Raw genomic sequence first — 64,612 nt, forward strand, 5'->3', positions numbered from 1 at the left:
TTGCCAGTTGATTCGAATCGCAATCATCCTTCCTTCATCATCCTTAAAGATTTGTTTGGCTTCAATCTTATTTTTAACATACAATACCACCCCTCTTTTCTTTTCTTTATCTGAAGATTCAAATTCATTCCCTAATCTTTTATTAATTAGAATTTTTTTGTGTCTTCTAGCCACATGCGTTTCTTGCATACAAATAATATCCAGGTTTTTCTTTTTCAAAAATTGTTCAATTTTATTCCTCTTTTTTTTATTATTCATCCCATTAATATTCCAGTTCCAAATTTTTAACCCCATGGTGCCCACCATTTGCGTGAGTTTCCTTTTCTTTATAAATTCGCCGAGTCTCCTTCTTCCTCCTCCTCTTCCTCCTCCTCCGACTGTCTTCCACTCCTTTCTTCTTCTTCCTCCATCTTTGGTTCTCCTGGTGATCCCCCCTCCGCTCCCTTAACTCCATTCACCTCTGATCTTAATTCCTTATATTTCCTCAGAAATTTCCCTGTTTCTTCTAGATTTGACAGCCTATGTCTCTTGCTTCTGTACACAAAAGATATTCCTTCCGGGAACTCCCATCTAAATTCAATTTTGTTTTTCTTCAGTGTCTGTACCAGTGATTTATAAGAATCTCTTCGTTTAAGTAATCTAATTGGGATATCTTTAAAGATAATTATGTAGTTCCCATCTATATTCAGCCTCTTTTCCCTGTTTTTTCCCAATATTCTATTTCTCATTTCTTTATCCTTAAATGTAATCAGACAGTCTCCTGCAAATTTCTTTGCTTTTGCTGTATTCACACGCATTCTAAATGCATTCTGCACATTCTTGGCCATTTCTTCTATTGGTATATCCATCCAATCCGCCAATTCTGCTATCAGCCTCTCCTTAATATTTTCACCTTGTATCTCTGGCACAGCTCTGAACCTCAAGTTCACTTCCCTCTGTCGGAGTTCATTCATCGCAATAACATCTTTCATCTCTTCCTGTGCATTATTTAAGACCATCGTTTCTGCTTTAATCTTTTCTTCCTCCCGTTTAATATCTTTTAACTCCATTCTTGTCTTTTTTAACCCTTCCTCTGCATGTTGGGTTCTCCTAAATACTTCTTTTATTTGACCTTTCAGCTCACTAACTGTTTCATCCATTTTTTTATCCATTTTTTCAATTTTATTATCTACCTGCTCTAGTTTAGACTCTAAGTTTTTCTCACTCTGTTTAATTTCTGCAAACATCCTTAAGATATCTGCCTTAAAATCCGTCTCTTGTTTAGATCCTTTCCTCTCGCCAGGAGTCCCTCCATTCGGTCCTTTCTTCACTGAATGAGACATCTTATGCTCTTATAGTTCCCCTTTCCCCGTGCAGTGCCCTCCTCCTGTTCCCCCCTACCAGAATTTTTCGCTTAACCCTCTTAGCTTATACAGTTTCCGTTTTACAAATTCTCTAGATCAAGTTCTTTTACATTACCCTTCCTATCTATATGTAATCATCAATAATAGTATAATAGTATTTCTCCCCTTATATATATTTCACACAGTCAGTACACAGTTCTTATTGTAGAGTCTTCTTGCCTCCACTCTAATCACGCCACTGCAGGGGGTTCTTCTTGCCTCCAATCAGGCTAATCCACACAAATGAGGGGGAGGGACACAACAATAACGAAGGTACAAGGTAACCAAAAAAAGAAAAGGCGATGAGAAGGAAAAAAGGCTAAACGCCAAGTTGTACAATCTCAATCCCACCACTAGGTGTCACCAAGTCCCTTTAATGTAACATCGTTTCCAATAATGTAGCAGTGTCCTGTTTCTCTGAAAACTTAGTCTCTCATATAAATCAAAAATTTCAAAAAGAAGAAGCAAGGAGGTAATATCTGCAAGAAATCCAACGTACAGCTAATTTCCACGGCCAGTATTAAGGTGGTTAACCTCTTTTTTAGTTTTCCTCAACGCGTCTCTGTCCTCAGTTCTTAATGGCGTCGGAGCCTTCTCTTCCGGTTTCACTGTCCTTTACACTTTAAAGACAAAATGGAGAAGTACTCCTTTCTCGCCTTGAAACCCTCCGTTTCCTCAAGGACTCACAGTTCCAACCATCCGCCCCTGGTCCCCCTTCTCTTCCACATTCCTACTGATATAAAGTATCTACATAAAAGGTTACTTTTAAGGAAAGTTCAGCAAGGGGAAACAGAGTGTCCGCTATGGCAACTCACTTTCACTTTGTGGCAGGCTTTGGTCGGGACTTCCGGTGTAGCGCGATCTCATCGCAAGTGGGGATCTTACCGAGAGGGAGATCCCGGGCTATTTCGAAGGATTAGGGGGGCCTCAGGGCGCGGAGGCCCCCAAAAAACTCTTCTGGAGGGTGTCCAGAAGGTCCGGTTCCCGGCACGACCAGAAGCGATCAACCCGGCCGTCAGGTAGCTTCAGAAGAAGTGAAGAGAACGGCGGAGCAGATTAGCAGGTCGAGGGAAGCCATTATCCACCTTCAAGTAGCGAAGCCCCGAGCTTGCCGAGAAAGCGCTGCGCTCCCAAATTAAAGGACTCCGACCTCAAAGAATGTGGAATTTTATGGTTATAACAACAAGGAAGTCACGGAGCAATAAGAGAAGTAACCGGGGTTCAGCCGAATCCGAAATCAACTTCGACGCAGCGCGACTCCAATGCTGGCGAAAGTGTTTTTCAAAAATTTCAGTTCTCGAAATTTTGGAATGCTGTTCTCCAGCCAAGTAGTGGGTGAATATGTGCATATACTGGGATAAAAAGTCCATAAAAATGCACACATTGGTGACAATAACATGTCAAAGTTCATTATATTATGATAAATTGCTTTAAAAAAACATGTAGATTAGGAAGAAATGTGCACATTAGGAGAATTTTTTTCATGAAGACTTGCTGATTTGCCAAAATTTTGTACCAGTTAACTATTTAATCATATAGCTTGGCACTGGTAATACCCTAGATATCTCTCTCTCTCAAAAACGGAATAATTGACATGTTTGCCCATAATGAAAATAAGAAAACTCTGAATACATTTATAAAGCAAAGCAGCATAATATGCTATAATATGCCTCACCTTGGTATGATGCAGCTATCAGCACCAGATCTATAATATAGAGTTCCTGTGTCACTTAAATCTTATCATGGCTGGCTGTCTTCCATCATCCTCTCCATAGAATACTAGTGAGACAAGCTTTATTTAAAGGTCCCTTGGGAGGAGGATGTTCATCTTAAGTGGAACAAAGTTGCCTTAATTTGTATAGATTAGCCTTCTCCAACCCATGCTCTCCACATGTTTGGACCACAGTGCGCAGCAGCCATTGCCAGATTCAGAGGGTCCCAAATTCAATCTCCAGGTTAGGAGCTGATGATTATTCCAGTCTTTCCCAGGCCTATCTGAAGTTGGTAGCAATTGAACCCAGGACTTTCTGTGTGCAAATCAGATGCTCTACCACTCAGCCCTCCCCGCCCCCCACAGTGGAATATGTTGCATCCATAACTAAGGACAGGAGACAATTGGTCATGTGCAGGAAGTCCCCAATTGTTATTTATATATATAAAAACATACACACTGGACATGTCAGCATGTTGGGCAAAGCAAGAAAACGACTAGAAAGGATGGTTATAAATGTTGCCCAAGGACCCTTTTAGAAGATGACAAAAATGTATCTTTGGATCTCTGTACATCAGTGGTTGTTAACTTTGGTAGGACCACAGGTTAGCTACCCTTGCTCTGTCTATAGGCACCACCCCTGTCCTTTGCCTGTTTCAGTGATGGTCTGCAGTGATTAAAAAGGGGTCCATTTTCACAATAGGGTGTTCCAACCAGAAGGCCCAGTTTTCACAAGAACGGAGGTCGCATGAGGGTTGCTAGTCAAACCTTTGCTGAGCTGCAATTCCCAGCACCCTTAGTAAACTGCAGGTCCCAGAAATCTTTGGGGAAAGCCATGGTTTTTAAAGTGGTATAAGAGTGCATTAAATGTATGGTATAGGTGTGACCAGTGACTTGTAACCACTCTGGCAGAATACATGAACAGGGGCACAGGCTTCCTGGCTCAGAGGGTTGTTGTGCTGACAAAACTGCATAGCATTTCATTATATTTGCTGCCCCCTAGTGGCACTTAAAGGGTTATTTAATCTTCTACAGTAAAGAGTTCTTCCTAGAAAAAGATACAGTGATTGGTATGTGTGAAAGAAATAAAAACACAATTTCCTCAAAAAAGCTTAAGTTTTCTTAAAACAACCATACTGGGAGTAAAAGTGATTACCAGTATCCAGTTATGTAGAACAGAGTTTTCTGTTGCTTGAAATTCAAGAGGGACACATGATATGCCAAGTTCAATGACATTTGGAAACCAATGATTATTTTAAAAGAAATTGGTTTATTTGGGCTTCGGATACAACACAAAATGTTTCATGAGCCTATTTTAGTCAATTCCCTTTTCCCCTTCCTCTCGTTGTTTCAAACTCCAAGAACTTAAAAACACGTTTTCAGTCAAAAGCATATTTCAAAGCATCTTTCACCTGCTCATCGGCTGGGTGAGGACTGCAGGGCCTGCTCCATTCCAGGGCCTTTTCCAACTGGCCCAGGGGGCGTGGCCCAGGCCCTTATTTGGAACAAACTTTTGGGGAAGGGTGGGAAGTGTTCTGCCATTGCTTCCCTGTTCCAAGTGGTTAATGTGTTTTAAAATGCCCTCAAGCAGTCGGTGGCAATTTAAATTTTTATTTCTTTTTTCCTTTTTTCCTTTGTTGGGGGTGGGTAGGTGGGATGGGTATTTGGTTGGGGATTAATGTTAGTATAATTGTTTTGTTTTTGTTGTTTGTTGTTTTATTGGTTCTGTATAGTTTGTGTTTTGTTTTTAAGGGGCGGGATCAGGGCTGCCTGGGAGTGGGGCCCCAGCCAATACGACGGCTGGGACAAGTTCCACAGGGGGGGAAGCACTGGGACATCCGATCTCGGTGATCATGGGCAGGAGGAGGAGTTACGCTAAGACCAGACCATGTCATTACCGAGGAGGCAGGTTTAGTCGTTGTTTGAAGACTATCCCTGCCTCCGGGTCTGGCCTTGACCGGATGGATACTGGAATCAACAGGGGAAACCCACATGACCTGAAGGTGTTGCTGTGTAATGCCAGGTCAATGATGAATAAAACCACTGCCATCCACGACCTGGGTGTGGATGGAGGATTTGACCTGGCATGTGTGACAGAGACCTGGTTGGAGGAAGCAGATGGGCCTGTCCTTGCCGCTGCTTGCCCACCAGGTTTCTCTTACGCACAGCAACCCAGGTCATGTGGGCGGGGAGGGGGGGTTGCAGTGATTTTTAGGAAGTCACTAGCTTGCACCAGGTGTCCTACTGGGAAGATCCAGTTTTCTGAGTGCATCTTCTGGAAGTTGGGCAATAGGGGCAGTACAGGATTCCTTTTGGTGTACCGACCTCCCCGCTGCACCAAGGATTCCCTGTCTGAGCTGCTTCAGGTCGTGGTGGATTTTCTCCTGGAGACACCTAGTTTGGTTGTCCTAGGGGATTTTAACATCCATGCCGACACGACCTTACAAGGGGCTGCTCGGGACTTCGTGGAAAGCATGGCCTCCATGGGGCTGTCCCTGAATAAGTTTGGCCCAACTCATAGTCATGGACATGCCTTAGACCTGGTGTTCACCTCTAGTGACGTGGGTGATCTGACACTAAGTAAAAGTGAAACAAAAGAAGTGCCATGGTCAGATCACTTCCTGGTGCAACTGGACTTCTCCGCGACCCTTCCCCTCTGCAGGGAGGTGGGACCAATTCGGATGGTCCGCCCCACCACTTAATGGATCCAAATGGTTTCCAGAGAGTGGTAGGGGATGCTTTATCCCATGTTGATGGCCTTTCAGCTGATTCCCTGGTGGCCCGCTGGAATGCGGAGTTAACCAGGGCTATCGACTGTCTGGCTCCGAAGTGCCCTCTCCAATTGCATGGAGCCCGGACAGCCCCGTGGTTTTCTTTGGAGCTGAGGGCGATGAAACAATCGCTGAGACGGCTAGAGCGTCGGTGGCAAAAAACTCACTCCCAATCTGACCGGACACAGGATAGAGCTCAACGTCAAGCCTACCAAGTGGCGATAGCGACGGCGAAGAAGACTTTCTTCACCGCCTCTATTGCATCTGCAGAAAATAGTAGCAGGAGACTCTTTCAGGTGGTTCACAATTTAACGGAACCACCTTTACCACCGGGGCCTTGTAAAGACCCCAAGATCTCCTGCAACGATTTTGCAAAGTTTTTTGCAGATAAAATCACTCATATTCGGTAGGAGCTAGACACCACCATGGGAGCAGGGCCAGGGCGGGAGAGTGCTAGCGCTCTGTCTGGTCAAGTTGCATGGAATCAATTTCAATCCGTTACCCCCGAGGATGTGGACAGGCTGCTTGGACGCGTGAAACCAACCACCTGTCTCCTTGATCCTTGCCCATCCTGGCTAATAAAAGCAAGCCGGGAAGGGCTGGGCGATGGGCTCTGCGGGGTGGTGAATGCTTCCATCTGTGAGGGAACATTCCCAGATCCGCTGAAAGAGGCGGTCATTAAACCGCTTCTTAAAAAACCATCTTTAGACCCGGCCAGTATGGCCAACTATCGCCCAGTCTCAAATCTTCCATTCTGGGCAAGGTGATTGAGCGTGTGGTTGCTGAACAACTCCAGGCACGCCTGGAGGATGTGGACCATTTGGATCCCTTCCAATCGGGATTCAGGCCTCATCATGGGACTGAAACTGCCTTGGTCGCGCTGGTTGATGATCTCCGGCGAGCTAGGGACAAAGGTGAGAGTTGTTTCCTAGTTCTGCTGGATCTCTCAGCGGCCTTTGATACCATCGACCATAATATCCTTCTGGACCGTCTAGAGGGGCTGGGTGCTGGGGGCACTGTTATACAGTGGTTTTGCTCCTTCCTCCTGGGCCGTGTTCAGAAAGTGGTGGTGGGGGATGAGTGTTCAGACCCCTGGGCCCTCATTTGTGGGGTGCCTCAGGGTTCCGTCCTCTCCCCCATGCTTTTTAACATCTATATGAAGCCGCTGGGAGAGATCATCAGGGGGGTTGGACTGGGTGTCCATCAATATGCAGATGATACCCAGCTCTACCTCTCTTTCAAATCAGAACCAGTGAAGGCGGTGAAGGTCCTGTGTGAGTGCCTGGAGGCGGTTGGAGGATGGATGGCGGCTAATGGATTGAGGTTGAATCCTGACAAGACAGAAGTACTGTTTTTGGGGGACAGGGGGCGGGCTGGTGTGGAGGACTCCCTGGTCCTGAATAGGGTAACTGTGCCCCTGAAGGACGAGGTGCGCAGCCTGGGAGTCATTTTGGACTCACAGCTGTCCATGGAGGCGCAGGTCAATTCTGTATCCAGGGCAGCTGTCTACCAACTCCACCTGGTACGCAGGCTGAGACCCTACCTGCCCACGGACTGTCTCGCCAGAGTGGTGCATGCTCTGGTTATCTCCCGCTTGGACTACTGCAATGCGCTCTACGTGGGGCTACCTTTGAAGGTGACTCGGAAACTACAACTAATCCAGAATGTGGCAGCTAGACTGGTGACTGGGGGCAGCCGCCGAGACCACATAACACCGGTCTTGAAAGACCTACATTGGCTCCCAGTACATTTCTGAGCACAATTCAAAGTGCTGGTGTTGACCTTTAAAGCCCTAAACAGCCTCAGCCCAGTATACCTGAAGGAGCGTCTCCACCCCCATCGTTCTGAGGTCCAGCGCTGAGGGCCTTCTGGCGGTTCCCTCATTGCGAGAAGCAAAGCTACAGGGAACCAGGCAGAGGGCCTTCTCGGTAGTGGCGCCTGCCCTGTGGAACGCCCTCCCATCAGATGTCAAAGCGATAAATAACTACCTGACATTCAGAAGACATCTTAAGGCAGCCCTGTTCAGGGAAGTTTTTAATCTGTGATATTTTAGTGTATTTTTGGTTTCTATAGAAGCCGCCCAGAGTGGATGGGGAAACCCAGCCAGATGGGCGGGGTAAAAATAATAAATTATTATTATTATTATTACTTGTTCCACAAAGCTGTACACAGAAGTGGTCATAAGAGGAAAAACCACATTGTTGAGAATGGCCACAGCCTTATTGAATGGCTGTACTGCTCTGGTTTCATGTACATAGAGATGAAGCTTCCATCGGAGCAAAGTGTTGTGGTGAATGCTTCCTACCATGAATGGCCACATATGTTCCAGGTTGGCTTGCTCTAGATTTCCAGCCCTGGATGCAGATTTGGCCTAAAAGGCCTCAAACCAGGTTTTACTATATATAAATAATATGAATAAATTTTTATTTGTATCCCACCCCCACCCCACCCCCCGGCCAAAGCTGGGCTCAGAGCAGCTAACAACAAGTAAAAATAGTACAGTGTACATAAAATCACAGTCAATTAATTAAAATACATTCTTAAATGAGTTCAGAATCAAATTAATGGCAACCATTGGGTTAGAGTTCTATGCAGATTACAGAAGGAGAGAGGGAGTTATACTGTGCCTTGGCCAAAGGCCTGGCGGTACAGCTCCGTCTTGCAGGCCCTGCAGAAAGATGTCAAGTCTCTTGTGACAGAGCATTCCACCAGATATGGGCCACGGCCGAAAAAGCCCTGGCTCTGGTCGAGGCCAGCCTAACCTCCCTGTGGTCAGGGATCTCCAAGATGTTTTTATTTGATGACTGAAAGGTCCTCTGTGGGACATACCAGGAGAGGTGGTCCCGTAGGTATGAGGGTCCTTGTCAGCCAAAGTTCATCAAAACTCTGGCACCTCTCAGGTGGGCACCATTGCCAATATAAGAGAGCAAGGGAGAGGTTCATGGTGAGTTCTGGCATCTCTTTTTATAGAAAAATAACACTGCCTAAAACTATGATTCTATAATTTTCTGACTATGAAATAAGAATCTGGTTATAATTCAGAGGTTTTCCACACCAATGAAGGCTTTTGTTTTAATGAGAAAACTATTTATTAGGGCTTCTGAAACTCCATAAGAAGTATCATGGGTCTATTTTAACCAGTTCATAACTCCCCCTTCCTTCCATCATTTCAAACTGCATGAGTTTCTCTGCATTTTATTAAATACATGCTTGCAGGCAAAAGCATTTTTCAAAGCATCTTGGACCTGCCTGTTCCTCAGGCTGTATACAAAGGGGGTCATTAGAGGACAAACCACATTGTTAAGAATGGCCACAACTTTGTTGAAGTTTTGCCCACCATCCCGCTCAGGTATGATGTACATAGAGATGCAGCTTCCATAGGCAACAGTGACAATGGTGACGTGGGAAGCACAGGTGGAAAAGGCCTTCTGCCTCCCTGCAGCACTTGGGATGTGGAGAACAGTTGAGATTATATTCACATAGGACACAACGGTGATAGTGAAAGTCCCCAGTACTGTAAACACCGAAATAATAAAGTCGGAGAGCTCCAAGAAATGTGTGTCACCACAGAGAAGATGGAGTAATGCTTTGCTGTCGCAGAAGAAATGGTCAATGATGTTGGAGCCACAAACAGGAAATTGAACATATAGCAGAGTTTGAGCCAAAATCACAGCAAGTGACCCAATCCAAGAGAACAGCACCAAAAGTGTGCAGAACTTCTCATTCATGATGGTGGTGTATCTTAGGGGGTTGCAGATGGCCATATATCGGTCAAAGGACATCACAGTCAGCAGGAAGAAATCTGTGGTGCCCAGGAAGAAATAGAAAAAGTATTGACTTATACATCCAGCATACGAGATTGTTTTCCTGCCAGATGCAAGGTTGAACAACGCCTTTGGGATGGCAGCAGTGGTGTATCCAATCTCCAAGATGGCATAATTCCGGAGGAAGAAATACATGGGTGTCCTGAGGCGGAAATCCATGAGAGTGATGGTGATAATGATCATGTTTCCCGTTACAGCCATCAGGTACATGATTAAGAAAAGGACAAAGAGAAATATCTCTAGTTTGCCATTCTCAGTGAATCCCAGCAGTAGAAATTCATTGATCTTTGTTTGGTTCTCCATAAAGTCTTGACTTGCCTTGAGTTATCTGCTGGCAAAAGATGAGTATAGATAAGTAGCATTATTATCATTATCATTATGAAGTTAAGCCAAGCCTGCCTGGATCAGACCACAGAATCATATAGTTCAGCCTCCTGTTTCCTACATTGACTCAGAATCGGATTCATAGAATCACAGAGTTGAAAGGGACCACAAGGGTCATCTAGTCAAAACACCTGCAATGCAAAAATCTTTTTGCCCAGTGTGGGACTTGAACCCAAGACCCTAAGATTAAGAGTCTCATGCTCTAAATAATCTAAATAAATAATCTGGAGCTAAATAATCTGTGGAAATTCACACAACTGGATTCAACCAGCCATACCTGCAAAGGTAGAGGGAAAATGTCCATTTACAAGTGTCATTTTTATCCAAAGCACACATGCAAAGAGTCAAGCACACATGCAAACACTGAACTGATCACTTGCAAAGTCCTTGTCTGACAACATATCTGAAAAGAAATTAATTGGGACCACCAATATTTATTGGTAATTAACATTCACACAAATGGTTAGTACTTCCACTTAATGAAGACTTAATAACTGTGCTTGTAAGATAGTGTGTGAGGAAGACAGTGAATTTGCACATCACCATGATCGGTCCTAACTTAGGCTGAGTGAGGCAGTTACCTTATGGAACAGAAGCTGAATGGTATCAGTGCAATGTTGAGGATAGAGTTGTGGATACCACAAGCCCTGCCATATTTTCCTTCAGCTAAAGTTTGGCAGAGGACTTCACTGTTTCACCAGTGTTGATGTAAGAGTCAGCTGCCACAGTATAGGCAGTTTCTGTACCTGGAGGGAAGATGACATCATGCCCTTTGCCACATGCTCCGTAATACCTCATCTCACCATGTCCATTGTATTGTGACTGCCTCTGCCCGGAAAGAGAGTCTGACTTCACTGTGACAATGGTTGGATTACCAAAATCACAATATGAGCCAATGGGATTGTGGCAGGAAATTGCTACAACAGCTTTGCTAACCATCACGGAGCTCAGATCAGAAAATTACCATGTACGGCGTTTGTGGCTTGAAGTCAGAGTACATAGAAGCCTTCCTGCCCAAAATGGTTGTGAGAGAGCTCAAAGATTTCAAAAAGTGTGTAATTGGAGTCCAGCCACAGTGCCTAAAGGAACACAGGTAGAAGGGAGGAAATACTATGACTATAATGGCAAAAGTGGTCAAATTCTGCTATAAATAGTAATAGTAACAATAATAATAACAAAAAAAATATTTATACCCTACCCATCTGGCTGGGTTTCCCCAGCCACTCTGGGCCACTTACAGCATATATAAAAATTGTAAAACATCAGACATTAAACATTTCCTGATACAGGGCTGCCTTCAGCTGTCTTCCTTTAAAAGAGCATAGCTGGCATTCACCCCTCAAGTCTTTCCCCTTCAATCTGAGGGTGTTTTTTTGGGAGAGGGAGGGGGGAGTATTATAGATGTACTATATGTAATCGAAATAGGATTTTGGCTCACATCTCCTTCACATGCCTTAATTCTGTTTCTACATCTATTTGATCCTTTAAAAATAATAGTCCTGCCAAACAGATAAACACAGATATATAGATATGCTCTCACACACTGATGAAGCCCTTATTATGCAGTTAAATGTGTGTTTTCCTGATATTTATACAGGGCTGGACACATACCTGTTCATGAGATCAGTTGTCCCCCAGAAAAGGCAGGGTTTATGAGTGACTTTTTAGGGTAGGTAAAGGCATGTTGGGTGGATGGCAGGTTTACCATTCCATTCCAAATTGCTAGGGATTTCTGCCATAAAATGTTTTTTTTGGGGGGGGGGTTGTAAAAGAAATAAGATGAAAGGGGAGAGAAGAAATTTTTAGCCACCACTCTGCTTTCTGGGTGCTGCTGCACTCAGGTCCTACATACAGCTTTCCTGTAGGCATATAACAGGTTGTAGGTTGCCTTGATATTGCCAGTTGGAAGATGGGATCTATATCTTTGTACCAAAGGAAAGGGCCTTCAACCTACTACAAACATTGCTGCCACTCATTCACCACCCTACAGCCTCCCTAATTTGCCAGCCACTTTGTAAAAAAAGACCACACGTGTTCAGATTTCCTCCTCTTCAGATAGTCTTTGAAGGCTTCATAGACCTTCTCATTCCTCAAACTATAAATAAAAGGGTTCAAAAATGGTATAAATGCTCCAGTAAGGACTGCAACTCCCTTCTGGACATCCCAAGACCATCCCTGGCTGGGCAAGGAGTACATGAATATTGCACTGCCATAAAAGATGGATGTGGCTCTGCTGTGAGAAGCGCAGGTTGGCAATGTCTTTTGCTGACCTTTTATGGACTACATATGCAAGATGGTGGCAATGATGTAGACATGAGTGACACCCGTGACAGACAAGGAGATTACTAACACCAGTCCAGACAGAATGCCCTCCAGAGCTGGAAGGAGCTGCACCTAATCTCAATGAAGTTTTATCATTGGAGCATAGTTGCAGAAAAGATGGTCTATGACATCATCGCCAAAGAAGGACAACCGAGTCAGCAAAAGCGTGGGAGCAAAGTTGTTAAGGAAAGCGTCAACATTTTTCACATTACTGTACATTGTTGTTAAATGTGTGTTGTTGAAGGCTTTCAAAACTTCCTAATAACAGTAATAACACATCAATGGGGGGGGGGTTGTTTTTCAAAAATTTCAGTTCTCGAAATTTTGGAATGCTGTTCTCCAGCCAAGTAGTGGGTGCATATGTGCATATACTGGGATAAAAAGTCCATAAAAATGCACACATTGGTGACAATAACATGTCAAAGTTCATTATATTATGATAAATTGCTTTAAAAAAACATGTAGATTAGGAAGAAATGTGCACATTAGGAGAATTTTTTTCACGAAGACTTGCTGATTTGCCAAAATTTTGTACCAGTTAACTATTTAATCATATAGCTTGGCACTGATAATACCCTAGATATCTCTCTCTCTCAAAAAAAAGGAATAATTGACATGTTTGCCCATAATGAAAATAAGAAAACTCTGAATACATTTATAAAGCAAAGCAGCATAATATGCTATAATATGCCTCACCTTGGTATGATGCAGCTATCAGCACCAGATCTATAATATAGATTTCCTATGTCACTTAAATCTTATCATGGCTGGGTGTCTTCCATCATCCTCTCCATAGAATACTAGTGAGACAAGCTTTATTTAAAGATCCCTTGGGAGGAGGATGTTCATCTTAAGTGGAACAAAGTTGCCTTAATTTGTATAGATTAGCCTTCTCCAACCCATGCTCTCCACATGTTTGGACCACAGCTCCCAGCAGCCACTGCCAGATTCAGAGGGTCCCAAATTCAATCTCCAGGTTAGGAGCTGATGATTATTCCACTCTTTCCCAGGCCTATCTGAAGTTGGTAGCAATTGAACCCAGGACTTTCTGTGTGCAAATCAGATGCTCTACCACTCAGCCCTCCCCGCCCCCCACAGTGGAATATGTTGCATCCATAACTAAGGACAGGAGACAATTGGTCATGTGCAGGAAGTCCCCAATTGTTATTTATATATAAAAAAACATACACACTGGACATGTCAGCATGTTGGGCAAAGCAAGAAAACGACTAGAAAGGATGGTTATAAATGTTGCCCAAGGACCCTTTTAGAAGATGACAAAAATGTATCTTTGGATCTCTGTACATCAGTGGTTGTTAACTTTGGTAGGACCACAGGTTAGCTACCCTTGCTCTGTCTATAGGCATCAGCCCTGTCCTTTGCCTGTTTCAGTGATGGTCTGCAGTGATTAAAAAGGGGTCCATTTTCACAATAGGGTGTTCCAACCAGAAGGCCCAGTTTTCACAAGAACGGAGGTCGCATGAGGGTTGCTAGTCAAACCTTTGCTGAGCAGCAATTCCCAGCACCCTTAGTAAACTGCAGGTCCCAGAAATCTTTGGGGAAAGCCATGGTTTTTAAAGTGGTATAAGAGTGCATTAAATGTATGGTATAGGTGTGACCAGTGACTTGTAACCACTCTGGCAGAATAAATGAACAGGGGCACAGGCTTCCTGCCTCAGAGGGTTGTTGTGCTGACAAAACTGCATAGCATTTCATTATATTTGCTGCCCCCTAGTGGCACTTAAAGGGTTATTTAATCTTCTACAGTAAAGAGTTCTTCCTAGAAAAAGATACAGTGATTGGTATGTGTGAAAGAAATAAAAACACAATTTCCTCAAAAAAGCTTAAGTTTTCTTAAAACAACCATACTGGGAGTAAAAGTGATTACCAGTATCCAGTTATGTAGAACAGAGTTTTCTGTTGCTTGAAATTCAAGAGGGACACATGATATGCCAAGTTCAATGACTTTTGGAAACCAATGATTATTTGAAAAGAAATTGGTTTATTTGGGCTTCGGATATACCACAAACTGTTTCATGAGCCTATTTTAGTCAGTTCACGTTTCCCCTTCCTCTCGTTGTTTCAAACTCCATGAACTTAAAAACATGTTTTCAGTCAAAAGCATATTTCAAAGCATATTTCACCTGCTTCTTCCACAAAGCTGTACACAGAAGTGGTCATAAGAGGACATACCACATTGTTGAGAATGGCCACAGCCTTACTGAAAGGCTGTACTGCTCTGGTTTCATGTACAGATGCAGCTTCCATCGAAGCAAAGTGTTAAAGTGTTGTGGTGAATGCTTCCTACCATGAATGGCCACATATGTTCCAGGTTGGCTTGCTCTAGATTTCCAGCCCTGGATGCAGATTTGGCCTACAAGGCCTCAAACCAGGTGTTGTTTTTTTTATATAAATAATAATAATAAATTTTTATTTGTATCCCACTCTCCCCGGCCAAAGTCGGGCTCAGAGCGGCTAACAACCACTAAAAATAGTACAGTGTATATGAAATCACAGTCAATTAATTAAAATACATTCTAACATGAATTCAGAATCAAATTAATGGCAACCATTGGGTTAGAGTTGTATGAGGATTACAGAACGAGAGAGGGAGTTAGACTGTGCCTTGGCCAACATCCTGGTGGTACAGCTGTCTTGCAGGCCCTGCAGAAGGATGTCAAGTCTCTTGTGACAGAGCATTCCACCAGATATGGGCCACGGCCGAAAAAGCCCTGGATCTGGTCGAGGCCAGCCTAACCTCCCTGTGGCCCAGGATCTCCAAGATGTTTTTATTTGAAGACTGAAAGGTCCTCTGTGGGACATACCAGGAGAGGTGGTCCCATAGGTAAGAGGGTCCTTGTCAGCCAAAGTTCATCAAAACCCTGGAACCTCTCAGGTGAGCACTATTGCCAATATAAGAGAGCAAGGGAGAGGTTCATGGTGAGTTCTGGCATCTCTTTTTATATAAAAAAAACACTGCCTAAAACTATGATTCTATGATTTTCTGACTATGAAATAAGAATCTGGTGATAATTCAGAGGTTTTCCACACCAATGAAGGCTTTTGTTTTAACGAGAAAACTATTTATTTCGGCTTCTGAAACTCCATAAGAAGTATCATGGGTCTATTTTAACCAGTTCATAACTCCCATTCCTTCAATCATTTCAAACTGCATGAGTTTCTCTGCATTTTATTAAATACATGCTTGCAGGCAAAAGCATTTTTCAAAGCATCTTGGACCTGCCTGTTCCTCAGGCTGTACACAAAGGGGGTCATTAGAGGACAAACCACATTGTTAAGAACGGCCACAACCTTGTTGAAGTTTTGCCCACCATCTCGTTCAGGTATGATGTACATAGAGATGCAGCTTCCATAGGCGACGGTGACAATGGTGATGTGGGAAGCACAGGTGGAAAAGGCCTTCTGCCTCCCTGCAGCACTTGGGATGTGGAGAACAGTGGAGATTATATTCACATAGGACACAACGGTGATAGCAAAAGTCCCCAGTACTGTAAACACTGAAATAATAAAGTCAGAGAGCTCCAAGAAATGTGTGTCACCACAGAGAAGATGGAGTAATGGTTTGGCCAAGTGCTGGAAGTCCCCAATTGTTATATATATATATAAAACATACACACTAGACCTGTCAGCATGTTGAGGAAAGCAAGAAAACAACTAGAAAGAGTGGTTATATATTTTGCCCAAGGACCCTTTTAGAAGATGGCAAAAATGTATCTTTCGATCTCTGTACATCAGTGGTGGTTAACTTTGGTAGGACCACAGGTTAGCTACCCTTGCTCTGTCTATAGACATCACCCCTCTCCTTTGCCTGTTTAAGTGACAGTCTGCAGTGATTAAAATGGGTCCATTTTCCACACACCTTCCTCCCAAAGAAATGCTTTGCAGACATTTTATTTATTTAAATGAGTTGTACACTCCCTTACAGTGGAGTTTACAGTTTTATGGTGAGTGTTTCAGTCTCCTGAAATAGCTGTTTGCCAGTTCTTCATGCTTGCAGTGGCCTGACCGCCATCAATGGATTCCTTGTAGCCCATCTCTCCTCTCCTCTCTCATTCCTTGAATGCTTTCCAAAAGTACTTTATAAGTATCTAAATGTGCTCTCACCCAGATATGGCTAGCTGGTATCACTGAGAGCAAAAGTAGGGAACTGAGGGTGCCGACAAGTGGTGTTTAATTTTAATTTTACTTTTATCCAGAATACTGAAAAGGTTGTGTGATGGGATGGTGAGCTGCTTGTGCGTAAAATCCTAGTCCCTCAGAGTTTGGCTAAGTCCACAAACCTCTGTCTGTGACGGAGCTCCTTAAGCATGCCTCCATCAGTCGCTCGTAGAATCGGACAGTGGGCGTTTACGGAACTTCTTCCAGCATAAAAGCTCCTTAATGGAAACGCGTCTTCTGGACTCTCGGCGTGACAGTTTCCGGCGAGGAGTAGGTGTCCCTATGGGAGGTCCTGAAACCTCCCCACTATTTTCGCTGGAAGTGTCTCTGAGCCCTCCCTCCCACTCACTTTCCCTTGGAACTCCTCCACCTCTCCCCCTGCTGGTTCCCTCCTCAGCCGAATAGTCTCTCTCAGCCTCTGTGAGCCCTTTCACCTCCTGCTTCTCCGATGGCAGTTCCCTGACAGGTTGTCATAAAAGTGATTTTGTCAAAGTGGAAAGTGTTTGTTCATTTCTAAAGAGAGCTGCTTTTTTCAGAAATGAATACAAATGACAACAGTTTTGCAAAGGAGTGCTGATTTAAAAGGTATATCATTTTACATTGATGTTTAAGTTAGGGGACTTAGTTTGTTAAAAAACCACCCATCCCAGTATTCATAGACTATCTAAAAGTACTGCAGGAAACTTTGCTATATAATAAACTTTAAACTTTATTATATATTTTCTTAAGCTCCAAGTCTACTCATTAATTTCTTAATAATAATAGTAGTAGTATCTATGCTGAAATACCTCTATGAATCAAGGTGTGCTTCTTATTCATTTTCTGGGCGGAAGCTCTTAATATTAATTATAAAAAATCGAAAGTCCTTCACTTCACTCGTTCCCGCAAACTCAAGCTGGAGCCGCTTAAGATCACAGGTGGCTACTTAGAAAAGGTAAAAGCCTTTAAATATCTAGGCTTAATATTCACTTATAATCTCTCCTGGACCACCCATCTACAATCTGCCTTTCTCGCCGCAACCAATGCCATTGACCTCCAATGCCATTGTCCGATTTTACCACCAGAAGGGCGGCAAACACCTTCCAGCAGCAATTCAAATATTCAATGCCAAAGTTGTTCCTAAATTATTATATGGCTGTGAAGTATGGACTACAGCAATATCAGGTAACTTGGATCGCCCACTTCATAGGTTTCTGAGATCTCTTTCCGGTGTCCCGAGATGCGTCTCAGGTGCAGCCCTACGACTTGAGTTCGCCCAGCCCTCATGTGGGAGCCAGGAAGTCATGGCAAAGGTTTGTAGTGCCACCTGGTGTCTTGCTGACCCAGTGACAAGCATGTCTGTGCCTTACCATGTATTGGGATTGTATTGACCTTAAATGGAGTTGTGTTTCCTCTGGGCAGTGATGACCCTCTATGGTGTGGGTGGGTTTAAGCCTTGGCCGGATGAGGTAACATGAGACACTGGAATGCAGCCATGCGGCTGGAGAGAACAAAGGATAATAAAGTGACCGGAGGAGAGGAGAAGATGTCTGAATGAGCTGTCCTCAGTACATGAAAATATGCTAGCTTTCTGCGTCTTTATTTTATGCTAAAATAAACGCCATTTGGAACAGCTGGACTGCTACAAGTGGTGCCCCGTGTGAGGCTGAATAAAAGATACGACTGAGGTTTTTAAAAGAGAGCTAAGAAGCAAGATTAAAGCAAACAGTCTGAGGCCAGACTGTGAGAAGATTTTTGATCCAAGCAGTGGATATCATCGACTTACCTCGCCCGGCAAGGGTTGCAAGCGCTATTCATCTTCGGATCCATGGTGAGTCGATCCCTTAAATATTGATTTTAGAAAAATGGGCAGCTCTTTGACTACTCCCCAACAGAAATTTTTAAAAGACTTAAAATTTCTCCTCTCCTGCAACAAATTGGAAGTTCCTGAGGGAGATTTGATACAGCTCATTCTGGCAATTGATGAACATTGTCCCTGGTTTCCTGCAGATGGGACTTGGGAATTAAAACAATGGGATAAGATTGGAACACATTTTCATGGGCATCCCAGCATTGGTGTTCGGAATTTAAATGCATGGTGCAAGGTTCGATATGCTATGGGTTCTTTATCACCAAAAAATATCTCCATGGCTGCATTGCCAATACAACCTTCAGCTTCTTTAATTCAGCCTGCTGTCCTGCCATGTGTTCCAGCCCTTGCTTTGCCTGCAGCCCCAGATCCCAAACCTCTGGACTGCAGTTCCTCACCAGAAGACCCAAATCTGCAAAAATACCGTGGTCTGGCTGGAAATGATCCTGCTCTTCCAGCAGCAAAACCAGCTACCCCATTGCAATGTGCAGTACTTGCCTGTAACTTAACTCAGGATACTATGGCATTCCCTGTTATTGTGCCACCTGCTGGTGCTCCAGCAGGAACTCAAGCCCAGCTTTTGGTGCCAGATGACATCAAGCTTTTGGCACGTACAGTTTTACCCCCATCAGCTGGTGTATTGTTTGCTCACGAATGGGAAATTGCCTGTGGTGCTTATGCTCCTGCTTTACTGCAACAAGCAAGAGGGAATAATCCTAATCTTACCCTCGCAGATGTCATAGATGCCATGATGGGGCATGGCCCCTTTGCTCAGGCTTCAGTACAAGCCACACTGCTGCAGATCTTATTGAGGGATACTGCTCTTGCTGCTAAACAAGCAATGAGAAAAATCCCAGAACCCACCAGTATTCAGTCTACATGGGTTTCAATCAGACAAGGACCTAGAGAATCATATTCTTCCTTTATGGACAGGCTGATTACAGCAGTGAGTAGCCAAATTGAAAATCCTGAAGCCAAACAAATAATTATCAAACAATTGGCCTTTGAAAATGCCAATGAGGAATGTAAAGCTGCATTACAACTGATTATACACCTTCCTGCCACTACGATGCTACGCATTTGCCAGTCTGTAGGTACAGCCACCCACAAGGCTCATTTGCTGGCAGCAGCGCAAAATAAAAACCAGCCTGTAGCCATCGATACAACGTTTCCAGCTTGGCAAACCAAGATCACTGATACCTCAGTGTGGGTAGAACAGTGGCCTCCACCAAAAGAAAAAACCGCAGCAATGGCACCATCTCATTTCTGAACAGCTTATTTCTGAACAATTGACTTGCGGCCACATTGAACCATTTTCATCCCACTGGCTCCAGCAGACAGGAACAGTTTGCTTTTACATTGCCAGTATATAACAAATTGCAATCCACCCAGCGATATCAGTGGGTTGTCCTGCCACAACAGCATGCGGAACTCCCCTACACTTTGCCAACATTTTGTGAATGAAGCATTGAAACCTTTCCGCATGCGCCACCTAGAGGTGCTGAACACAAGCTGCATCTGGCAGTATTTGCTACACCATTGCTGCCAACAGGAAATTTATATGCTCAGATGGACAAGAAGAAGACTATCTGCATTATAGAATGGTTACATTTACCTCATACCCCTTTGAAGAACATTTATTCCGTAATTGAATCCACATCAGACAATTGTTATCAAAGGACGTTCACGTGCTATAACTTTGAGCAGTTTTGATGTTGCATCAATTTATATGCCGTTTTCACAGACTGAACAGCATCATTTATTGATCACAAATGCTGCCATGCAAATTGCTTTGGCTGATTTTATAGGTCATCATTTTTAATCCTCCAAAGGATGACCGTTTGATAATTTCTGACACAGGTCACCTATGTTTTGACTAACCCCTTGTCTCTCACACCTCTCCCCTCTGCACTAACCCTTTTCACGGATGGAACGAAAAATAGGGGGGTGGTGACATGGGAAGAGGGAGGAAAATGGAAAAGTTATTTACCCCTCCACAGACTTCTGCCCAGCGAGCAGAGCTAGCGGCTGTGATTCTTGCCTTTCAATCCTTTCCTACTCAACCTTTCAATCTTATTGTGGATACTCAGTATGTATATCGCCTTTTGCTATTTTACCAATATCTTATATAACTCCTTCCTTGGATTCTGACTTGTTTTCCTTGTTTCTTGCCCTGCAGGCCTTACTTCAGCACAGAGAGTTCCCTTATTATGTTGCACATCTTCACTCCCACACATCACACCCAGGGTATTTAGCAGAGGGAAATTCAAGAGCAGATTCAGCTCTGAAGAACATTTCTGCCTTTTCTCTCTTTTCTGATGCTATACTAGGTCATAACACCTTTCATCTCCCTGCGAAAGCATTGGCTAAGCAGTTTTCTATTCCTTTGGCCCAAGCTAGGGATATAGTTTCCCAATGTGCTTCCTGTTCTAAATCTCAGCTGGCCATTCCTTTTGATGCTGTCAATCCTAGGGGCACGTCTGCATTGGCGTGTTGGCAGATGGATGTCACACACACACCTGTGTTGGCTCCACTGTCCAAGGTTCACCTCACGGTGGACACCCACTCTGGATTCATATGGGCTACGCCCATGAGGGGGAAAACAGCTCGGCATGTCATTCAGCACACTATCCGCTGTTTCTCAGTCATGGGTAAACCTACGCGTATCAAAACTGATAATGGTCCAGCATATATTTCTAAAACATTTTCGGAATTTTGTATGTTGTGGAATGTGAAATTAACTCATGGTGTGCCTGTTAATGGATCTTTTCAATTTACTAATATCATATCCCCTAAGCAAACTTTTTGGCCTCCAGTACAATTGACCCTCCATGAGCCTGCCCCCATTTGTTTTCAAATTAAAGAGGGAAAGAATCATAGGGCATATATCCAAACTGTCCATATACATTGAAATTCATGTTTAATAGCTCTTGTTCTCTTACAGGAACATACAGTGACCAATCTCAGTGCTATAGAAGCGATACCAGTGCATGGCTAAAAACTAGAAAGGAAGCCTACCATGCAGCATGGAATCAGAATTCTTATATTCTTGGCTTCCGGATGGAAGTTGGCTTCGACATTTATTGATTATAGTGATTATTATAGTAGTTATTTGCATTATTTTGTGTTGCTATATACAATGTATTCCTTCTTTAATTTCTGTATGTACTGCATGGTTCTCCAGTCGCTCGACATAACCATTAGACTGACATTTATGCTTAAAATATAAAGAAAGAGGGCATGTGGGAGCCAGGAAGTCATGGCAAAGGTTGTAGTGCCACCTGGTGTCTTGCTGACCCAGTGACCAGCATGTCTGTGCCTTACCATGTATTGGGATTGTATTGACCTTAAATGGAGTTGTGTTTCCTCTGGGCAGTGATGACCCTATATGGTGTGGGTGGGTTTAAGCCTTGGCCGGATGAGGTAACATGAGACACTGGAATGCAGCCATGCGGCTGGAGAGAACAAAGGATAATAAAGTGACCGGAGGAGAGGAGAAGATGTCTGAATGAGCTGTCCTCAGTCCATGAAAATATGCTAGCTTTCTGCGTCTTTATTTTATGCTAAAATAAACGCCATTTGGAACAGCTGGACTGCTACACCCTCAATTGTAAAACGAGCATGGAGTCGAGCCATTTCCTATAGCTCCCATCTACTAGCATCGGATGCTCGAATTAGAGGTGGTTTTTCCAATCTGATCCTAAGAGATATTCATAATTCCCCTTGGAAAACTACAATTAACCTCAAACTCCGCTCTCTTTCCAATCTGAATTGCAAAACTGTTCTTAAATTAGAGTGTATCAGTCCGGCGGCCCTACCTTCAATTAAAAAGAAGCTACAGCAACTTGACTTCTCTAACACAGCTGCCGATGCAAGAGGGCCGTGTTCAGGCCTAGCCCTAGCTATTCCTCCCCCTGAAGGGATCCCTCTATACTGCTTCACAATTTCTTCGGAGGCTAAGCGAAGGGCCTTTACCTGTGCCCGTCTCAACTGTTTTCCTACAGCAATTCTGTTGGGTCGTTATTCCAGAGTCCCCATCGCAAACAGAACATGCACCTGTAATGACACGGCTCTGGAGACTATGGAACATGTAATGCTCTTCTGTCCCAACTGGACAGATGAAAGATCTCGGTTTTTAACTCCTCTCATGAACAAGCTTCATCTCCCAATCCAGCCTTGGATAGTGTCCCTTTTTTTGCAGGATTCTGATTGTTGGATTACCGAGATGACAGCTAACTTCCTGCTCAGTGTGATGAAGAGGAAAGCGGCACTAACTTCTTTTTTAACACCACAGCTGCAGTCGATACGCTGCACAATCGAACGAAGTTCCAAGTAGCTTTATTGTACAAGGTCAATGGACCTAGGACAAATCTGAGGAGCTGAAGGACCCCTTTAATGATCCTCCTCCACCCTCAGCAGTTTTTTTTCTTTTTGTTTTTGTATTATCGGTCACTCGATGTTTTAAATCCCTTGTCGCTTTTGTTATCTCTTTTTTTCCCCCCTGTAAGTATTTGCCCAGGACAATATCTACCTTTACCTCCCCACCCCCATTTTATGTTGTTATTTCTATGTATATCATGCTATGGCCACACGGCTAATGCAATAAAAATCTATTATTATTATAATAATAGTAGTAGTATCTATGCTGAAATACCCCTATGGATCAAGGTGTGCTTCTTATTCATTTTCTGGGTGGTAATTAATTCTCTAGGGAATGAATTCAAGGAACAAATTTATTAAACTGTGACAGAATAATTTCTGACCTCCAGCAACCTTAGTTGATTCTAGCAGATCAGAGTCACTTACAGCCACCCAGATTTGACTGGTTGGCATAACTGAGGCCAATTGTGAGGAACTGAGAGTGTGGGCAAGTGTGGGAATTTAAAAAAAAAAATTACTATTTTTTGTGCACAGAAAAAGTTGCCATAAGAGTGATTTTGACAGAGCTGGAAGTGGTTGTGAAATGCCATGAGTAGTTTCACCTCAACTCTAATCATGTCATTCTACCTGTCAGAAGGAGCAACTTTGTCAAAAGCATGTTGATTTTAAATATACAGTATGTCTTTTTACACTGATGTTAAATTACACTTTTACACAGGACTTTTAAAAATCTAGTTTTCATAGGCCTTTTCATAGAGCATTGCTAGAAACTTGGCAGATAATTAACTTCAAAACTTTTTTAAACAGCTGATTAGTTCCCAAGCTCCAGTCTACTTATTAACTTCTTAAAAATTAAACCATCTAAGTTGAGATGCCTCCAAGGATCAAAACTTGCCTCTCACTTTAGGTTAATTAATTCTCTAAGGAATGATTGATAGGAACAAACTTCTTAAACTTTTTTTAAAATAATAATGATGATGATGTTGACCTCTAGTAACCTTGGTTGATACCAGGAAATCAGAAAACAACTGAATGAATACCAGATCTCCTTCTCATAGACCAGCATGTAGACAGGGGTGAAGTGGTCAGTTCTAAAGTGCAGGAACCTATCAGGACAGTCCCCTCCCCCAACACGGGAGTCCACAAAAGTGGGCAGGTGTGGACTATATACATCAGTGGTAGCCAAAACGGTGCCCTCCACATGAAGTTGGACTGTTGATACTGCTGTCCCTGACCAATAGCTATACATGCTGAGGCTGATGGGATTTGTAGTCCAACAACTTCTGAGGGGCATCTTATTGGTAATCCAATGACCTGCATACAGGCACATAGACATGAGGCAAAGGACACAGAATATATTATCCAATGTATGAGGGTCAGAAAGACTGCAATTCAATGAGAGCCAGTGTGGTGTAGTGGTTAAGAGTGGTAGTCTCGTAATCTGGACATTTATTTAATAAAGGACAAATAAACTGGTGTAGTTCAAAAGAAAGAGAGGTGTGTGAACCAACTCAAATAGGCCCGTGATACTTCTTGTGGCATGTCAAAAGCTGTAACAAAAAGTTTTTAAAAAGGAAAAAGGGGGAAAAGAAAACCTTCCTTGGTTTGCAAAACCTCTCTTTATACCTTTTAGGCCAAATAATCTAAATCCTTGTTCAATTAAGGAAGTCCAGAGCAAGAACCAACTCATGATGGGTGGCTTTCACAACACCTGTTTCCTTACCAAATTTGCAAATGAGAAGAGCTATGTTCAAAACCATCAGCTTTGGGGTTGGTGGCAGGGAACAAGCACATCATTTGGCATTGGCAGGTGTTACTTTCCTCAATCTCAAATTATGGAATTGCATGAAAAACCATCTCAACTATAGGATGTTGGCAAAGCCTAATTCAAAGTAGAACTTGTGCTATATAAGATAATATATAATACATCTTCCAGAACAGTATGCAGTATATGGATATGTTTGTCTGTTTAATGAAATTAAACTAAATAATACATTTATCTAACAGAATTAAAGAACAATAATAGTAATGATCAGTGTTTTTTTGTTCCTAAAAATGTTTAGGGGTACTCTTGTTTTGACTCAAGAAAATCACCATTTTATAGTTCAAATTGGGAAAAATAAATACAGCAAATGGACAAAAGTACAGTGGTACCTCAGGTTAAGTACTTAATTTGTTCTGGAGATCTGTTCTTAACTTGAAACTGTTCTTAACCTGAAGCACCACTTTAGCTAATGGGGCCTCCTGCTGCCGCTGCGCCGCCGCTGCACGATTTCTGTTCTCATCCTGAAGCAAAGTCCTTAACCTGAGGTACTATTTCTGGGTTAGCGGAGTCTGTAACCTGAAGCGTATGTAACCTGAAGCACATGTAACCCGAGGTACCACTGTACAAATATTCACAAAATGATTAGGGTTATGCGTAACCTTGTGTTCCCCCAGAAAAAAGAACTGGTAATGATGATGTTTCAAGATGGAGTGTAACACTAATTTTTCTAGGCAGAGCTTCTGCAAAGGTGGATACTTCTGAAGAATAATACAATGCCCATTTCCTTTCACAGTCTCTTTTCAGATGATCTCTTTTCACAGTTCCTTTTCAGATGGTCCCTGGTCCCTTAGCAATGGTTTTGAGTTGCCCAAACAAATTTCTCAAGGCCTCCTGAACCTGTTTGTTCCTCAAGCTGTAGATGAAAGGGTTGAGCAAAGGGGACACAACAGTATTGAGGACGGCCACCATTTTGCCAAACTCCACTTTGCTGCTCTGTGTTGGTTTGATATAAAGGAAGATGCAGCTCCCGTAGGTGATGGACACCACAATGAAGTGAGAGGCACAAGTGGAAAAGGCCTTCTGTCTCCCTGTGGCAGTGGGGAAATGTAAGATGGTTTGGATTATCTTGACATATGACATTACTGTAATTGTCAAGCTTCCCAGCACAGAAAGCACAGCAGTGATGAACCCAAAGAATTCCAACTGTGATGTGTCTCCACAAAGGAGTTTGATCAACGGTGGATTGTCACAGAAGAAGTGGTCAAGGACGTTGGACTTGCATATTGGAAACTGTCCGAAAAGCATTGATGGACCAAGGATCAGGAGAAAACTGCCAACCCAACAAAACACAACCAGCGTGATGCATAAGTAATGGTTCATGATGGCTGGATATCGCAAGGGATTGCAGATGGCTACATATCGATCATAGGACATGACAGCTAAGAGGAAGAACTCGGTAGTTCCCAGTTGGATATAAAATAAGGACTGTAACATGCAACCATTGTAAGTGATGTTTTTATTGCCGGTTGAAAGATGGACCAAGGTTTGAGGAATTATTGCTGTGGTGAAGCCAATTTCCAAGAAAGAGAAATTCTGGAGGAAGAAATACATAGGGGTGTGTAGCCGGTGATCTATTTGAGCAACAGTGATAATCACAGCATTGCCTAGGATGGCGAGAAGGTAGGAAAAGAGAAGGGTGGCGAATAACAGGAGCTGCAGTTCACGGATGTCGGTGAAGCCCAGAAGGATAAACTCACTGACTGTTGTTTGGTTGTACTTCATGCCTTCTTTAGAACTGGAGATGGGGTGGGAGAAGAAAGTGATGGACAGAAATAAATAACATTGAAATAAATAAATAATGTTGTGAACCACACTGTGGTCTTTGGATGAATGGCGTGATAAATATAAGCCAACACATAAATGAATAAATGTTCATAATCATTTGAGTCACTACAGAGCTGTCAACAATTGCATGTGCAACCCCCAAGTTAAAATATGCCAATCGAAATTACTTAATGGTGTTGATGTTGAGGATTGAGTTCAATCAAGATAACCATTATCTCTACTGCTGGGCTATGGCCCCTACAAAACATGAGGAAAACACACAAAGTAGGAAAATTGATGCCGACCTTTACTATATTTAGACAGACAGACGGATGGACGGACAGACAAACAGACACACACACACACACACACACACACACACGCACGGACACACAGATAGGGCTAGAAGAGTAAAGCATAAGAAAGGCAGAGGGGGATGGAAGAGGAGAAATGGAGAAATCTAAGCCTGTGTGTGCTTTTTATCTTGGTGGATAGGTATAAAATTCTAAGCTACTGAAAATCTTTTCTCCGCATCCTCACAGTAACTCTAAAGTGTGTCACCTTTGGAAAAGAACCAGCATGGTGCAGTGTTTAGTGTGTTGGACTAGAGCCTGGGAAACTTGAGTTCAAATCCTGACACAGTCATGAACCTTGGCCTAATCAACTTCTCAGGTTTGTTGTGATAAAGAAGGGGAACGAGAGAACCATGTGCACCATTTTAAGCTCTTTGCAGGAACTATGAAGTTAGACTGTCAGGTTCCAAATGGCATTCCCGCTATCATGGAAAACTGCAGAAACATTACAATGTGCATTGTATATCCAGATAATCGTGGGTAGAAAGATAGGGGGTCCATTTTAAATTAAGATGGCTGGTGGACCTAAGGTCTTCCAGAAATTGTTGGACTTCAGCTCCCACCAGCCCCAGCCAGCATGGCCAATGGTCAAGCAGTGTGGGAGTTGAAGTCCAAAAGGATCTGCAGAGCCACAGCCTCCCCATTCCTGACAAAGGATATGAGCCACCTCTCCTTCCTAAAGCTTACCTTGCAAATTATTTCATGCCTTCCATATTGTGGCTGCGCCAACTGCAGTGTAAAGGACCGTGGACAACATTTGTGAATGATTAGCCCCCTAATATCTCCTTTCTTGTTTATATTTGAAAGCTGTATAGAAATATTGACGAACGGAGATCTAGTTTTGTCAGATTTGTGGCTCATTATAGGTTCCCACAACATTATAGGTTCCCAGAAGATCTATTTATTCTGAGTAACAGATGACTAATTTAATCCTCTCTTGTTTTGATTCTACAGACTCCGTACTTGAAATGGGGGAGTGAAATAAAGAGGCCATGTTGCATCTAGGGCAGGGTATGGTGAGGTTAAACCCAGGAGGGCAAGGTTCATATCCCCAGAGAACTCAGAAAATTTCCTTGGGCCAGGTACTCTCTCTCAGCTTAACATCCTTCACTGTTGTGAAGATAAAATGGGGTCAGGAACCATTCATGGAATGGGGAGATAAGAATGTAAGAATTAAATAGCAGTGCTATAAAATTCATAACTGAGGTCTAAGTGATATACTTTTAATAATAATAAAAATCAGGGTCAACATTGTTAATATTTTAAAAATACTAAAATGCTTGCATCATAATGTGATGATGATGATTCAGCTCACAACTATGGAGGGAATGGAAGGTGTTTAACCATTTCCTTCCCAGCTATTTACCCAAATCTCTCTCCAGCCCCTTTCTTTGACTCAAATGGGAGCTTTCTTCTAAATGCCAATAGAGACTGGCGGGTGTGGGAGAGTATTTTCATAGAATCATAGAATCATGGAATGGACCCTGAGTCATTGTGACCAAAGCCAGAAGGGAAAGGTTAGCACCCCACACCCCTGTATCCTATAGTCCCCAACCTGATGTCTCCCTGACCTGTGGCTACTATTTCTTTTTTAAATGATTCCTGTAAACCTAGAGAGATACATTTAACTTCACATTTTGGATGACCTCTGTTGGTTTCTGAAATATACTCGGAGTCCTGTAGTGATTTCATGCTCTTTATTGCAGCTTGTAAAACAGTGATTGAATTGCCCCCCAAACCTAAGGCTTTTATATACATTATTTACACAACGAGTCCCGTCTGATTGGCTGATTCTGCTTCCCTTCTGGAGCCTGATTGGTCTTTTCCTGCAGACCAATCAGTTGTTGCATTCTACGATCCTATCAGCCTAATACAGTGGTGCCTCGCAAGACGAAATTAATTCATTCTGCGAGTTTTTTCGTCTAGCGAATTTTTCGTCTTGCGAAGCACGAAATCCCATAGGAATGCATTGAAAATCAATTAATGCGTTCCTATGGTCAAAAAAAGTCCAAACAAAGCCAAATTTGGTACAACAAGAGTTTATTAACTGCTCTTTAAAGTCACACATACTGTAAAGAGCAGTTCAAAAATTGAAGGGAAAATAAATTAAGTTTATAAACATGTCAGAAAAACATTTAAAAATCAACAAAGTTGACAGTACATTTTCTAAGACTCTGGGGAACCACTCGAAGAAGGCTCCTCTTCCACTCTTTGCTTCTTGCTCAAGAACCTGTCCATAGTCTGCTGCTTCATCCGCCTTTTCAGCACCTCCCTGAAAGGCGACATGACCCTCGTATCATAAGTGTTCCCAAGGTCATGTGCCACGTGCTTGTCAGGGTGGTGCTGCTCTGCAAAAGCCTGCACCTCCTTCCACTTCTGGCAAATGTCCCTCAGTTTTTCGGAGGACAGCCGTTCCTCAGTTGCTTCCTCCTCTTCAAGCGAGGCCCGCTCCTGCGCAGCCTCTGCCTGCAGTTCGACCAGCTCCTGGGTGGTCAGCTCATGGTCGTGCTCCTCCACCAGCTCGCAGACGTCCTCCTCTGTGACCTCCAGGCCCATGGTCCTCCCCAAGGCAACAATGACCTGCACCACTGTTGACTCTGGTGCATCAGAGTCACTTGGTGCCACACAGTCTGGCCACAGGCTGCGCCAAGCGCAATTCAAATTTCTCTGGCTGATCCCATTCCAGGCCGTGGTGATCATCTTCAAGCAGGTGACGATGTCGAAGTGGTCCTTCCAGAATTCCCGCAGGGTGATGGTGGTGCAGTCAGTCACCTCGAAGCATCGCCTGAAAAGCTCCGTGGTGTAGAGTTTTTTGAAATTGGCGATGACCTGCTGATCCATCGGCTGGAGCAGTGGCGTGGTGTTAGGCGGCAGGAACATGATTCTGATGAAGCTGAACTCCTCCAACAAGTCCACCTCAAGGCCTTTAGGATGAGCAGGAGCATTGTCCATCAGAAGCAAAGCCTTCAGCGGCAGGTCGTTGTCCAGCAGGTACTGTTTGACAGCAGGGCCAAAAGCAAGATTGACCCAGTCCACAAACAGCACACGTGTGACCCAAGCCTTGCTGTTGGATCGCCACATGACACTCAGCTGCTCCTTGTCGATCTTGTGTCTCTTGAAGGCCGGTGGGTTCTCCGAGTGGTACACCAGCAGGGGCTTGATCTTCAGGTCGCTCCTTGCGTTGGCACAGAAGAGCAGGGTCAGACGGTCCTTCATGGGCTTGTGGCCAGGCAACTTGGCCTCCTCCTGTGTGATGAAAGTCCTTTTGGGCATCCTCTTCCAAAACAGCCCGGTCTCGTCGCAGTTGAAGATCTGCTGTGGAACGTAGCCCTCCGTCTTCACAACCTCCAGGAACTCCGCTGCAAAGTCTTCAGCCGCAGGAACATCAGAACTGGCAGCCTCTCCATGCCTGACCACGCTGTGGATTCCAGATCTTGTCTTGAACCGGTCAAACCAACCTCTGCTTGCCTTGAAGACTTCTGGCTCGCCTGAGGTTCCTGGCTGTTCCCGGACGAGGTCTGCGTGCAAGGCCTTGGCCTTCTCGCAAATGACAGCCTCAGTCACTGTGTCCCCTGCACGCTGCTTCTCTTCTAACCAGATGAGCAGCAACTTCTCGACCTCCTCCAGAACAGCTGGGCGGTTCTTCACGATCCTGGTGACTCCCTTGGCTGCATCAGTCGCCATGATCTTCTCCCTCATCTTCAGGATGGTCCCGATGGTTGATGGATTCCTGCCGTACTCCCTGGCGAGGTCCGTCACACACATTCCGCCGTCGTGCTTCCGGATGATCTCCTTCTTCATTTCCAGCGTCACCTTCTCCTTCTTCCTCTCGCCGGCCTCTGCAGCAGCAGTCTTCTTGGGTCCCATGGCAGCACAGCTCCTTCGTAAACTCAGAAAAAGAAAAAGAAATCAGTGATGTGCTTCAAATCCAAAAAATTCAAAAGCACCCAGCCACACACCACACAGAAATTAAAACCCAGAACCAAGTCCTTGAATCCCAAACACCCCAACCCAAAATCCAAAAACCCCCAAAAAGTTTTAAAAGTTTAACTTACCAAATGGATGCAAAAGCAGTTCTGGGAAAGCTTCAACAATCAATAAACCGAAGTCTTCAGAAACCTCAAATGGCTGCAAAAGAAGTTTTGGAAAAGCTTCAAAAATCACCAAAGTCTTCAAAAACCTCAACTGTTCCCCCAGCCACCCACCCACCCACCACGCAGAAATTGCAAACCCCTCCCCAACTGCTCCCCCAGCCCCTCCCCAACTGCTGCAAACCCCTCCCCAACTGTTCCCCCAGCCAACCAGCACACAGAAATTCAAACCCAGAAAAGTTTTTCAAAAAACAACAACATGGCCCAATGGTCACAGAGAAAAAGAAAAATTCAAAACAAAAAACAAAAAACAAAACCCCACAAGCTCCCAGATTCCTGCAGAAACCTCCCCAACTGTTCCCCCAGCCACCCTGCACACAGAAATTCAAACTCAGAAAATTTTCAAAAAAACAACAACATGGCCCAATGGTCACAAAAAAATCATTAAAAAACCCACAAGCTCCCAGATTCTCGCAACCCCCCCCCCAGAACCAAGTCCTTGAATCCCAAACACCCCAACCCAAAATCCAAAAACCCCCAAAAAAGTTTTGAAAGTTTAACTTACCAAATGGATGCAAAAGAAGTTCTGGAAAAGTTTTGGAAAAGCTTCAATCAGATGCTTTACCACTCAGCCCTCCCTGCCCCCCACAGTGGAATGTGTTGCACCCATAACTAAGGACAGGAAACAATTGGCCAAGTGTAGGAAGTCCCCAATTGTTATTTATACATATAAAAACATAAACACTAGACCTGTCAGCATGCTGAGCAAAGCAAGAAAACAACTAGAAGATGGGGAAAATGTATCTTTGGATCTCTGTACATCAGTGGTGGTTAACTTTGGTAGGACCACAGGTTAGCTACCCTTGCTCTGTCTATAGACATCACCCCTCTCCTTTGCCTGTTTAAGTGACGGTCTGCAGTGATTAAAAATGGGTCCATTTTCTACACACCTTCCTCCCAAAGAAATGCTTTGCAGATATTTATTTAAATGAACTGTACACTCCCTTACAGTGGAGTTTACAGTTTTATGGTGAGTGTTTCAGTCTCCTGAAATAGCTGTTTGCCAGTTCTTCATGCTTGCATATGGCATCTTGGTTGGAGGACAAGTGGGATAGCCATTAAAGCAAAAATAAAATAAACCAAATGACATTCACAGGTATTCTGCCAATGCCTTCGGAATTGTGCCATCTTGGAAATTGGACACACCACTGCTGCCATCCCAAAAGTGTTGTTCAACTTTCAAACAGGCAGTTTTATGGTGAGTGTTTCAGTCTCCTGAAATAGCTGTTTGCCAGTTCTTCATGCTTGCAGTGGCCTGACCGCCATCAATGGATGCTAACTATTCCTTGCAGCCCATCTCTCCACTCCTCTCATTCCTTGAATGCTTTCCAAAAGTACTTTATAAGTATCTAAATGTGCTCTCACCCAGATATGGCTAGCTGGTATCACTGAGAGCAAAAGTAGGGAACTGAGGGTGCCGACAAGCGGTGTTTAATTTTAATTTTACTTTTCTCCAGAATACTGAAAAGGTTGTCATAAACTTTTTTTAAAATAATAATGATGATGATGTTGACCTCTAGTAACCTTGGTTGATACCAGGAAATCAGAAAACAACTGAATGAATACCAGATCTCCTTCTCATAGACCAGCATGTAGACAGGGGTGAAGTGGTCAGTTCTAAAGTGCAGGAACCTATCAGGACAGTCCCCTCCCCCAACACGGGAGTCCACAAAAGTGGGCAGGTGTGGACTATATACATCAGTGGTAGCCAAAACGGTGCCCTCCACATGAAGTTGGACTGTTGATACTGCTGTCCCTGACCAATAGCTATACATGCTGAGGCTGATGGGATTTGTAGTCCAACAGCTTCTGAGGGGCATCTTATTGGTAATCCAATGACCTGCATACAGGCACATAGACATGAGGCAAAGGACACAGAATATATTATCCAATGTATGAGGGTCAGAAAGACTGCAATTCAATGAGAGCCAGTGTGGTGTAGTGGTTAAGAGTGGTAGTCTCGTAATCTGGGGAACCGGGTTCGCGTCTCCGCTCCTCCACATGCAGCTGCTGGGTGACCTTGGGCCAACCACACTTCTTTGAAGTCTCTCAGCCCCACTCACCTCACAGAGTGTTTGTTGTGGGGGAGGAAGGGAAAGGAGATTGTTAACCGCTTTGAGACTCCTTAAAGGGAGTGAAAGGTGGGATATCAAATCCAAATCCAATGCACGGTTTCCTGGAAAGGAGCCAGGAGTGGTTCATTCAGAGGGGCAGATTGCAACAGTGAGATCACTGCCACATACCAGGAGGGAGGGCAGGTGATGATGGAGGGCAGGGTCAATACAGCTCTCCTGCCATTGCACACATGCAGCCTTGACCTGACTGCCACCTTGCTCTTCCTCTTCTGGTAGATGACAGAAAGGCTATGATCAGCTCCACCTTACCAGGTCAGATGTTTGAGGAAATAGCTCCATAGGAATAAGCAGTGCTTACTTCTGACAGCTGTGGTTCAATGGTTCTGAAATGAAGGGAAAGAGAGGCAAGCAACTAGGCCTTGGCCCAGCCACGACCATACTGTGTGCTTCCATTGGTTCCGGGCTCTGATATGACTCCTAGAAACATGCCAGTTGACCCAATAAAGCAGGAAGCTGTTTATTGGGCAATTAATTTAGTGTGTTTTCCTCTTCCTTCAGACTTATAAGTATGTAATGTACTTTTCATTTTTCTTTGACATTTTTTGGACTAGGATCTGGGAGATGAGGGCTCAAATCCTTGCTCAGTCTTGAGGCTCACTGGATGAAATCGAGCCATTCAAAATGTATCAGCTTTGCCTACCTCAGAGAATGGTTGTATGGATGAAATAGAGAAGGCAGAACTATATATGGCATCTTGGTTGGAGGACAAGTGGGATAGCCATTAAAGCAAAAATAAAATAAACCAAATGACATTCACAGGTATTCTGGGTGAGTGCAGATTTAGATACTTATAAAGTACTTTTGGAAAGCATTCAAGGAATGAGTTTAATTTTAATTTTAATTTTTCCCAGAATACTGAAAAGGTTGCCATAAAAGTGATTTTGACAGAGTAGAAAGTGTTTGTGAAATACAGCGAGCAGCTTCACTTCATTTCTAAAGAGCTGCTTTTTTCAGAAATGAATACAAAGGACAACAGATTTTGTGTTGATTTAAAAGGTATATTGTTTTACACCGATGTTTATGTTAGGGGACTTGTTGTTTTAAAAAAACCCACCACCACAATTTTCATAGACTATCTAAAAGTACTGCAGGAAACTTTGCTATATAATAAACTTTAAACTTTATTATATATTTTCCTAAATTCCAAGTATACTCATTAACTAACTAAATAATAATAATAATAATAATAATAATAATAATAATAATAATAATAGTAGTAGTAGTAGTAGTAGTAGTAGTATCTATGCTGAAGTACCTCTATGAATCAAGGTGTGCTTTTTATTCATTTTCCAGGAAGTAATTAATTCTCTAGGGAATGAATTTAAGGAACAAATTTATTAAATTGTGACAGAATTATTTTGACCTCTAGTAACCTTAGTTGATTCTAGCAGATCAGAGTCCAAGAGAATGAATTCTAGATCTTCTCCTCATAGACTAACACATAGTCAGTGGTATGGTGGTCAGTTCTGATCATCCCTGACCACTGGTCCTGTTAGCTAGGGATGATGGGAGTTGTAGTCCCAAAACATCTGGAGGGCCGAGTTTGTCTATGCCTGGGCTAGATCATGGCCTGGCAATGCCACACAGGATCATAGTGTGAAGAAGTTACAAAGTTGGTTCCTTCCATTGGTTCTGGACCCTGATAAGACTCCTAGAAACATGTCAGTTACCCAAAAAAATCAGGACAGTACCCACCTTTCTGGACAGTATAGTGGTGTGATTTCCTTTTCCTTTTAGACTTATTTGTGTGTAATGCACTTTTTTTATCCCCTATACTATGATCTTGGAGACAAGGGCTCAAATCCTCACTCAACTTTGCAGCAGGTGACACAACTATGATTTAGAATGGAGTGCAGGAGCCGCTGAATTCTAGCATCGCACAGGGTGCCACTGAGATGTGAGACCCCAAGGTCTGCCACCGGTTGTTGTGAGGATAAAATGGGAAGAATGATATACAGTGGTACCTCTGGTTATGAACTTAATTCATTCTGGAGGTCCATTCTTAACCTGAAACCGTTCTTAACCTGAGGTACCACTTTAGCCAATGGGGCCTTCCGCTGCCGCCCCACGATTTCTATTCTCATCCTCGGACAAAGTTCTTAACCTGAGGTACTACTTCCGGGTAACCAGAAGTGTTTGTTACTCAACGTGTTTGTAACCCAAGGTACCACTGTACACCACAATGAGCTCCTTGAAGGAATGATGGGGTATTCATTCAATGACTCATAAAACTAACAAAATGTTATTCACAGATTTTCTCTATAACTAAATAATATTTAGTTATAAATATTATTTTTCAAACTGATTTAAGCAACTGATCATATCTCATCGTAGCTCTCTCTCTGCTAATGGCAAATATCAAGCACTTCAATGCCGTAAGGCTTTACAAAGATATATATATATATATATATATATTGCATCATCCCATTCATTTTCTACATCATTCACTTCGCTTGTTTTATATTGACCCTGCAGTTGCCCCCTGCCACAGAGGGGAGAAGAGCCTCAAATTATTTCCACTCATTCCACCTCCTTAAACAGTCTTTTAAGGCCTCTTTGACCTTCTGATTCCTTAGAGTATAAATAAATGGGTTTAGTAATGGTGTCACCACTGAGGTAAGGACAGCAAATGCCATCTGGACAGCCTGAGAACGTCCCTGATTGGGCAAAGAGTACATAAAGATTGAACTGCCATAAAAGATGGAGGCAACAGTGATGTGAGATGCACAGGTAGAAAATGTCTTTTGCCGACCTTTGGTGGAATGCATGCATAAGATGGTTGTGATGATGTAGACATAAGAGACAACAGTGACCGTTAAAGAGCCCAGGAGCACCACTGAGGACAGGGCAGTCTCCACAGCCAGGAGAGCATACACGTCATTGCAGGAAAGTTTTATCATTGGGGCATAGTCACAGAAGAAATGGTCTATAATATTAGAGCCACAGTAGGAAAGGTAAGAGAGCAAAATGATTGGGGCAAGGATAGAAAGGAAGCCACCCATCCAGCAACCCAGGACCAAGTAGGTGCAGACCCATCCATTCATGATGATGGCATAGCGAAGTGGTCTGCAGATGGCAACATAGCGATCAAAGGCCATCACGGCAATAAGGATGGTTTCACTGGTAGCAAAGGAGAAGTAGAAATAGCACTGGGCCACACAGCCCAAGAAAGAGATAGCTTTGTTCAGAGAAACCATGTTCACCAGCATCTTGGGGATGATAGATATGACAAAGAAGACCTCCATGAGTGAGAGGTTACAGAGGAAAAAGTACATGGGGGTTTGGAGACGCTGGTCCAGACGTACCAGTGTGATGATGGCAATATTCCCAGCTAATGTTAGCAGGAAACTGAGAAGAAGCACCACAAAAATGAAGAGCTCCAAGCACCTAGGAAGTTGGAAGCCAATCAAAATGAACTCTGTCACCTGCTCCAGTTTGCTATGATTTCTTGGCTCCAGATTGAGCTACAAAACGGTCAAGTGGGCACACACACAAATTAAAAATGGTAGAGTTTGTAGCATTCAAGGCAGGCCACCTCCCCCGTTTCCTGGGGTTAAAAGGATACAAATACCTCTCATCTTCACCTTAAACATTCATATAAAGTCATCTTCTGCAAGCCAGTGATTTTTTTAAAAAAATTATGAGAATACTTCACTTCTCATAAAACATTTTTTGTTGGTCCCACTCTTTTTGCACTGAAAGATTCCAGGCAGATTCTCCCAGTTCAGCTCTTTCTCTGAAGACTGCCTAAGAAGTCAGTGGTGGACTGTTGTAGTCCTGTGCTGCCAGCCATGACAGAGCTGGAGGGAGAAGTCAGCCAACCAGCCAAGTCTCAGAGGGGTACGTGCCTGGAGGCAGAGTCCATATACAAGGTCCAATCAAGTCCTAAGGTCAGGAGTATCTCAGTTCATGTAGCCAGACGATCCAGGAGGTCAAGAAAGCTGAGGGTCCAAGGCTGCAAGAAGCAGCAAGGTCTGTTCAGGAATGACAAAAGTTGTGTCCAGCACGTGATTGAGGCTGGAAACCCTACTTAAGAAAGCTGGAGCCAGCTGGTTCTCTTCAGGAACAAGAAGGCTGATCAGCAGCAGGTGGAGTCACTTCACCTTCTGCTCCTTCAGGCTGCTGCTCAGCAGGTGAAGCTGGCTCCTGGCCCATGACACAGACATAGGAGCCCCACCCAATAAAATAATTGAGGGGGCACCCCCCCAAGTTGATGGACATTGCCATTCAAATGGTGTATGTGCACCATGTCATGTGATCAATTATGTAGAGTGGGGCTGACCTACCACCCCCCTCAATATTTTCTTCAAGTTGGCACCCCTGGTGGTGGAGACATTGTTTAATTGCATTGAACCATCACACTATGTGTAACAGGAATATAAGAGGTATACATGAAGGATTAAATTTAGAACCGCCTGATGTTTATGTGGGGGGATTGTTCTTCTTTTAATTTTAATTGAATAACCCCCTTTAAAGAATCCCCATTAGTCTTCATATCAAATGTCCATGTGTATTGAATACTCTACAACAAACTGAACATACAACATGCTGGGTTGTACCAATCTCCTTTGTTTATACTCACAGAACCCCATTTTACCTGGAAGGGCATTCAAACAGCAGACTGGACAAAGGGACAGATATTTTCAATTCCACTTCCACTTGTCATCCACATGTGGATCCCTGAAATATTTGTCAGGTGTAGATACTCCAGTGATTCAGAAAGCCTTCTGTAGGTTGATGAACACAATTCGTATCACCCCCTGCCTTCTCTCCTGTAGTCAGTGTTATTGGCCATATCAAGGTAATGAAATGCAGTTGGTTCTTTTGGTTCTTGCCATGGCTTTGTATAGTGTCTTTCTCTTTTACACAGTATGAATTATCAGTAAGATGAAGCTTATATGAAGGCACTTGGGGATGATCATTACTGAGCGCCTAGAAGATTCAGCTTCATACCTAATGCCAGGGGAACCCAAGTCTCATACCAAGACCTTCTGATCTCACTGCCATTACCCAGATAACCAAAAATACAATGAGCATCCTCAGTGGCCACAGAATGCTGCCAACTGTTGTGAGTGTCGAAGGAAAACCAGTTTGTGTGGCGCTGGCAGTGGAATGGTGCCTCTTGAAGAAAGGGCATGGCATTTCCAAACTTCATGGGACTATTTGCACCCTGCATATACTTAGGTCCACCATCATCTGATGACCCACACCATCAGACTTTAGCTACAGACAGTAGGTGTCTCTCAAAAGCCAGTTTCTAATCATCAGTGGTGAGACTACAGTACATGTGAAGTAAAATGCGCACACACCCTTTAGTCTTACAGGAATTGTTTTGAAAAGAAACAGCAGCCACAGAAGAGGTGGGGAGCATCAAATTTTGGAGTGTAGGACACAGTGATATTTTAAACCCTTTCCTTCCTGGCTGTGGTCACAATGGAAATTACAGTGGAATAGGCCCTCTGTCTTCCAGTGGCAGAAGGCATATGCAAGACATTTCAGATTATTTTGGTGCAGGGCACTACGGTAATGCTCAAGCTGCCATGCTGTTATGTACTGAGTTGAATAGGATCCAAAATGCAGCAGTCTGATTGGTCCTAGAACAATAGGATTCAGAATGCAGCAGTCTGATTGGTCCTAGAACAATGCAGCAGTATGATTGGTCTGCAGGAGCCACCCAATCCGGCTCCAGATGGAAGTGAATCCACAACCTGATTGGCCTACAGGAGAATTCCGGAAGTAGCCAATCACGTGCAGCCCATTGTGTAAATAATGTATATAAAGCAGATACTTTGAGGGGACTTTCATTCCTCCTCACCACTATGAGCTGAATAAAGAGCATGAAATCCACTCTCAACTCTGAGTATATTTCACATGCAAAGAAAGCATGGTAATAATGAACCCAAGAAATCCCAAAAGCCACATGTCATCACAAAGGAACTTGATCAATGGTTTATTGTCATGGAATAAATGGTTGAGATGATATATCTGTCAATATGGCCTATACCGAGCTGGTTGGACCAATGGCCTGTCTCAGTATAAGACAAGTTCCTATATTTTTATTTTGGATAAATTTAAAAGAGGTTCTTAGACTGGTGGTATCCCTCCCAGAAACCCCCAAAGAAAAGATGCAGGCTCCAGATGAAAATATAGTCCTTTATTGAAATACAAATGTGCATAGAGACACCCTCAAAAATAAACAGGCTGCAAAGAACAACATCCAAATCAATGTTTCTTATACACTTCCAGATTACACATGTGATTTCTACCCACCACTCAAAGTATCAAGGCAATCTTAATAGCTGCATCCCAATGTCACCAACCTGAACCAAACAAGATCATTTGGGTCTTCAGATCAGCCCTCCTCATAATATCATATGTTTACCTAAATCATTTTTCAAAGTCTTTCTTTATTAAGTCATTGACTATTTTTATTTAGCAATTAAATTTGTATACCACCCTTCATCTGCAGGTCTCAGGGCAGATCACAACATAAGAATGCAATATGAAAGCACAAAATACATAATAAAAGCAAGAAGTAAAAAGCACAAACCAATAACCCCCCCACCCTATTTTCCTATTCATTAAATTTTTCCCCATATCCTGTTCTATGGGACGCGGGTGGTGATGTGGGTTAAACCACAGAGCCTAGGACTTGCCGATCAGAAGGTCAGCGGTTCGAATCCCTGTGACGGGGTGAGCTCCAGTTGCTCGGTCCCTGCTCCTGCCAACCTAGCAGTTTGAAAGCAAATCAAAGTATAAGTAGATAAATAGGTACCGCTCCGGCAGGAAGGTAAACGGCGTTTCTGTGCGCTGCTCTGGTTCGCCAGAAGCGGCTTAGTCATGCTGGCTACATGACCCAGAAGCTGTACGCCGGCTCCCTCGGCCAATAAAGCGAGATGAGCACCGCAACCCCAGAGTCGGTCACAACTGGACCTAATGGTCAGGGGTCCCTTTAACATTTATCCTTTTCTATCTACAAAACAATCCAAGATTAATGACAATTGCCATGGCTTTATTAATGCAGACAATGGCTGTCATGGATCCCAACAGTTACCGTATTTTTCTGTGTATAAGACGCCCCCATGTATAAGACGCCCCCTATTTGGGGGGACTCCAAATTAAGAAAGCACCCCTCAGCAATACGTGTGTATAAGATGAGCCCCAATTTTAAACCTAATTTTTTGGTAAAAAACAACAACCAACCTAGTCTTATACACAGAAAAATATGGTAATCATTTCCAGTGTTTCAGGACGAACATTTGCTACAAACAGTGCCTAAAAGCAACTAATTCTGTACTGTAAAAGGTCTGGAAGGGCCTCCTTCTTTCTCCATTTTATTTAGTAAAGGTAAAGGTAAAGGTACCCCTGCCCGTATGGGCCAGTCTTGATAGACTCTGGGGTTGTGCGCCCATCTCACTCAAGAGGCCGGGGGCCAGCGCTGTCCGGAGACACTTCCGGGTCACGTGGCCAGCGTGACAAAGCTGCATCTGGCGAGCCAGCGCAGTACACGGAAACGCCGTTTACCTTCCCGCCAGTAAGCGGTCCCTATTTACCTACTTGCACCCGGGGGTGCTTTCGAACTGCTAGGTTGGCAGGCGCTGGGACCGAGCAGCGGGAGCGCACCCCGCCATGGGGATTCGAACCGCCGACCTTTCGATCAGCAAGCCCTAGGCGCTGAGGCTTTTACCCACAGCGCCACCCGCGTCCTGACCCATTTTATTTAGGGATTGATAAATGGTGATGCCATTTTGACTTCCCTCTGAAAAGATAGGAGAAATGCCTCAAATGATTTCCACTCATTGTGAGAATGCCCACTTCCTCAGACAGTCTTTGAAGGCCTCCTTGACCTTCTCATTCCTTAGACTATAAATAAAAGGGTTTAGTAACGGTGTTACAATGGCAGTAAAAACTGCAACTACCTTCTGTATCTGCCGAGAAAATCCTTGGCTAGGTAAAGAGTACATGAAAATTGCACTGCCAAAAAAGATGGAGGCAACAGTGATATGAGCAGCACAGGTGGAAAATGTCTTTTGTCGACCTTTGGCAGAGTGCATGCGCAAGATGGTGACAATGACATAGATGTAAGAGACGACAGTGACAAACAAAGAGCTCAGGAGCACCACTGAGGACAAGACATTCTCCAGAGCCAATTGGAAATGTACATCATTGCAAGAAAGCTTTATCATTGGGGCATAGTCACAGAAGAAATGGTCTATAGTGTTAGAGCCACAGAAGGATAGGTTGAAGAGCAAAATGATGGGGCCAAGTGTAGAGAGGAAACCACCAATCCAGCAACCCAAGACCAAATTGATGCAGACCCAACCATTCATGATGATGGTATAGCGAAGAGGTTTGCAGATGGCAGCATAGCGATCAAAGGCCATCACAGCAATAAGGATGGTTTCCGTGGTTCCAAGAAAGAAGTAGAAATAGCACTGAGACACACAGCCCAAGAAAGAGATGGCTTTGTTCATGGAAAGGAGGTTCACCAGCATCTTGGGGGTGATTGACAAGACAAAGAGGACCTCCAGGAGGGAGAGGTTGCAAAGGAAAAAGTACATGGGGGTTTGGAGGCGCTGGTCCAGACATACCAGTGTGATGATGGTGAAATTCCCAGCTAGCGTTAACAGGAAAACAAGAAGCAACACCACAGAAAAAAATACCTCCAATGGCCTAGGAAGATGGAAGCCAATTAAGATGAACTCAGACACCTGGTCTACGCTGCTCTGATTCCTCAACCACAGTTTCAGTTGCAAAATCGGCAAGTGAAGACACATGCAAATTACACACGCTGGAGTTTGTGTGATTCAAGGTTGCCACTTCCCCCTCTTCTGAGATTTCAAATATACAAATAACCATTATCTCCACCCTAAAAAGTCTTCTCTTGTATTCCTGTTACTTCTTAATTTTGCGATACTTCCCTTTTCATAAATTCAGAACATTATTCTTATTCTTATTCTTATTCTTATTCTTATTCTTATTCTTATTCTTATTCTTATTATTCCTCTCTTCCTAACAATGAGAGGTTTCATAAGATTGTCCTAGGTTTGCTTTTTCTCAGATCAATGCCTAACAAGTGGGTTATAGAAAAGTCCATTACTGTATTTTTCTGGGGAAAAGAGGGCGGTCCCTGGGCGTGCCTGGCCTTAAGTAGCCCAGGCTGCGCCTCCCCTCACCCGCCGATTGGCGGGCTGGGTTGCAGGCACGCCCAGGGATTCCCCAGCTCTCGCGGGGGCAAGGGAAGCCCCCGCAAATGTGGGAGGGCCCTGCCCGCAACACCCTCTCCTCTGCAGGCTCGGAAAGGGCTTTATAAGACTAGGGTTTTTTTTTTACAAAAAAAAAAAGGTTTAAAATTGGGGCTCGTCTTATACGTGGGTAGTGCTGTGGGGTGTTTTCTCAATTTGGAGTCCCCCAAAATAGGGGGCATCTTATACATGGGGGTGTATTATACATGGAAAAATACTGTATCTGTACTGGAAAAAATCACCACCCCATGCATGAAACAAATGAGTGTAACAGTATAGTAGGCATGTTTGAATGATTCAGTTTAGAGCTGTCTGATGTGAGGAGAAAGATGAACCAATTGTTCTTCTTTTAACTTAATTCACATACCTCTTTAAAGAATCCCCATTATTCTTAAAACCCAATGTATGTGTATAGTGAATAATCTAAAATAAACAGCCAACATTATTTGGTTTTATCCAGTGGCTCCCACTGAGCCCTCTTCTTTTCAGGAGGGCATTGAGTCAGTAGATTGGAGAAGGGGGCATATTCCCTTCCCACATTGCAGACCCATATGCACCCTAAAATCTTACTCAAAAGGTGTTGCTGGGGTGGGGTCAGAGCAGTATGGAAAGTGGTGCCAATAGAAGGGGAAATTCGCAAAAAACTGTATCTTCTCCTACTCCAGCACCGTAAGACTCCAAAGAATTAGAAAGTCACAGACAAAATTTAATACATCCTCTGAATTTTCTTATGTAGCTAGCGGCCAAATCAAGATAATAAAGAAATAAAGTGTTGGTTCATTGGCCCCCTAATCTTACCATGACTTAGTGTCGTGTCTTCATTCTTTCTACAGAATGTGCTGTCATTGAGACAGAGTTTATATGAAGTTACCTGGGAATGGTTATTACCGAGTCCTAAAAGCTCCCAGCTGCATACCTAATGTCAGGGGAACCCAAGTCTCAAGTAAAGTCCTTCTCATCTCACTTTCATTGCCCAGAGAGCCAAAAGTACAGTGAGCATGCTCTGTAGCCATGAAATGCTGCTAACTCACTGTTGAGGGTGATACTGGTGGAAATGCGATGGGAGGGGTAATGGAATGACCTGTCTTGCAAAAAGGGCATGGTCAACTCATTGACATCTCCACACTTCAACTGCCACAAAAGCATCCTCCTCTGCTTTCATTTATGTCCACCCCCACAACACTCACTTTCAGACCTTAGCTACAGACATTAGGTGTCTCTCAAGGGCTATTTAGAAACTGTTATGTACTAAGCTTGGATCCTAGAACAATAGGCAGATAGGATCCTAGAATGCAACAACTGATTGGCTTACAGGAAAAGACCAATCAGGCTCCAGGTGGAAGTTAACCAGCCTACAGTGGTGCCCCGCAAGACGAACGCCTCGCAAGACGGAAAACTCGCTAGACGAAAGAGTTTTCCGTTTTCGAGATGCTTCGCAAGACGAATTTCCCTATGGGCGTGCTTCGCAAGACGAAAACGTCTTGCGACTTTGTTTCCTTTGTCTTAAAACCTTTAAAACCAAGGGTGCTTTGCTTGAACAGCTGCAGTTGCGACTTGACTTCGAGGAGCAACTGTTAGCACGCGGTTTGGTAGCCTTTTCTCAGACTTTGCTCATTTTTGAAGCTTTTCCAAAACTTTTCCAGAACTTCTTTTGCATCCATTTGGTAAGTTAAACTTTTAAAACTTTTTTTGGGGTTTTTGGATTTTGGGTTGGGGTGTTTGGGATTCAAGGACTTGGTGTTGGGGGGATTGCGAGAATCTGGGAGCTTGTGGGTTTTTTATGATTTTTTTGTGACCATTGGGCCATGTGGTTTTTTTTAAAAAAACATCTGAATCTGAGTTTGAATTTCTGTGTGCTGGGTGGCTGGGGGAACAGTTGGGGAGGTTTCTGCAGGAATCTGGGAGCTTGTGGGGGTTTTTTTGAATTTTTATGATTTTTTTGTGACCATTGGGCCATGTTGGTTTTTTTTTTTGAAATTTTTCTGAGTTTGAATTTCTGTGTGCTGGGTTGCTGGGGGAACAGTTGGGGAGGTTTCTGCAGGAATCTGGGAGCTTGTGGGGTTTTTTTCCTGCATTTTTCTGTTTCTCTGTGACCATTGGGCCATGTTGTTGTTTTTTTGAAAATTTTTCTGATTTTGAATTTCTGTGAGCTGAGTGGCTGGGGGAACAGTTGGGGAGGTTTCTGCAGGAATCTGGGAGCTTGTGGGGTTTTGTTTTTTGTTTTTTGAATTTTTCTGTTTCTCTGTGACCATTGGGCCATGTTGTTGTTTTTTGAAAAACTTTTCTGGGTTTGAATTTCTGTGTGCTGGTTGGCTGGGGGAACAGTTGAGGAGGGGTTTGCAGCAGTTGGGGAGGGGCTGGGGGAGCAGTTGGGGAGGGGTTTGCAATTTCTGCGTGGTGGGTGGGTGGGTGGCTGGGGGAACAGTTGAGGTTTTTGAAGACTTTGATGATTTTTGAAGCTTTTCCAAAACTTCTTTTGCAGCCATTTGAGGTTTCTGAAGACTTCGGTTTATTGATTGTTGAAGCTTTTCCAGAACTGCTTTTGCATCCATTTGGTAAGTTAAACTTTTAAAACTTTTTGAGGGTTTTTGAATTTTGGGTTGGGGTGTTTGGGATTCAAGGACTTGGTTCTGGGTTTTAATTTCTGTGTGGTGTGTGGCTGGGTGCTTTTGAATTTTTTGGATTTGAAGCACATCACTGATTTCTTTTTCTTTTTCTGAGTTTACGAAGGAGCTGTGCTGCCATGGGACCCAAGAAGACTGCTGCTGCAGAGGCCGGCGAGAGGAAGAAGGAGAAGGTGACGCTGGAAATGAAGAAGGAGATCATCCGGAAGCACGACGGCGGAATGCGTGTGACGGACCTCGCCAGGGAGTACGGCAGGAATCCATCAACCATCGGGACCATCCTGAAGATGAGGGAGAAGATCATGGCGACTGATGCAGCCAAGGGAGTCACCAGGATCGTGAAGAACCGCCCAGCTGTTCTGGAGGAGGTCGAGAAGTTGCTGCTCATCTGGTTAGAAGAGAAGCAGCGTGCAGGGGACACAGTGACTGAGGCCGTCATTTGCGAGAAGGCCAAGGCCTTGCACGCAGACCTCGTCCGGGAACAGCCAGGAACCTCAGGCGAGCCAGAAGTCTTCAAGGCAAGCAGAGGTTGGTTTGACCGGTTCAAGACAAGATCTGGAATCCACAGCGTGGTCAGGCATGGAGAGGCTGCCAGTTCTGATGTTCCTGCGGCTGAAGACTTTGCAGCGGAGTTCCTGGAGGTTGTGAAGACGGAGGGCTACGTTCCACAGCAGGTCTTCAACTGCGACGAGACCGGGCTGTTTTGGAAGAGGATGCCCAAAAGGACTTTCATCACACAGGAGGAGGCCAAGTTGCCTGGCCACAAGCCCATGGAGGACCGTCTGACCCTGCTCTTCTGTGCCAACGCAAGCGGCGACCTGAAGATCAAGCCCCTGCTGGTGTACCACTCGGAGAACCCACCGGCCTTCAAGAGACACAAGATCGACAAGGAGCAGCTGAGTGTCATGTGGCGATCCAACAGCAAGGCTTGGGTCACACGTGTGCTGTTTGTGGACTGGGTCAATCTTGCTTTTGGCCCTGCTGTCAAACAGTACCTGCTGGACAACGACCTGCTGCTGAAGGCTTTGCTTCTGATGGACAATGCTCCTGCTCATCCTAAAGGCCTTGAGGTGGACTTGTTGGAGGAGTTCAGCTTCATCAGAATCATGTTCCTGCCGCCTAACACCACGCCACTGCTCCAGCCGATGGATCAGCAGGTCATCGCCAATTTCAAAAAACTCTACACCAAGGAGCTTTTCAGGCGATGCTTCGAGGTGACTGACTGCACCACCATCACCCTGCGGGAATTCTGGAAGGACCACTTCGACATCGTCACCTGCTTGAAGATGATCACCACGGCCTGGAATGGGATCAGCCAGAGAAATTTGAATTGCGCTTGGCGCAGCCTGTGGCCAGACTGTGTGGCACCAAGTGACTCTGATGCACCAGAGTCAACAGTGGTGCAGGACATTGTTGCCTTGGGGAGGACCATGGGCCTGGAGGTCACAGAGGAGGACGTCTGCGAGCTGGTGGAGGAGCACGACCATGAGCTGACCACCCAGGAGCTGGTTGAACTGCAGGCAGAGGCTGCGCAGGAGCAGGCCTCGCTGGAAGAGAAGGAAGCAACTGAGGAACGGCTGTCCTCCGAAAAACTGAGGGACATTTGCCAGAAGTGGAAGGAGGTGCAGGCTTTTGCAGAGCAGCACCACCCTGACAAGCACGTGGCACATGACCTTGGGAACACTTATGATACGAGGGTCATGTCGCCTTTCAGGGAGGTGCTGAAAAGGCGGATGAAGCAGCAGACTATGGACAGGTTCTTGAGCAAGAAGCAAAGAGTGGAAGAGGAGCCTTCTTCGAGTGGTTCCCCAGAGTCTTAGAAAATGTACTGTCAACTTTGTTGATTTTTAAATGTTTTTCTGACATGTTTATAAACTTAATTTATTTTCCCTTCAATTTTTTAACTGCTCTTTACAGTATGTGTGACTTTAAAGAGCAGTTAATAAACTCTTGTTGTACCAAATTTGGCTTTGTTTGGACTTTTTTTGACCATAGGAACGCATTAATTGATTTTCAATGCATTCCTATGGGATTTCATGCTTCGCAAGACGAAAAATTCGCTAGACGAAAAAACTCGCAGAACGAATTAATTTCGTCTTGCGAGGCACCACTGTATTAGGCTGATAGGATCGTAGAATGCAACAACTGATTGGTCTGCAGGAAAAGACCAATCAGGCTCCAGAAGGGAAGCAGAATCAGCCAATCAGACGGGACTCGTTGTGTAAATAATGTATATAAAATCCTTAGGTTTGGGGGGCAATTCAATCACTGTTTTACAAGCTGCAATAAAGAGCATGAAATCACTACAGGACTCCGAGTATATTTCAGAAACCAACAGAGGTCATCCAAAATGTGAAGTTAAATGTATCTCTCTAGGTTTACAGGAATCATTTAAAAAAAAAATAGTAGCCACAGGTCAGGGAGACATCAGGTTGGGGACTATAGGATACAGGGGTGTGGGGTGCTAACCTTTCCCTTCTGGCTTTGGTCACAATGACTCAGGGTCCATTCCATGATTCTATGATTCTATGAAAATACTCTCCCACACCCGCCAGTCTCTATTGGCATTTAGAAGAAAGCTCCCATTTGAGTCAAAGAAAGGGGCTGGAGAGAGATTTGGGTAAATAGCTGGGAAGGAAATGGTTAAACACCTTCCATTCCCTCCATAGTTGTGAGCTGAATCATCATCATCACATTATGATGCAAGCATTTTAATATTTTTAAAATATTAACAATGTTGACCCTGATTTTTTTTATTATTAAAAGTATATCACTTAGACCTCAGTTATGAATTTTATATATTTTTTTAAATAAATGTTTATTAAAGTTTTACAAATCAAAAAGTTCATCATTTCACATAGATCATTCCATTAAATAGAGCTCACAGGAAAAAAAAACAAAAATATATAACAAAAAAAGAAAAAGAGAAAAAAGAAAAATCCACTTTTTTAAAATTACAAAATTCCATACCCCTCTGTCCTGAGCTCCTCACATCTCCCTTTTTTGTGTTCCTCTTTATTCCAATCAAATTCAGCAAGTTCAAACCCTTATTCAAACCGTGCTTAAATTATATTCTTCTAATTATTATGTCCCAAATTTTCATTATTTTAGCCCATTCCTCATCTTCTATACTATGACATAATTTTATTCTGTTCAAAACCCCCTTCTCCTTTTTAACATTCTTCTTTTCATTCACATTTAACCAAATCCCACAAGCCCTGTTACCTTCACTTCCCACATCATGTTAACACTCAAACATTTTGCAGTGTTTTTGTAAATAGTCCTTAAACTTTTTCCAGTCCTGTTCCATCAGTTCTTCTCCCTGGTCACGGATTCTGCCAGTCATTTAAGCCATCTCCATGTAGTCAATCACTTGCATCTGCCATTCTTCCACGGTGGGTAGATCTTGTGTCTTCCAATACTTGGCAAGAAGTATTCTTGCTGCTGTTGTTGCATACATAAAAAATGTTCTATCTTTCTTTGGCACCCGTTGGCCAACTATGCCCAAAAGGAAGGCCTCTGGTTTCTTAGGAAAGGTAAATTTAAATACCTTCCTCAGTTCATTATATATCGTTTCCCAGTAGGCCTTAACCCTTGGGCACGTCCACCAAAGGTGAAAGAATGTTCCCTCAGCTTCTTTACATTTCCAGCACTTGTTGTCAGGCAGGTGATAAATTTTTGCAAGCTTGACTGGGGTCATGTACCACCTGTAAATCATTTTCATAATATTCTCCTTTAAGGCAATGCATGCCGTAAACTTCATACCGGTGGTCCACAACTGCTCCCAGTCAGCAAACATAATGTTATGACCTATGTCCTGCGCCCATTTAATCATTGCTGATTTAACCGTTTCATCCTGTGTATTCCATTTTAACAGCAAGTTATACATCTTTGACAAAATCTTAGTTTTTGGTTCTAACAGTTCTGTTTCCAATTTTGATTTCTCCACCTGGAAGCCAATTTTTTTGTCCAAATTGTAGGCCTCTCTTATTTGATAATAATGAAGCCAATCTCGCACTTTGTCTTTTAATTTCTCAAAACTCTGCAGTTTCAGTCTGTCACCTTCTTGCTCCAAAATTTCCCAATATTTTGGCCATTTGGCCTCCATATTGAGCTTTTTCTGAGACTTAGCTTCCATAGGTGACAACCACCTCGGGGTTTTGCTTTCCAGCAAATCTTTATATCTTGTCCAGACATTAAACAGAGCTTTCCTGACAATATGGTTTTTAAATGCCTTATGTGCTTTAACCTTGTCGTACCACAAATATGCATGCCACCCAAATACATTATTAAAACCTTCTAAATCCAGAATGTCTGTGTTCTCAAGAAGCAGCCAGTCTTTTAACCAGCAAAATGCTGCTGATTCATAGTACAGTTTGAGGTCTGGCAGGGCAAATCCACCTCTTTCTTTTACATCAGTTAAAATTTTAAACTTTATTCTAGGTTTCTTGCCCTGCCAGACAAATCTAGAAATATCTCTCTGCCACTTCTTGAAACAATCCATCTTGTCCAAACTCAGTTATGAATTTTATAGCATTGCTATTTAATTCTTACATTCTTATCTCACCATTCCATGAATGGTTCCTGACCCCATTTTATCTTCACAACAGTGAAGGATGTTAAGCTGAGAGAGAGTACCTGGCCCAAGGAAAGTTTCTGAGTTCTCTGGGGATATGAACCTTGCCCTCCTGGGTTTAAGCTCACCATGCCCTGCCCTAGATGCAACATGGCCTCTTTATTTCACTCCCCCATTTCAAGTACGGAGTCTGTAGAATCAAAACAAGAGAGGATTAAATTAGTCATCTGTTACTCAGAATACATAGATCTTTTGGGATCCTATAATGTTGTGGGAACCTATAATGAGCCACAAATCTGACAAAACTAGATCTCCGTTCGTCAATATTTCTATACAGCTTTCAAATATAAACAAGAAAGGAGATATTAGGGGGCTAATCATTCACAAATGTTGTCCACGGTCCTTTACACTGCAGTTGGCGCAGCCACAATATGGAAGGCATGAAATAATTTGCAAGGTAAGCTTTAGGAAGGAGAGGTGGCTCATATCCTTTGTCAGGAATGGGGAGGCTGTGGCTCTGCAGATCCTTTTGGACTTCAACTCCCACACTGCTTGACCATTGGCCATGCTGGCTGGGGCTGGTGGGAGCTGAAGTCCAACAATTTCTGGAAGACCTTAGGTCCACCAGCCATCTTAATTTAAAATGGACCCCCTATCTTTCTACCCACGATTATCTGGATATACAATGCACATTGTAATGTTTCTGCAGTTTTCCATGATAGCGGGAATGCCATTTGGAACCTGACAGTCTAACTTCATAGTTCCTGCAAAGAGCTTAAAATGGTGCACATGGTTCTCTCGTTCCCCTTCTTTATCACAACAAACCTGAGAAGTTGATTAGGCCAAGGTTCATGACTGTGTCAGGATTTGAACTCAAGTTTCCCAGGCTCTAGTCCAACACACTAAACACTGCACCATGCTGGTTCTTTTCCAAAGGTGACACACTTTAGAGTTACTGCGAGGATGCGGAGAAAAGATTTTCAGTAGCTTAGAATTTTATACCTATCCACCAAGATAAAAAGCACACACAGGCTTAGATTCCTCCCTTTCTCCTCTTCCATCCACCTCTGCCTTTCTTATGCTTTACTCTTCTAGCCCTATGTGTGTGTGTGTGTGTGTGTGTGTCTGTTTATCTGTCCGTCTGTCTGTCTAAATATAGTAAAGGTCGGCATCAATTTTCCTACTTTGTTTGTTTTCCTTATGTTTTGTAGGGGCCATAGCCCAGCAGTAGAGCTAATGGTTATCTTGATTGAACTCAATCCTCAACATCAACACCATTAAGTAATTTCGATTGGCATATTTTAACTTGGGGGTTGCACATGCAATTGTTGACAGCTCTGTAGTGACTCAAATGATTATGAACATTTATTCATTTATGTGTTGGCTTATATTTATCACGCCATTCATCCAAAGACCACAGGGTGGTTCACAACATTATTTATTTATTTCAATGTTCTTTATTTCTGTCCATCACTTTCTTCTCCCACCCCATCTCCAGTTCTAAAGAAGGCATGAAGTACAACCAAACAACAGTCAGTGAGTTTATCCTTCTGGGCTTCACCGACATCCGTAAACTGCAGCTCCTGTTATTCGCCACCCTTCTCTTTTCCTACCTTCTCGCCATCCTAGGCAATGCTGTGATTATCACTGTTGCTCAAATAGATCACCGGCTACACACCCCTATGTATTTCTTCCTCCAGAATTTCTCTTTCTTGGAAATTGGCTTCACCACAGCAATAATTCCCCAAACCTTGGTCCATCTTTCAACCGGCAATAAAAACATCACTTACATTGGTTGCATGATACAGTCCTTCTTATATTTCCAACTGGGAACTACCGAGTTCTTCCTCTTAGCTGTCATGTCCTACGATCGATATGTAGCCATCTGCAATCCCTTGCGATATCCAGCCATCATGAACCGTTACTTATGCATCACGCTGGTTGTGTTTTGTTGGGTTGGCAGTTTTCTCCTGATCATTGGTCCATCAGTGCTTTTCCTACAGTTTCCAATATGCAAGTCCAACGTCCTTGACCACTTCTTCTGTGACAATACACCGTTGATCAAACTCATTTGTGGGGACACATCACTTTTGGAATTCTTTGGGTTCATCACTGCTGTGCTTTCTGTGCTGGGAAGCTTGACAATTACAGTAATGTCATATGTCAAGATAATCCAAACCATCTTACATTTCCCCACTGCCACAGGGAGACAGAAGGCCTTTTCCACTTGTGCCTCTCACTTCATTGTGGTGTCCATCACCTACGGGAGCTGCATCTTCCTTTATATCAAACCAACACAGAGCAGCAAAGTGGAGTTTGGCAAAATGGTGGCCGTCCTCAATACTGTTGTGTCCCCTTTGCTCAACCCTTTCATCTACAGCTTGAGGAACAAACAGGTTCAGGAGGCCTTGAGAAATTTGTTTGGGCAACTCAAAACCATTGCTAAGGGACCAGGGACCATCTGAAAAGGAACTGTGAAAAGAGATCATCTGAAAAGAGACTGTGAAAGGAAATGGGCATTGTATTATTCTTCAGAAGTATTCACCTTTGCAGAAGCTCTGCCTAGAAAAATTAGTGTTACACTCCATCTTGAAACATCATCATTACCAGTTCTTTTTTCTGGGGGAACACAAGGTTACGCATAACCCTAATCATTTTGTGAATGTTTGTACAGTGGTACCTCGGGTTACATATGCTTCAGGTTACATACGCTTCAGGTTACAGACTCCGCTAACCCAGAAATATTACCTCAGGTTAAGGACTTTGCTTCAGGATGAGAACAGAAATTGTGCAGCAGTGGCGCAGCGGCAGCAGGAGACCCCATAAGCTAAAGTGGTGCTTCAGGTTAAGAACAGTTTCAGGTTAAGAACAGATCTCCAGAACAAATTAAGTACTTAACCTGAGGTACCACTGTGCTTTTGTCCATTTGCTGTATTTATTTTTCCCAATTTGAACTATAAAATGGTGATTTTCTTGAGTCAAAACAAGAGTACCCCTTAACCATTTTTAGGAACAAAAAAACCATTGATCATTACTATTATTGTTCTTTAATTCTGTTAGATAAATGTATTATTTAGTTTAATTTCATTAAACAGACAAACATATCCATATACTGCATACTGTTCTGGAAGATGTATTATATATTATCTTATATAGCACAAGTTCTACTTTGAATTAGGCTTTGCCAACATCCTATAGTTGAGATGGTTTTTCATGCAATTCCATAATTTGAGATTGAGGAAAGTAACACCTGCCAATGCCAAATGATATGCTTGTTCCCTGCCACCAACCCCAAAGCTGATGGTTTTGAACATAGCTCTTCTCATTTGCAAATTTGGTAAGGAAACAGGTGTTGTGAAAGCCACCCATCATGAGTTGGTTCTTGCTCTGGACTTCCTTAATTGAACAAGGATTTAGATTATTTGGCCTAAAAGGTATAAAGAGAGGTTTTGCAAACCAAGGAAGGTTTTCTTTTTCCCCTTTTTCCTTTTTAAAAACTTTTTGTTACAGCTTTTGACATGCCACAAGAAGTATCACGGGCCTATTTGAGTTGGTTCACACTTATCCCTCCTCTCTTTCTTTTGAACTACACCAGTTTATTTGTCCTTTATTAAATAAATGTCTGCAGTCAAAAAGCACCTTTCAAAGCATCTTTAACTTGCCTGTTCCTCAGGCTGTACACAAGGGGCGTCATAAGAGGACACAACACATAGTTAAGAAGTGACACTACTTTGTTGAAATTATGCCTATCACCCTGATCTGGTATGATGTGCATAGAGATGCAGCTTCCATAGGCGACAGTGGCAACAGTGATGTGGGAAGCACAGGTGGAAAAGGCCTTCTGCCTCCCTGCAGCACTTGGGATGTGGAGAACAGTTGAGATTATATTCATATAGGACACAACAGTGATAGGTAAAGTCCTGCACTTTAGAACTGACCACTTCACCCCTGTCTACATGCTGGTCTATGAGAAGGAGATCTGGTATTCATTCAGTTGTTTTCTGATTTCCTGGTATCAACCAAGGTTACTAGAGGTCAACATCATCATCATTATTATTTTTAAAAAAAGTTTAAGAAGTTTGTTCCTAGCAATCATTCCCTACAGAATTAATTACCCTAAAGTGAGAGGCAAGTTTTGATCCTTGGAGGCATCTCAACTTAGATGGTTTAATTTTTAAGAAGTTAATAAGTAGACTGGAGCTTGGGAACTAATCAGCTGTTTAAAAAAGTTTTGAAGTTAATTATCTGACAAGTTTCTAGCAATGCTCTATGAAAAGGCCTATGAAAACTAGATTTTTAAAAGTCCTGTGTAAAAGTGTAATTAAACATCAGTGTAAAAGGACATACTGTATATTTAAAATCAACATGCTTTTGAAAAAGTTCCTCCTTCTGACAGGTAGAATGACATGATTAGAGTTGAGGTGAAACTACTCATGGCATTTCACAACCACTTCCAGCTCTGTCAAAATCACTCTTATGGCAACTTTTTCTGTGCACAAAAAATAGTAAAAAAAAAAAATTTGTTTAAATTCCCACACTTGCCCACACCCTCAGTTCCTCACAATTGCCCTCAGTTATGCCAACCAGTCAAATCTGGGTGGCTGTAAGTGACTCTGATCTGCTAGAATCAACTAAGGTTGCTGGAGGTCAGAAATTATTCTGTCACAGTTTAATAAATTTGTTCCTTGAATTCATTCCCTAGAGAATTAATTACCACCCAGAAAATGAATAAGAAGCACACCTTGATTCATAGGGGTATTTCAGCATAGATACTACTACTATTATTATTAAGAAATTATGAGTAGACTTGGCGCTTAAGAAAATATATAATAAAGTTTAAATGTTATTATATAGCAAAGTTTCCTGCAGTACTTTTAGATAGTCTATGAATACTGGGATGGGTGGTTTTTTAACAAACTAAGTCCCCTAACTTAAACATCAATGTAAAATGATATACCTTTTAAATCAGCACTCCTTTGCAAAACTGTTGTCATTTGTATTCATTTCTGAAAAAAAGCAGCTCTCTTTAGAAATGAACAAACACTTTCCACTTTGACAAAATCACTTTTATGACAACCTTTTCAGTATTCTGGAGAAAAGTAAAATTAAAATGAAACACCGCTTGTCTGCACCCTCAGTTCCCTACTTTTGCTCTCAGTGATACCAGCTGGCCATATCTGGGTGAGAGCACATTTAGATACTTATAAAGTACTTTTGGAAAGCATTCAAGGAATGAGAGGAGAGGAGAGATGGGCTACAAGGAATGGTTAGCATCCATTGATGGCGGTCAGGCCACTGCAAGCATGAAGAACTGGCAAACAGCTATTTCAGGAGACTGAAACACTCACCATAAAACTGCCAGTTTGAAAGTTGAACAACACTTTTGGGATGGCAGCAGTGGTGTGTCCAATTTCCAAGATGGCACAATTCCGAAGGCATTGGCAGAATACCTGTGAATGTCATTTGGTTTATTTTATTTTTGCTTTAATGGCTATCCCACTTGTCCTCCAACCAAGATGCCATATGCAAGCATGAAGAACTGGCAAACAGCTATTTCAGGAGACTGAAACACTCACCATAAAACTGTAAACTCCACTGTAAGGGAGTGTACAACTCATTTAAATAAATAAAATGTCTGCAAAGCATTTCTTTGGGAGGAAGGTGTGTGGAAAATGGACCCATTTTAATCACTGCAGACTGTCACTTAAACAGGCAAAGGAGAGGGGTGATGTCTATAGACAGAGCAAGGGTAGCTAACCTGTGGTCCTACCAAAGTTAACCACCACTGATGTACAGAGATCGAAAGATACATTTTTGCCATCTTCTAAAAGGGTCCTTGGGCAAAATATATAACCACTCTTTCTAGTTGTTTTCTTGCTTTCCTCAACATGCTGACAGGTCTAGTGTGTATGTTATATATATATATATATATAACAATTGGGGGCTTCCAGCACTTGGCCAACTGCCAACTGTGGGGTGCAGTGGAATGTGGCTGAGTGGTAGAGCATCTGATTTGCACACAGAAAGTCCTGGGTTCAAGTGATACCAACTTCAGATAGGCCTGGGAAAGAGTGGAATAATCATCAGCTCCTAACCTGGAGATTGAATTTGGGACCCTCTGAGTCTGGCAGTGGCTGCTGGGAGCTGTGGTCCAAACATGTGGAGAGCATGGGTTGGAGAAGGCTAATCTGTGCAAATTAAAACAACTTTGTTCCACTTAAGAATGAACATCCTCCTCCCAAGGGATCTTTAAATAAAGCTTGTCTCACTAGTATTCTATGGAGACGATGATGGAAGACACCCAGCATGATAAGATTTAAGTGACACAGAAACTCTATATTATAGATCTGGTGCTGAAAGCTGCATCATACCAAGGTAAGGCATATTATAGCGTAGTACACTGCTTTGCTTTATAAAGATATTCAGAGTTTTCTTATTTTCATTACGGGGCAAACACGTCAATTTTATTCTTTTTTTGAGAGATATCTAGGGTGGTATCAGTGCCATGCTGTATGATTAAATAGTTAACTAGTACAAAATTTAGGCAAATAAGCTTGTATTTACTTTTTTTTAAGTCTTCATTAAAAAATTCTGCTAATATTTTTGTGTGCATTTTTATGGACCTTTTATATGTACATTTGCACCCACTACTTGGCTGGAGAACAGCATTCCAAGATTTTGAGAATTGAATTTTTTGAAAAACAATTCCCCACCCCCCTGTTTATGTGTTATTGGGAAATTTTGAAAGCCTTCACCAACACGCATCTAACAACAATGTAATGTGAAGAATGTTGATGCTTTCCTTAACATCTTTGCTCCCACACTTTTGCTGACTCGGTTGTCCTTCTGTGGCGATAATTTCATGGACCATTTTTTCTGCAACTATGCTCCAATGATAAAACTTCATTGAGATTAGGTGCAGCTCCTTCCAGCTCTGGAGGGCATTCTGACTGGACTGGTGTTAGTCATCTCCTTGTCTGTCACGGGTGTCCCTGATATTTACATCATTGCCACCATATTGCTCATGTACTCCATAAAAGGTCAGCAAAAGATGTTTCCAACCTGCGCTTCTCACAGCAGAGCCACATCCATCTTTTATGGCAGTGCAATATTCATGTACTCCTTGCCCAGCCAGGGATGATCTTGGGATGTCCAGAAGGGAGTTGCAGTACTTACTGGAGTGGGTACACCATTTTTGAACCCTTTTATTTATAGTTTAAGGAATGAGAAGGTCAATGAAGCCTTCAAAACTATTTGCAGAGGAGGAAATCTGAACACGTGTGGTCTTTTTTTACAAAGTGGCTGGCAAATTAGGGAGGCTATAGGGTGGTGAATTAGTGGCAGCAATGTTTGTAGTAGGTTGATGGCCCTTTCCTTTGGTACAAAGATATAGATCCCATCTTCGAACTGGAAATATCAAGGCAACCTACAACCTGTTATATGCCTACAGGAAAGCTGTATGTAGGACCTGAGTGCAGCGGCACCCAGAAAGCAGAGTGGTGGCTAAAAATTTCCTCTCTCCCCTTTCAACTTATTTCTTTTACAACCCCCGCCCCCCCCCAAAAGAAAACATTTTTATGGCAGAAATTGTTAGCAATTTGGAATGGAATGCTACGCCTGCCATCCACCCAACATGCCTTTACCTACCCTAAAAAGTCACTCATAAACCCTGCCTTTTCTGGGGGACAACTGATCTCATGAACATGTATGTGTCCAGCCCTGTATAAATATCAGGAATACACACATTTAACTGCATAATAAGGGCTTCATCAGTGTGTGAGAGCATATCTATATACAGTGGTGCCCCGCAAGACGAAATTAATCCGTTCTGCAGGTGTCTTCGTCTTGCAGGGTTTCTCGTCTTGCGGAGCACCGCTATTAAAAGCTTAGCGGTAAAGCGGTAATTGACAGATAAGCGGCTTTTAGCGGATTAGCAGATTAGCGGATTAGAGGATAAGCGGCAATTTGCAGATAAGCGGCTTAGCGCCTTTCAGAAAAGGCAAAAAAAACGGAAGACCCCGAAAATTTTTTCGTTTTGCGAGACAGCCCCATAGAAAAATTCGTCTTGCGAAGCGGAAAAAATATCGGAAAGCCCTTTCGTCTTTCGTGTTTTTTGTTTAGCGGGGCATTCGTCTAGCGGGGTACCACTGTATCTGTGTTTATCTGTTTGGCAGGACTATTATTTTTAAAGGATCAAATAGATGTAGAAATAGAATTAAGGCATATGAATGAGATTTGAGCCAAAATCAATAGATCTCCTTGTACCTATTTCAATTACATATAGTACATCTATAATACTCCCCCTCCCCCCCAAAAAACACCCTCCGACTGAAGGGGAAAGACTTGAGGGGTGAATGCCAGCTATGCTCTTTTAAAGGAAGACAGCTGAAGGCAGCCCTGTATCAGGAAATTTTTAATGTCTGATGTTTTACAATTTTTATATATGCTGTAAGTGACCCAGAGTGGCTGGGAAAACCCAGCCAGATGGGTGGGGTATAAATATTATTATTGGGCATAAAAGCTTCTATGAACTCTGACTTCAAGCCACAGATGTCGTACATGGTAATTTTCTGACCTGAGCTCTGTGATGGTTAGCAAAGCTGTTGTGGCAATTTCCTTCCACAATCCCATTGGCTCAGCTTGTTATTTTGGTAATCCAACCATTGTCACAGTGAAGTCAGACTCTCTTTCAGAGCAAAGGCAGTCACAATTATGTAATACCTCATCTCACATGGTGAGATGAGGTATTACGGAGCCTGAGGCAAAGGGCATGATATCACCTTCCCTCCAGCTACAGAAACCACCTATACTTAATCTTAGGGTCTTGGGGTTCAAGTCCCACACTGGGCAAGAAGTTTCTTGCATTTCATGTGTTTTGACTAGATGACCCTTGTGTTTCATGTGTTTTGACTAGATGACCCTTGTGGTCCCTTTCAACTTCATGATTCTATGACTCCGATTCTGAGTCAATGTATGAAACAGGAGGCTGAACTACATGCTTCCCTGGTCTGATCCAGGCAGGCTTGGCTTCATAACTTCATAATCAACCAAACAAAGATCAATGAGTTTCTACTGAATGAGGATGAGGATGATGATACTTATCTATACTCATCTTTTGCCAGCAGATAAGTCATGAAAGTCAAGACTTTATGGAGAACAAAACAAAGATCAATGAGTTTTTACTGCTGGGATTCACTGAGAATGGCAAACTAGAGATATTTCTCTTTGTCCTTTTCTTAATCATGTACCTGATGGCTGTAACGGGAAACATGATCATTATCACCATCACTCTCATGGATTTCCGCCTCAGGACACCCATGTATTTCTTCCTCCGGAATTATGCCATCTTGGAAATTGGATACACCACTGCTGCCATCCCAAAGGCATTGTTCAACCTTGCATCTGGCAGGAAAACAATCTCGTATGCTGGATGTATAACACAATCATTTTTCTATTTCTTCCTGGGCACCACAGACTTCTTCCTGCTGACTGTGATGTCCTTTGACCGATATGTAGCCATCTGCAACCCCCTAAGGTACACCACCATCATGAATGAGAAGTTCTGCACACTTTTGGTGCTGTTCTCTTGGATTGGGTCGCTTGCTGTGATTTTGGCCCAAAGTATGCTGTTCATTCAATTTCCTTTTTGTGGCTCAAACATCATTGACCATTTCTTCTGTGACAGCAAACCATTACTCCATCTTCTCTGTGGTGACACACATTTCCTAGAGATCTCCGGGTTTATTCTTTCGGTGTTTACACTACTGGGGACTTTAGCTATCACCGTTGTGTCCTATGTGAATATAATCTCAACTGTTCTCCACATCCCAAGTGCTGCAGGGAGGCAGAAGGCCTTTTCCACCTGTGCTTCCCACATCACCATTGTCACTGTCACCTATGGAAGCTGCATCTCTATGTACATCATACCTGAACGAGATGGTGGGCAAAACTTCAACAAGGTTGTGGCCATTCTTAACAATGTGGTTTGTCCTCTAATGACCCCCTTTGTGTACAGCCTGAGGAACAGGCAGGTCCAAGATGCTTTGAAAAATGCTTTTGCCTGCAAGCATGTATTTAATAAAATGCAGAGAAACTCATGCAGTTTGAAATGATGGAAGGAAGGGGGAGTTATGAACTGGTTAAAATAGACCCATGGTACTTCTTATGGAGTTTCAGAAGCCCAAATAAATAGTTTTCTCGTTAAAACAAAAGCCTTCACTGGTGTGGAAAACCTCCGAATTATCACCAGACCTTTATTTCATAGTCAGAAGATCATAGAATCAGAGTTTTAAAGGTAAAGGTAAAGGTACCCCTGCCCGTACGGGCCAGTCTTGACAGACTCTAGGGTTGTGCGCCCATCTCACTCAAGAGGCCGGGGGCCAGCGCTGTCCGCAGACACTTCCGGGTCACGTGGCCAGCGTGACAAGCTGCATCTGGCGAGCCAGAGCCGCACACGGAAACGCCGTTTACCTTCCCGCTAGTAAGCGGTCCCTATTTATCTACTTGCACCCGGGAGTGCTTTCGAACTGCTAGGTTGGCAGGCGCTGGGACCGAACAACGGGAACGCACCCCGCCGCAGGGATTCGAACCGCCGTCCTTTCGATCGGCAAGCCTTAGGCGCTGAGGCTTTTACCCACAGCGCCACCCGCATCCCTATCAGAATTTTAGGCAGTGTTATTTTTCTATAAAAAGAGATGCCAGAACTCACCATGAACCTCTCCCTTGCTCTCTTATAATGGCCATGGTGCCCACCTGAGAGGTGCCAGAACTGAGTTTGATGGCAAGGACCCTCGTACCTATGGGACCACCTCTCCTGGTATGTCCCACAGAGGACCTTTCAGTCTTCAAATAAAAGCATCTTGGAGATCCCAGGCCACAGGGAGGTTAGGCTGGCATCAACCAGAGCCAGGGCTTTTTCGGCCATGGCCCATATCTGGTGGAATGCTCTGTCACAAGAGACTAGGGCCCTGCCGGACTTGACATCTTTCTGTAGGGCCTGCAAGACAGAGCTGTACCACCAGGCCTTTGGCCAAGGCACAGTCTATCCCCTTCTCTCCTTTATCTAATCCTCATAGAACTCTAACCCAATGGTTGCCATTAATTTGATTCTGAACTCATTTTAGAATGTATTTTAATTAAGTGACTGTGTGATTTTATGTACACTCTACTATTTTTACTTGTTGTTAGCCACTCTGAGTCCAGCTTTGGCCGGGGAGGGCGGGATATAAATAAAAATTTATTATTATTATTTATATATATTAAAAAACCTGGTTTGAGGCCTTGTAGGCCAAATCTGCATCCAGGGCTGGAAATCTAGAGCAAGCCAACCTGGAACATATGTGGCCATTCATGGTAGGAAGCATTCACCACAACACTTTAACACTTTGCTTCGATGGAAGCTGCATCTGTACATGAAACCAGAGCAGTACAGCCTTTCAGTAAGGCTGTGGCCATTCTCAACAATGTGGTTTGACCTCTTATGACCACTTCTGTGTACAGCTTTGTGGAACAAGCAGGTGAAATATGCTTTGAAATATGCTTTTGACTGAAAACATGTTTTTAAGTTCATGGAGTTTTAAACAACGGGAGGAAGGGGAAACGTGAACTGACTAAAATAGGCTCATGAAACATTTTGTGTTGTATCCGAAGCCCAAATAAACCAATTTCTTTTAAAATAATCATTGGTTTCCAAAAGTCAATGAACTTGGCATATCATGTGTGCCTCTTGAATTTCAAGCAACAGAAAACTCTGTTCTACATAACTGGATACTGGTAATCACTCTTACTCCAAGTATGGTTGTTTTAAGAAAACTTAAGCTTTTTGTGGAAATTGTGTTTTTATTCCTTTCACACATACCAATAATTGTATCTTTTTCATGGAAGAACTCTTTACTGTTGAAGATTAAATAACCCTTTAAGTGCCACTAGGGGGCAGCAAATATAAGGAAATGCTATGCAGTTTTGTCAGCACAACTGTCTGAGGCAGGAAGCCTGTGCCCCTGTTCATATACTCTGCCAGGGTGGTTGCAAGTCCCTGGTCACACCTATACCATACATTTAATGCACTCTTATACCACTTTAAAAATCATGGCTTTCCCCAAAGATTTCTGGGAACTGCAGTTTACTAAGGGTGCTGGGAATTGCAGCTCTGAAAGGTTTGACTAGCAACCCTCATGCGACCTCTGTTCTTGTGAAAACTGGGCCTTCTAGTTGGAATACCCTATTGTGAAAAGTCCAATTTGTGAGAGAAACAAATCACATAAAAAAGGTCACCGTGTACTTTTAATGCATGAGAGAGCCAGTGTGGTGTAGTGGTTAAGAGCGGTAGTCACGTAATCTGGGGAACCGGGTTCGTGTCTCCGCTCCTCCACATGCAGCTGCTGGGTGACCTTGGGCTAGTCACACTTCTCTGAAGTCTTTCAGCCCCACTCACCTCACAGAGTGTTTGTTGTGGGGGAGGAAGGGAAAAGGAGAATGTTAGCCGCTTTGAGACTCCTTCGGGTTGTGATAAAACGGGATATCAAATCCAAACTCATCTTCTTCTTCATACACATTTTTGCCAGCATCTACACAACATTGTTGGCATTCAGACTCCCTCACCCCCATTTAATGTGGATTTACCTTTTCAGGGGGAATTCTAATAAACCGCGCGCGCACACACACACACACTTGCAATATCTGAGCAATTCCTTTTATAATACTAAGAGTTTTCTTCAAAGTTAGTCCTACTCAGAGTAGACCCATTGAAATTAATATAGCTGCCAATTTAGACCAATTAATTTCAGGGTAGAACTTAGATGGCTACAGCCCTAAGCTCACATCCGCGGGAACCCAAAAGAGGCTCCTATCTAGTAAAATGGCTGATCTGTTGCTAGATATGGTTGCTTGTTACAATCTGCTTCATTGGGTCAACGGTGGACAAACTTGATGATCCTTTCCTCCTCTAATAGTTTTCTCATGAAATCTGCCAGTGATAGCTACTGTGTGAAAAATCAGCTTTGGATGGGGAAAAGGCACTGGGTGATGTAAGAAAACCACTCTGATGTCATACCCTCCGAATTCTGGAGATCTGATACCAGGATGTGTATCTTCTGGGATGCACACCCAGGCCAGTCATGTGACCCACGCCTCACTCTACTCTGATAAAAGTGCTTTTTTGGGGGTGAGTTCACAGCACACAAAATGGCTGTTGTGATCTTACACAGAGAAAAAAAGTATGTCCCATTTTTTTCTGGGACACACAACAAGTATGTCATGTTTTGAAGGTGAATCTTAGTGTGGAAAATCAGCTCCACAACCAAAATCTGATGAGGCCTAATTCAACCTGAACCTTCCCCTAGAAACAACTTTGAGAGCAGCTAGCCTGTATTGAGTGCCTCAGGTTGTGCAGTTCTAACTTTGGACATACAGTGGTGCCTCGCAAGACGAAATTAATTCGTTCCGCAAGTTTTTTCTTCTTGCGAGTTTTTCGTCTTGCGAAGCACGGTTTCCCATAGGAATGCATTGAAAATCAATCAATGCGTTCCTATGGAAACCGCCTTCAGACCAGGTCCGGGGACAGTCTGTCCCCCGACCTCTTCTGAAGGCTGGGGGGGGGGACAAGGGCTTTTCTTCCCACCGCCAGCCTTCAGAAGGCTGTTCTGAAGGCTGGCGGTGGGAAGAAAAGCCCTTTTCCCCACCTCCCACCCCGCAAGCTCCGGGGACAGGAGGGCTTTCCTCCCGACTGCCAGCATTTTAAAAGCCCCCAGGACAGCGGAGGCTTCTCCGCTGTCCCGGGGAGATTTTAAAATGCTGGCGGGCGAGAGCGAAACCTTCGCTGCCGCCCGCCAGCATTTTCAGATCGCCCCGGGACAGCGGAGAAGTCTCCGCTGTCCCGGGGGCTTTTAAAATGCTGGCGGGCGGCAGCGAAGCCTTCGCTGCCACCCGCCAGCATTTTCAGATCGCCCCGGGACAGCGGAGAAGTCTCCGCTGTCCCGGGAAGGCAGGCGGGGGGAGCAAAGACTTTTGCGGAGATTTCCCTATGGGCTTTCTTCTTGCGAAGCAAGCCCATAGGGAAATTCGTCTTGCGGAACGACTCAAAAACGGAAAACTCTTTCGTCTTGCGAGTTTTTCGTTTTACGAGGCGTTCGTCTTGCGAGGCACCACTGTAGGTTGGAGCTGTACCATTATGAAGACTGGTGGCAATTCAGAATTACTCCTTCCTTTGTGTTGTCCCCTTTCCCAACTTGAAGTGTGTGTGTGTGTGTGTGTGCGAGAGAGAGAGAGAGAGAGAGAGAGGGAGGGAGGGAGGGAGGGAGGGAGGGAGGGAGATGAACTGGATTGGACTTTACTTTGGCCCAATTCTTCTTGTTATCCGGTGCAGTGGAGACCAAAGGCTTGAAGAGGCTCTTAGGAGACGTAGCTCCTGGGAAGAGGGATTGATTGTTAAGTCACTCTGAGAGCTGTAGTCCAGAAAGGGGAATAGGAGTCACCTAACAACTCTCCTTGCCCTTAACAAACTACAGTTCCCAGGATGCTTTTGGGGAAGCCATGGCTACTTAAAGTGGTATGATACTGTTTGAAAAATTATATGTATAATGTATGTATATATGTATAATTTTATAGCAGGGGGGGGAAACTTACTGCATTTATAGTAGGAGAAAAGTTAGCAAAATCCTTTTGATCATCTCCCTTGGCAGAAGTTTCAGACTGTAGATCACTTTAATTAATTCAATAAGTTTTGTAGGCCACTGGGGGTATCTTGCAGAAATTTGAACAAAATTAGTCTATAGGCATGGGACTTAATCAGGCAACAAAGTTTTGAAGAGTTAGTAGCAAACTTTTTGTTCTCTTGGTACATCAGGGGAAGCAGATAATGAGGTTGGTTTGGAAGGGGAAATCAATTAGCATTTGTTTTGCTACCTGCACACTAATCAGAGAATGAGGCAGAAAAGTTTTGTGTTTGTTTGTTTGTTTTTAATTGAAAAGCAACAGACTTAGATTGTCCATCAAGAGTCAAGTGGTAAAGTGGAACCTCAAACTAATTCATTTGTGATAAAAAAGAATATACCCCTCCACACAAAAAAACCCTATGATTTAACATTCACATAGGTAAAATCTTATTCTATTTATTTTATTGTAAACATTATTGCATTTTA

General features: G+C 43.3%; 7 protein-coding genes across 7 annotated transcripts; 3 read left to right on the plus strand and 4 right to left on the minus strand.

Annotated features, from left to right (window-relative positions):
- Positions 1 to 9,028: 9,028 nt before the first annotated feature.
- On the minus strand, positions 9,029 to 9,991 carry LOC128399101 (olfactory receptor 6C75-like). The gene has a single exon (XM_053360364.1). The coding sequence runs from the start codon at positions 9,989 to 9,991 to the stop codon at positions 9,029 to 9,031; it is 963 nt and encodes a 320-aa protein (XP_053216339.1).
- A 15,404-nt stretch (positions 9,992 to 25,395) lies between these two features.
- LOC128399102 (olfactory receptor 49-like) lies at positions 25,396 to 26,349 on the minus strand. Its single transcript, XM_053360365.1, has one exon. The coding sequence runs from the start codon at positions 26,347 to 26,349 to the stop codon at positions 25,396 to 25,398; it is 954 nt and encodes a 317-aa protein (XP_053216340.1).
- Positions 26,350 to 35,540: 9,191 nt separating this feature from the next.
- On the minus strand, positions 35,541 to 37,622 carry LOC128399103 (olfactory receptor 6M1-like). The gene is made up of 2 exons (XM_053360366.1): positions 37,590 to 37,622; positions 35,541 to 36,494 (listed from the first exon to the last, which is right to left on the minus strand). Exons 1-2 carry the CDS (start codon positions 37,620 to 37,622, stop codon positions 35,541 to 35,543), a joined length of 987 nt encoding a protein of 328 aa, XP_053216341.1.
- Positions 37,623 to 40,826: 3,204 nt separating this feature from the next.
- LOC128399104 (olfactory receptor 6M1-like) lies at positions 40,827 to 41,807 on the minus strand. Its single transcript, XM_053360367.1, has one exon. It carries the CDS (start codon positions 41,805 to 41,807, stop codon positions 40,827 to 40,829), a length of 981 nt encoding a protein of 326 aa, XP_053216342.1.
- Positions 41,808 to 43,713: 1,906 nt separating this feature from the next.
- On the plus strand, positions 43,714 to 50,695 carry LOC128399105 (tigger transposable element-derived protein 1-like). The gene is made up of 3 exons (XM_053360368.1): positions 43,714 to 43,969; positions 44,859 to 46,419; positions 50,687 to 50,695. The coding sequence occupies exons 2-3, from the start codon at positions 45,019 to 45,021 to the stop codon at positions 50,693 to 50,695; spliced, it is 1,410 nt and encodes a 469-aa protein (XP_053216343.1). The 5' UTR covers positions 43,714 to 43,969; positions 44,859 to 45,018.
- Positions 50,696 to 50,986: 291 nt separating this feature from the next.
- On the plus strand, positions 50,987 to 51,940 carry LOC128399106 (olfactory receptor 49-like). The gene has a single exon (XM_053360369.1). It carries the CDS (start codon positions 50,987 to 50,989, stop codon positions 51,938 to 51,940), a length of 954 nt encoding a protein of 317 aa, XP_053216344.1.
- Positions 51,941 to 58,624: 6,684 nt separating this feature from the next.
- LOC128399108 (olfactory receptor 49-like) lies at positions 58,625 to 59,587 on the plus strand. The gene has a single exon (XM_053360370.1). The coding sequence runs from the start codon at positions 58,625 to 58,627 to the stop codon at positions 59,585 to 59,587; it is 963 nt and encodes a 320-aa protein (XP_053216345.1).
- Positions 59,588 to 64,612: the final 5,025 nt, after the last annotated feature.

This window comes from Podarcis raffonei, chromosome 13 (genome assembly GCF_027172205.1).
Source record: "Podarcis raffonei isolate rPodRaf1 chromosome 13, rPodRaf1.pri, whole genome shotgun sequence".
Taxonomy (NCBI): domain Eukaryota; kingdom Metazoa; phylum Chordata; class Lepidosauria; order Squamata; family Lacertidae; genus Podarcis; species Podarcis raffonei.

Excerpts from the sequence above, each read along its gene's own strand:
- LOC128399105 (XM_053360368.1), top strand. The coding sequence starts at position 45,019 with ATGGGACCCAAGAAGACTGCTGCTGCAGAGGCCGGCGAGAGGAAGAAG.
- LOC128399108 (XM_053360370.1), top strand. The coding sequence starts at position 58,625 with ATGGAGAACAAAACAAAGATCAATGAGTTTTTACTGCTGGGATTCACT.
- LOC128399104 (XM_053360367.1), bottom strand. The coding sequence starts at position 41,807 with ATGTGTCTTCACTTGCCGATTTTGCAACTGAAACTGTGGTTGAGGAAT.
- LOC128399106 (XM_053360369.1), top strand. The coding sequence starts at position 50,987 with ATGAAGTACAACCAAACAACAGTCAGTGAGTTTATCCTTCTGGGCTTC.
- LOC128399102 (XM_053360365.1), bottom strand. The coding sequence starts at position 26,349 with ATGAAGTACAACCAAACAACAGTCAGTGAGTTTATCCTTCTGGGCTTC.
- LOC128399101 (XM_053360364.1), bottom strand. The coding sequence starts at position 9,991 with ATGGAGAACCAAACAAAGATCAATGAATTTCTACTGCTGGGATTCACT.
- LOC128399103 (XM_053360366.1), bottom strand. The coding sequence starts at position 37,622 with ATGGGGTTCTGTGAGTATAAACAAAGGAGATTG. Across the intron at positions 36,495-37,589 it reads AGTATAAACAAAGGAGATTG|CTCAATCTGGAGCCAAGAAA; the intron begins GTACAACCCAGC and ends ACCGTTTTGTAG.